This window comes from Gossypium hirsutum, chromosome A06, assembly GCF_007990345.1.
Source record: "Gossypium hirsutum isolate 1008001.06 chromosome A06, Gossypium_hirsutum_v2.1, whole genome shotgun sequence".
NCBI classification, from domain to species: domain Eukaryota; kingdom Viridiplantae; phylum Streptophyta; class Magnoliopsida; order Malvales; family Malvaceae; genus Gossypium; species Gossypium hirsutum.
In genome coordinates, this window is record NC_053429.1 from 46,367,603 (window position 1) to 46,439,691 (window position 72,089).

Here is a 72,089-nt window from a genome sequence, read left to right on the forward strand (position 1 = left end):
ACATGAAAGGAACTATCCGACACATGATCTTGAGTTAGCTGCAATTGTGTTTGCTCTAAAGATTTGGCGCCATTATTTGCTTGGTGAAAAATGACACATTTATTCAGATCATAAGAGTTTGAAGTATTTGATGACTCAGAAAGATTTGAATCTGCGACAGAGAAGATGGTTAGAACTGCTTAAAGACTACGAACTTGTGATTGATTATCATCCGGGAAAAGCAAATGTTGTTACTGATGCTTTAAGTCGGAAAACATTGTTTTCTTTGAGTGCAATGAATGCTCATTTGGTTCTATCTGATGATGGTTCAGTTATAGTTGAATTAAGAGCAAGACCCTTGTTATTACAATAGATTATTAAAGCTTAAAAAATTGATAATAAGATTTTGATTAAACGAGCTCAGTGTGATGTAGAGACAGATTCAGAATTCAGAGTTGATAAAGATAATTGCTTAAGATTTCGAGATAAGATTTGTGTTCCGAGAAATCCAGAGTTAATTCAAATGATTCTGAGTGAAGCCCACAGTAGTCGGTTATCTGTGCATCAGGGCAGTACGAAAATGTTTAATGATCTAAAGCAGCATTATTGGTGGTCCAGAATGAAAAAAGATATCTCTGATTTGTTTCTAAATGTTTGATCTGTCAGCAAGTCAAAGTTGAACATCATGTGCCATCTGGATTATTACAACCGATTATGATTCTGGAGTGTAAATGGGATCGAGTAACTATGGACTTTGTGTCGGGTTTACCTCTATCTCTGAGGAAGAAAGATGCCATTTGGGTTGTAGTTGATCGTTTGACAAAATCAACTCATTTTATTCCGGTTCGATCTGATTATTCACTTGATAGATTAGCTAAATTAGACATTTCTAGTATAGTAAGATTACATGGTGTGCCCTTGTCTATAGTGTCAGACAGAGATCCGAGATTCATGTCACGATTTTGGAAGAAGTTACAAGATGCTCTGGGTACTAAACTATGTTTAACGCTGCTTTTCATCCGCAAACGGACGGTCAATCCAAGCGAATTATTCAAATACTTGAGGATATGTTGAGATGTTGCATTCTTGAGTTTGAAGGTACTGGGAACAATATTTACCTTCGATTGAATTCGCTTATAATAATAGTTTTCAGTCGAGCATCGAAATGGCACCATACGAAGCTTTCTACTACCGTAAATGTCGTACACCTTTGTATTGGACAGAGCTCAGCGAAAATAAGATTCACAGGGTTGATTTGATAAAGAAAGCTGAACAGAAAGTGAAAGTGATCCGAGATAGTTTGAAAGCAGCTTCTGATCGTTAGAAATCATATGCAGATTTGAAAAGAAAAGATATTGAGTTTGATATCAGTGAAAAAGTATTTTTGAAAGTGTCTCTGTGGAAGAAAGTGCTTAAATTTGGTAGAAAAGGAAAATTGAGTTCGAGATTTATCGGGCCGTATGAAATTATCGAGTGTATCGGGTCGGTTGCATATAGATTGTTGTTGCCACCAAAGCTAGAAAATATTCATAATGTATTTCACGTATCGATGCTCCGACGATACAAATCTGATCCTTCACATGTAATTCCTCCGTCTGAGATTGAAATTCAGTCTAATATGACTTATGAAGAAAAGCCAATCCGAATCTTAGCTCGAGAGGTTAAAGAGTTACGTAATAAGAAAATTCCATTAGTTAAAGTGATATGGCATCGGCACGGTATTGAAGAGGCCATGTGGGAGCCTGAAGATGCTATGAAACAGAAATATCCAAATCTGTTTAATGGTAAGATTTTCGGGGATGAAAATCCTTAAAGGGGAGAATTGTAACAGCTCGATTTTGACCCTAGTCGAAATAGTGGTTTCGGGACCACAAATTGAGTTAGAAAAATATTTTAATATTAATTTCTTTCTATTTGGTAAGTGAATTGACATGTGTGAAAGTCTCGTGTGAAAATTTAACTATTTGTGCACTTAATTTGTAAAAAGGACCTAATTGCATAAAATATAAAAGTTGTGTGCTAGATGTTTAAGTGCTTATTTGAGTTGGGTTTCTAGAGTAAAGGTCCTTATGTGGTTCATTGACCATTGGAAGTTTGAATGGACATATAAGGGCATGTGTTAGGTGAATTTATAAATGTTTATAAATGGGAAAAATGGGAAAATATTTATTAAAGTAATTTATATAAAAACAAATTAGAAAATCATGTCATATATGTGTTCATCCACCGAAATTGAAGAAAAAAAGAAAGAATAGAGGCTTTTAGGTTTCAGCACATTGGAAGCTTAATTTGGGTACGTTTTTACTTTGATTTTTGATAATTTTTACGTTTTTGAGATTGTTGCTAAGTGTACTATAAAGCCCATGCCTCAATTTCTAATTTTTTTGATGATTTGAAAATGTGTCATGGATGAATTCATGATTTTTGTGTTGTTAAATGGTGAAATATGAAAGCTTGATGTTGAGTTTACATGTTTTTTGTTTGGATTTTAGTTGGATTTGAGTAAATTGGGCTAATTTGTGAAAATGTTATTTTGAGGGACTAAAATGTGAAATAAATGAAATGTACAGACTAGTATGAGTACTAGGGGAATTCGGCCAAGCATAAGTATATGCAAATTATGTGTATTTTGTGATTTTGTGAATTAGGGACTAAAGTGTCAAAATGTGAAAATATGAGGGCTAAATTGCAAAATGTCCTAAATATGTGTTTCTAGATTGAATTTAATTGAGTGAATAAAAGGGTTAATTTTGAAAACCTATAGATCAAGAAAGGAGGAATTCGGACTTAGATCGAGGAAAGTCGAAGGTTATCGAGTAGATAGTCCAAGTCGACAAATTTCGAGTACGAGGTAAGTTCGTACTTAATATGATGTTAAGTATGTTTTGATGTCTTTATTATACATAGGTTGTATATAATTGAATTGGATAATATGGTGATGAAACAGAAGTTTTGGCACTAAGTGTGCGATTTAAACTAGCTTTGGCACTAAATGTGCGATTTAACTAGCTTCGGCTACTTGAGGCACTAAGTGTGCGATACTGACTTAGTCTCGATTATTTTAGATAGCACTAAGTGTGCGGAAATATTTAACTTCGTCTAACCTTATAGCACTAAGTGTGCTGATGTATAAAATACGAATAACTTGTGGAAAGTCTTATAACATTCAACATGAGGTAAGTACAAAAGTGAATAAGTACGGGAAGCTTCAGGTATGTATAATGCCTAAGTGGTAGATGATGTTATGTACATGAATCTCAGCTACTGAAGACTCGGGGATAGTCGAGGATCATCACCACACTATTAATCTCATTTTGGTACTTTTGAAAATGTAAATATTTGAAGTATGCCATGTATAGGCTAGTAGTTGTGAAGTATGTTTTGTGATGTATATAGTTAGCCATGAGATTTGGCGAATCTGTGTTTGAACTCATATTTGATAATGGCTTATGATATGTGATGTTAATTTGCAACTATGGCATGTCTTAATTTGATGAAGAAGAAGGTAAGTTTGGTGAGTTCATGGTATGAGAATGAATGATGTATGTTTTAGCATAAAGAATGGTTGATTGGGTTGTACATATATGTTTGTTTCCTTGTCGTAGGTTGACCCATAAGGGGTGGCAAGTTGGCTTAAATCAAGCCTGCATTGTGCTACACGGTCAGGGGACACAGGCGTGCCTTGAGGCCGTGTAAGAAAAGTAGTATTCTCTTAAAAATTACACGACCTTGACACACGGGCGTGTCATATGGCCGTGGGCTAAAGTCAGTAGCTAGCTAAGTATCACACGACCATAGCACACGGGCGTGCCTATTGGCCTTGGGTGAAAGTTAGTATGGTTACCCTGATTTGGCACTGTTGGTTCACATGGGTGTGTCTGATGCCCGTGTGAGGCACACGGCCTGGACACACGGGTGTGTGACCTCAATAGAATTGAAAAATTTTCTATGTTCTAAAATTTATGAGTGTGTTTGGTTTAGTCCCTACCTCTTCTTAAAGCATATTTATGGTCTCATTGATCTAAGAAAAGGACTTCATGTTGATGTTTGTCTATGATGCTATGATGTTTGTAAAATGAATGTGAAGTTTTTCGATATGCTTGGTAATGCCGCCTAACCCTAGTCCGGCATGGATATGGGTTAAGGGTGTTACATTTGGCTGGTATCAGAGCTATGGTTTAGTCAGTTCTAGGACTACCATAGCGTATGTGAGTCTAGCTATACATGCCATATATCTGAATCTGTGATAGTGTGATGACTCCTGAAGTTAAAATGTGCTTTTATATAACAAATGGATCACGATAGAGCTGTAGCTGACGATGTTGAAAGAAATGCGCCTGCTCCCGTGCAAGGGACTGTGCAAGATGATTCCCGACCGGCTATGAGTAGTCGTGATAGCGAGGCTAAGCAAGCCTTCTATTAGATGATGAACGAGTGGTTCACCCAATATATTAGAACCAATCCGGCTGTACAACAACCTCCACCCTCGGTTAATCCCCCTCAAACTTCTGATATGCCACGAGTGAATCCAGTACAGTTGGGTAGACCACCAGTTGACAAGATTAGAAAATATGGAGCTGAAGAATTCTGAGCTACAACAAGCTATGATGCGGAAAAGGCTGAGTTCTGGTTAGAGAACACAATAAGTGTGTTTGATGAATTATCCTTGACAAGGGCTTAGGCCCAGACTATTTTACACTGCTTGATTTTCTACTTGATAAATAGGGATTACACATTGAGTTTTCATAAACTCAATCTTCTGCTTATCTGCGCAGGTAATCCTTAGTTGGCTCGGTGCTGCGAAGGACTCGTAGGTGGCCACACCACTGTTTATGTTTTCATATTTGACTTTTTAGTAAAAGTAGTTTTATTTGGGTAAATTTTATGTAATAAGGCCACTTTAAGTTTTATTTTTACTTGGGGATTTATTTAAAATGGTTTATATCTGTTAGCTGTAGGACTCGAGTTTTCAAAAGATAAATAATTTTCAACTACCATGTAACGCAACTTGTTTTAAAAGCTTCCGCAACGAACAATGTTTTTCAAATGTATTAACAATTTAATATGACATATGTTTTGCTAAACCAACCTATGTTATAACAGCAAACAAGATATGTTAACTACTCATAAAGACCACAATGGGATTTTAATACAAAACGGACTTTACAATGAAACTACACTTTTCAAAACATAATCCAGTGTGACACCGCAGATTCAGCCATAACGTCTAGTGTAACACCCCGATTTTTGGGGCCTAGAAGAGTTGGGTTTTGAGTCTGGGATTCGGATAGAAGGAAACCTGAATAATTAAGAAGTTTTAAATATTATCGTTTAAGAAAAAAATTTTGAATTAAATTACCATATTTATTATTACGGATATTTTAAATTTTTACGAAATTTTAATTAGTATTATGAAATAAAATTATGATTATTAGAAAAATATTACTGCATGTATGTTTGAAAAATTTTTATGAAAATTATTATTATTTACTGTATTATTGATATTTGAAATTTTTATTATTAGATATATTTATAAAATTATTATAATTATTATTATTAGATAGGAAAAAATATATATATTTATAAATGTATTGTTGTTTTGGTGTTTAAGACTCTAGAGAAATATTAATTTTATGCTACCTTAGGGAATCTGGGCAATAGGCCTTATTAATAATTTGGGCTGAGTTTTAACATAAAGTAGCACCTGACCTAGTGGCTAAGCATGCTAGGTAGTGGGAAGGAAAGTTGGGGTTCGACTCCCAACATGTGCAAAAGAGTTTTATTTTTCTTTATATCAGGGAACGACGCAGGGAAGTGTTATATAAAGTCGGGGTTAAAAGGTAACACAAAAGGGAAGCTCGGCCCAGTGGCAGAGGCGCTGGGAGTGTGGTATAGTGCCTAGGTTCGAGGGTTGGCACACGCAAAGGCTTGTTTTTTATTTTAAGAAGCCAGATCGCACTAAAGTAAGGTTTAAGAATAATTGCGACCGAACTATGTCACAAGAAGCGCTTGTGGCTCAGTGGCAGTAGCGTGCTGGGCATATGGGGAGGGCGCAGGTTTGAGTCTGTACGCGGGCGAATTCTGTTTAATTTTTAAAGTGGGCCAGAACTGAAGCAGGTAAGGTTTATAATTAATTGTGACCATATATTAGTAAGGGTTTGGATTTTTGCTGCATGTATGGGGAAGGAATCGGGGTCTGACCAGGACTCTTGGCAGCATGCTGAAGCGGTGCAAGCAGGTGGATAAGGCTGCTGATCGGTTGGGAGTTTGAATGAAATTCAAACTTTTAATTTGACCAAAAATCAAGGAGCAAATTAGGGAATTGGAATTTTAAAAAAATTATTATGCCCAAAGGCACTTTTTCGGCCATAGCTATATTAAATGCCGTATATTTTGGATTTATTTTTTTCCTTCTTCTATTTTCTATTCTTTTCTTTCCTTCTCTCATCTCTTCCCCTCTTCTCTTTTCTTTCCCCTCTTGCCGATTCTCATCCTATCTTTTTGCTGAACCTAAATCCTTCATATTCTTCTTCTTCTTTTTTCTCATAAATCCTCAACAAAACTGGTTAGCCAAATTTCCATTGAAGCCAAACCTCGTATCTTTTCTTCCAAAACCGAAATCTTACTACTTTGAGGTACTGCAAAGGCCGAACCCTTGGTTGAGTATTTTTCCTTCTTATGCGGTGGTTGGATCTACAATCGATTGGGAGTAGTGTCATAACGATATAGGTAAACGCTCGAATCTTTCTTTCGTTATTCATGAATTAAGGTAAAAGCCGAAAAACCCCTATATACAAAGGGTGCCTGTTGATTGTACTCAAAGGGTTTAGTGGTGATATATGATTTGTTTTCCTATAGTGTCGATTAAAGGCTACTAATCGAGGTCTTGGATATTTGGAATGACCAGAATTAGATCTAGTCCATTATTTCGGCAAAGGTAAGAACACTAGTACCTAAAGTGTTAATGGTCGATTTTTAGTAAGGAGTTTTGCAGATAAGTTGCTATGGATTCATAGTTAATGTATTAGTAATTGATTGTAGGCAGTTCGTGTGTGGAACTCGTCAGCGTTTCGTCACAAACAAGTGTGTAAATGACACCCACTCATAGACTAGATCGGCAAAAGCCAAAAAGCCGAAATGCCGGAAAGCCAGCATTTTGTGAACTTGCGAGCGTGTGAGCGCTCGTTAGATGGTTGTTTGTTAGTTTTGGTAATCTAAAGTGGTATGATTGCAGAGTGCGCAATTTCGTGCACTTGGGTATATTTGGGCTTAATGAGTCGAAAACGGGTTAATGGGCCAACGGGCCTAATTCAGTAAAGACGCTCGGTAAGTGTTTCTGTTGATCCGTTAACGGTTGTAGGATGTATGTAAACCCTAAAATAGTGAATTTTACTAAAATACCCCTAAGTATGGAAATTACCATTTTACCCCTAGGTGCAAAATGACCGTTATACCCCTAGGGTTAATTTTGACTGAAATGCATGATATTCTGATTCTGTTTGTTGTATGCCATGACATGTATATCTGTTGCATGAGATCTGGGTTATGTTATGGAGGAAGAACCCGTTCTGGTGGTTGTGCCACATATTCTGATATAAGCAGCTTTGCTACGGATTATAGTTAGTGCTGCAACCGGTGCTAACATTGTAAGTGTAGGGATGGCGTGGGTGATTTATTCCCCACAGGAAGTGTAGGGATGGACGGAGGCAAGTGCAGGGTTGGATGGGGTTATCATGCATTAATCATATGAGACTGTTTTGTTATAGGCCAACTGTATTGAACTGGGCCCAACTATGTTAATATGGGCAAGGCCCAATATATCTCGACTTGTAATAGGGCTACAGCCCAAATTGATACTGATATGGGCTAGGCCCAATATACTCTGATACTGTAAGGGGCTATGGCCCAGATTAAGATTGATATGGGCTAAGGCCCAGTAAAGCTTGAACCGATTTGGGCTCTGGTTGGGATACTTTACACACTGAGTTTACCAAACTCACCCCCTTTCTCTTCCATCCTTGCAGGTGAGCCCTAGTTGGTGGACTTGGAGCTGGGCGGGATTCAGAGTGGCCACGAAGATTAAGTTTCTATTTTCTTTAAAATAAGTTTCGGATTTATTATTTTGATTATTTTATTCTGGTTTAAGTTGTAATAAGGCTGCTCTTTTTATTATTTTTAATATTTTAGGTTATTAAATTGGTTAGCTCTAGGGCACATTTTATAAAAGTTACTTATTTTCAAAATATCACGATTACCGAGCAAAGCATCCGCAACGTAAATGTTTTCAAAGGAAATAAATATTTTAAATGGACTTAAACTTAATTTGTTGTTCGTGGACAAGTAATATGCTTTAAGTGTGGCAATGGATGTGTGCATGTCTAGGATTGGATCCATGAAGAGCTTGGTACTTAAGTAGTCCAATAGACTCACCTCCTCTTTTCTAGCTTCCTACCTGGTGCACAGCTTCCATTCACTTTAATCTATAACGAAAATATTCTTTTCAAAGATTTTTAATTAAAACATGAGTTTTACAATAACGCTCCAATGAGTTTTACATCAAGAAGGGTTTTCAATGAAAACATGGTTTTCGAAAAACACTTCAATGTGACACGCCGAATTCGGCTGTAACGTCTGGGCCGGGTTTGGGGTGTTACATCTAGGCCAGGTTTGGGGTGTTACATTTCGTGGTATCAGAGTCAGGTTGCAAAACTCGGCTGTGGATTTGGGTTTTTTCTAAAGACGTAAATTTTCAAAGGAACTGTTTCAAAGAGTAGAAAAGAATTTTTGATGTGATACTTCTGAATGTGTGGTCTATCGACTCTCTGACGCCGATCCTGTAAGCTCTATAACACTATTGTTTAATTGAAATACTGAGATTACTGTAGATAATAGACTGTACTGAGACTTTTGTTAGGGTAACTTAAAACTGTAGTAAGACTGCAAACTGCGAAAATAAAAACTCTGAATTTATGATACTAGTTTTCATAAAAAATATTCGTTAATAAACACTGGAACTATAAAACTGATGCATAAAACTATTAATACAGAGAATATGCAAATCGATAATGAGCACTAGAGGTACTCGTGGAAGGGGTACAAGAGGCCGCAATGGAGGCCGTGGAGGTGCTCGGGCTGGGTCTTCGGCATCGGGCCATATGCCTAACGTTGAGGCAAGAAAAGCACCGGCGTCACCTGTGACTGAGACTGGGTCACTTGATCAGGTAGCTGGGGATTATGCACTGTCCCAAGCTATGCTACGAATACTGGAAAGGGTCACTGGGCCCAATACTGGTACTGTGGGTCGCAGGTCGATAACGGAACGAATTAGATCTAATGGGTCTGAGATCTTTAAGGGTGTCACTGGAGTTGCTCCTAATGTGGTTGAATATTGGATAGAGGCCACGGAGAGGATCATGGATGACCTCAACTGCCCCTCAGAGTTGAAACTGAATGGTGCAGTGTCGTTGTTTCGAGATGAAGCCTATCAGTGGTGGCTTACAGTGAAAGAGGGTACTCAACCCGACTGGTTGACTTGGGAGTTTTTCAAGAATGCTTTCCAAGGGAAATATATAGGTGCTAGTTATACGGATGCCCAGAGAAGGCAGTTTTTAAATCTGACCTGGGGGGATAAGTTAGTAGCTGAATATAAGTCTGAGTTTTTGCGACTTAGCCGCTACGCACGTGAGATGATGGCAACTGAATAAGAGTGCTGTGTTCGTTTCGAAGATGGCCTCAGAGATAATCTACGAGTTCTGATAGCTTCAAAGAAGGAGCGAGATTATGCTATCTTAGTAGAAAAGGTAAAGATTGCCAAGGATGTGAAGCTCGCTGAGCGCCAGAATCGTGAGAATGATAAGGGAAGGAACAAGAGGGTTTGGGAGTCCTCAGATTCAACTATGGGGCCTAAGAAGAAGGCTAGATTGGATGGGCCCGCCAGAGTTGGGGTCACTATTGCTGCTACTGGACTGCAGTCTCGTGCATATTATAGGAAGCGCCATCAGGGCGAGTGCTAGAAGATGTTAGGGGCACCGAAGGAGCTTGTAGAGCTTAAGGCTCAAATTCAAGAGTTACTGGATCGAGGGTTCATTTGCCCTAGTGTCTCTCCATAGGAAGCACTGGTTTTGTTTGTGTAGAAGAAGGATGGAACTATGCGTATGTGCATCGACTATCGACAACTGAACAAATTGACTATCAAGAATAAGTACCCCCTACCAAGGATTGACGACTATTTGACCAGTTTCAAGGAGCTTCGATCTTCTCTGAGATTGATCTCCAATCGGGGTACCATCAACTAAGTGTCAAGAAGACTGATATTTTTAAGACAGCATTTAGGACTCGTTACAGTCTTTACAAGTTCCTAGTGATGTCGTTCGAACTGACGAATGCACCAGTGGCTTTTATGGATTTGATGAATCGAGTGTTCTAGCCCTATCTGGATTGGTTCGTAGTTGTGTTTATAGATGAAATTCTGGTGTATTCGAGGACTTAGGGTGAACATGATGCACATCTCTGAGTTGTTTTACAGATAATGAGGGAGAAACAATTATATGCTAAATTCAGCAAGTCTGAATTCTGGCTACGTGAGGTAACTTTTCTAGGTCATGTGGTATCTACTGAGGGGATTAGGGTTTATCCTCAGAAAATTGAAGCGGTTCTAGATTGGAAGCAGCCTAAGTCGGTATCTGAGATTCGAAGTTTTCTAGGTTTGGCAGGGTATTATAAACAATTTGTTGAGGGGTTTTCATTGATTACTGCACCTCTGACTAAATTGTTGCATAAAGGAGTACCATTTAACTGAACTGATAAGCAGTAGGAAAGGTTTGAAAAACTCAAGAAAGTTCTGACTGAGGCCCCTGTCTTAAAATAGCCAGAGTCTGGAAAGGAATTCACTGTCTACAGCGATACATCACATGTTGGTTTAGGATGTGTGTTGATGCAAGGGGGTAAGGTAATGGCTTATGCGTCTCATCAGCTTAAGACGCATGAAGTGAACTATCTGACACATGAATTGGAGTTGGACGTGGTGGTATTTGCACTGAAGATTTGGAGGCATTACCTGTATGGTGGGAAGTGCATTATTTATACGGATCACAAAAGCCTCAAATAACTCATCACTCAGAAGGAACTAAACCTTAGGAAGCATAGGTGGATTGAGTTGCTTAAGGATTATGACTGTTTGATTGAATACCATCCTGGTAAAGCTAATGTGGTGGCTGATGCACTGAGCCATAGGGCTATGACTGATCTGAGGGTGATGTTTGCTCGTCTTAGTTTGTTTGATGATGATAGCTTGTTGGCAGAACTCTAAGTTAGGTCGAGATGGATTAAGCAGATTAAGAGTAAACAATTGAAAGATAAGTCGTTGGGTACTCGTTTTCAACAGATAGAGAGTCGGGAAGCTTCAGATTTTGGATTGAATAGCAAAGGGGTACTTTATTTTCGTGGGAGAGTCTGTGTATTGAAAGATGCTGATTTGAGGCAGTCTACACTGCAAGAGGCACATAGTAGCCCTTACGCTATGCATCCTGGCGGGAATAAGATGTACCGAGATCTTCGAGAGTTATATTGGTGGCCAGGTCTTAAGCGTGAAGTTACCAATTTTGTAGGTAAATTCCTGACTTGCTAGAAGGTTAAAGCGGAACATCAGCTGCCTTCAGGGTTGCTTCAGCCGGTTAAGATTCCACTTTGGAAGTGGGAGAGAGTGACTATGGATGTTGTTAGTGGGCTGCCCTTAATGCCTACTAAGAAGGATTCAGTATGGGTCATCGTTGATTGACTGACTAAATCTGCCCATTTCATACCTGTTCGTACTGATTACTCGCTACAGAAGTTGGTTAAGCTGTATGTGTCTAAGATAGTGCGACTACATGGGGTACTAGTTTCTATAATATCTGATAGAGATCCTCGATTCACGTCTCAGCTCTGAAAAAAGTTGCATGAAACATTGGGTACAAGGTTGGACTTCAGTACTGCGTTCCATCCTCAAACAGACAGACAATTAGAGAGGGTGATTCAGATACTGGAGGACATGTTAAGGAGTTATGTAATTGACTTCCATGGCAATTGGGAAGATTACTTACCGTTGGCAGAGTTTGCATACAACAATAGCTACCAAACTAGTATACAGATGGCACCTTACGAGGCATTATATGGTCATAGGTGTCATAGTCCTACGTGTTGGACTGAGTTGGGTGAGCGATGTATTCTGGGTCTTTAATTGATTTCTGTTACTGAACATAAAGTTAGAATGATTTGGGATCGACTGAAAGTGGCATCTGACAGGCAAAAGTCATATTTGGTGGGGCACTTGGTATTTCTTATGGTCTCGCCATGGAAGAAGGTACTGAGGTTTGGTTGGAAGGGCAAGCTAAGCCCTAGGTTCATTGGGCCCTACCATTGAAGCGCGTGGGATCAGTTGCCTATCAACTTGAGTTACCTCCAGAATTGGACCGGATCCATGATATGTTCCATGTCTCTATGTTGAGGCGATATCACTCTAATCCTACGCACATCGTCTCGACAGAGGAGATTGAGGTTAGGCCTGATCTGACTGTTGAGGAGGAGCTGGTTCAGATTTTAGACCGCGATGTGAAAGTTTTAAGGAGGAAGTCGGTTCCACTAGTTAAGGTGCTATGGCATAATCACAGTTCTAAGGAAGCCACGTGGGAACCCGAGGAGGTGATGTGACAACAATGCCCTCATCTATTTTGATCAGGTAAATTTCGAGGCTGAAATTTTCTTTTAGGGGGTAGAGTTGTAACGCCCCAAAAATTGAAGTGTTTATTTTGTATGTTGTGTTGCATAAATGTATTCTTGTTTCAGTGGTCGAGTGTCTTGAGGAGTGTTAGAGAGGTCTTGAGTTCAAGTCTGGGCAACTTTGGTCTTTTTAAGTGTAACCCTTGCCTGTAGTTAGTAGTCTTTTAAATTGTTGCGGGTTAAATTTGTTATAAGAAGGTTGCTAGTCTAGTGGTAAATGGCGTGTGGGTGCTTTTTAGAGGTATGAGGTTCGAGCGTTGGCAAGGTGCAAGGAGTATTTTGTTTTTGTCACAAGTGTGAGGGAGGTATCCTAGGTTGACCGAAATTGAGGAGTTGGTGGGAGTTTGAATAGGTGGTTGAGTAGAATAAGGTGGAGAGATTTTAGGAGAGGGATAAGGGGGAGGAAAAAATGGGGTTTGAGGTTGAGTGAAGTTGTACCGAAATTGGGTGTTATGCATAGGGACTTTTGGCTGAGTAGTTCTTGCTTAGGATTTTCGGTTTTGGCTGCTCTTCTGTGGTCTTTTCTTTTGTTTCTAAAGTTGAGTCGTGCTTTTGGGAAGTACCTTTTTGGTCTTTGTTGCCTACGATTTTACTACTTTCTCCAAACCATTTCCCTACGGTTTGTCTTCTCCCCCACAACTCTTTTCAAATGTTTTCCCTTTAGGCCGGATACCTATCTCTTCCCTATCTCTCTGACCATTTCTATTTTAGCCTGGAGTGATCGAGGTTCCCATTTCTTCTTTTCTTCTCTTAGGTGCAATTTATTCTTTGCTGGCTGAATACTGCTCCTTCTTTTTCCTCTGTGTGTCGACATTTCTTTTGGCTTCTGCTTCTTATCTATGGTCTTGGTGGTAAGTGCTACTTATTTGACTTTGTTTGGTTCATTCCTTTTTTCTTTTTACCGTACCTACGGTTCTCTTTTAACACTATGTTTTTGCCTAATGTTGCTAAGGGGTTCGATCTCTTTAGTCAAGGGATAACACTGATTGTTCTTTCTCGACAAGTGATCCCTTCATTCGTGGTAAGCGCTTAAAGTTGTAGATATGTCTTTGTTGGGTTTAGATTCTTATGAATTGGTTAACTGTGTGTGTGAAGGATAGAGCTTTAGGGAGATTGCATTGGTTCTGGTTTAGGAGGGGGTTCTACGACTGTTCAATTGGTAAGTACTGATGAATAGCATTAAGTATCTCCACTACTATGGTTTTGGATTAATCATGAACATGAACTGATGATGGGATTGTTGTCATCATAGGTGTTTTGGATCTCAGAAGCGTTTCAACTACAGATTCATAACAGGTGTGTAATCACACTGCAAAGTTTGTTAATCGGCAAAAACCGGAAGGCATGTTCATAGACGCTACAAGAGCGTGCGCTCGCTCGTATGGTAAATTGAACGCATAAACACGTGCGTTTGACAGTAGAGGCCATCATGAATGATCTCATGGGTTTAGACCGTTTTGGGCAATGTTGGGCCGAAATGGGTTATGTGGGCCCACAAGCTAGTGGGCCCTGCACGGGAAAACCACACGGATGTGTGGAGATTATTGGGCCAGCTGTGTAGTTTGCACGGCCAAGGCCATTATTTGGGCTTATTGGGCCACATGAGCATGTAGGCCCACATGGGCCGTGTTTTGGGCTTGGGCCCATTTTCGCTATTTAACTGTTAAGGTTGCACAGGTATCCCGAGACGACTGTGGACCTACTGTTGGGTTGATAAGTATACCTAGACCCTAATCTATGATATGACTGTTATACCCTTATGAGGTAAATAACGAATATACCCCTATGTGATGTATGACTGTTTGAGCATGCCATTTTTATTGTATGTACATTTATATTATGTTGCATTGCATGGGGTGGGATATATGATATTGGAGGAAGTGTACTGAAAGGCTAATAGCCTATTACTGGCAGCTCTGCTGCAAACACTATTAGTGCCGCAAATCAATACTATATTCTGGAGTGTAGGGATGGGTGGGTCGATTTTATCCCCATATGGAGTGTAGGGCTGAACGGAGTGGAGCGTAGAGGATGGATGGGTAGGATCTCTATATGCATCTCTGATACTGTAGTAAAATGGGGCTAAGGCCCACACTTATACGATTATCGTAATGGGCTAAGGCGCACACTGATATTGCCACTGATAAGGGCTTAGGCCCAAACTGTTTTACACTGCATGATTTTCTGCTTGATAAATAGGGATTAAATATTGAGTTTTCATAACCTCACTCTTCTGCTTATCTATGCAGGTAATCCCTAGTCAGGTCGGTACTGTGAGGGACTCGGAGATGGCCACACCACTGCTTATGTTTTTGTATCTGACTTTTTAGTAAAAATAGTTTTATTTGGGTAAATTTTATGCAATAAGGCCGCTTTAAGTTTTATTTTTACTTAGGGATTTATTTAAATTGGTTTATATCTGTTAGTAGTAGGACTCAGGTTTTCAAAAGATAATTGATTTTCAACTACCACGTTACGCAACTCGTTTTAAAAGCTTCCGCAACAAACAATGTTTTTCAAATGTATTAACAATTTAATATGACATATGTTTTGTTAAACCAACCTATGTTCTAACAACAAACAAGATATGTTAACTACTCATAAAGATCACAATGGGGTTTTAATACAAAATGGACTTTACAATGAAACTACACGTTTCAAAACATAATCTAGTGTGACACCGCAGATTCGGGCATAACGTCTAAGCCGAGTTTGGGGTGTTACATTCAAAGAAATTATGGGAAGCAATAGAGAATGTGTTTTATTGATCAATGGGATGATTACAATGCTTCATCAAAGTTCTATTTAGAGGCATAAGAAGTATAAATGAAGTAGAGATCTAATTCTAATAATTCTAATGACTATTAGAATTTAAAGTACAGCAAAACTTATCTTGATCTTGATGGACATCCACTTAATAAGATATTCATAGCACTTCCCTTTAGATACCCATTGGTAGATAATATGCCTCATTAAAACCTTATTAGGAAAAGCCCTTTAGGATAAAAAACCTAATAAAGGAAAAATAGTACACAATATTCTATTACAAGTTGCCTCGTTAAAAACCTTTACCAGGAAAACCCAATGGGACAAAACTTTGGTTAAAGGAAAAGAGCACAACTTGTGTTTAGACTCCCTCTAATGGAAACATTACATTACATCTTTGAGTTGACGCATTCTAATTTTGTGTAGTAGTATTTCAAATGTTGAAGTTGGCAATGCCTTAGTAAAAATATTTGCTAAATTATCACTAGAACGAATTTGTTCAACATTTATATCACCTCTTTTCTCAAGATCATGGGTGAAGAATAATTTTGGTGAAATATGTTTCATTTTGTCACCTTTGATGTAACCACCCTTCAATTGAGTTTTACATGTTGTATTATCTTCGTATAAGATAGTTGGAAACTTTTCATGTAAAGGAAAATTACATATCTTCTGGATATGTTGGTTCAATAACCTTAGCCAAACACACTCTCGACTTGTCTCATGCTTTGCAATTATTTATGTATGTTTGAAGAAGCGATAGCTAATGTTTGTTTTGTTGAACGCTATGATAAGGTAGTACCCCTATATGTAAACCAATTATCTATTTGAGATTGACCTTTATGTGGATCCGATAAGTATCCAGCGTCAGCATAGCTGACTAATAGAGATTTTGAATCATTTCAATAAAATAACCCCATATCAATGGTCCCTCTAAGATATCTAAATACATGTTTAATTCTATTTCAATGTCTAGGTGTTGGAGAAGAACTAAATCATGCTAACAAGTTTAAGTGAAAGTTATATCAGGTCTTGTGTTGTTTGCAAGATACATCAATGCCCTTATGGCACTTAGATATGGTACTCAAGGACTAAGAAACTCTTCATCATTCTCACAATGACGAAATTGATCTTTATTCATATCTAACAATCATACAACAATAGGAGTACTCAATAGGTATACTTTATCCATGTAAAATTTCTTTAATATCTTTTCCATATAAGTTGATTGATAAACATGAATTCCATCTTTTAAATGCTCGATCTGTAAGCTAAGACAAAACTTTGTGTTTCCAAGATCTTTCATCTCAAATTTTTTATTTAAACAATTTACCGTATTTCGAATCATCAACATAAACAACAATTATCACAAAATATGATCCAAACCTTTTTATAAAGACAATGGACAAATTGGAACATTTTTGTAACATTCTTTTAACAAGTATTCACTAAGACGATTGTACCAGATACGTCTAGATTGTTTTAATTCATATAAACTTTTCTTTAATCTAGTAGAGCAATTTTCCCAAGAAACTTTATATCCTTCTGGGATTTTAAATCCTTTAAGGCTTTTCATATAAATTTTGCTACCAAGTGTACCATACAAATAGGCTGTAACAACATCCATTAGATGTATGTCAAGTTTTCCACTTACTGTCAGACTAATAAAATATCTAAACGTGATTGCATTCACCACAGGAGAATGTCTCTTCATAATCAATGCCGAGCCTTTGTGAAAATCCTTGTGCTACAAGTCATGCTTTATATCTTACGACTTCATTTTTTTCATTTGATTTTTGCACAAAAAACCATTTATATCCTATCGGCTTTACACCTTTAGGTGTTTGGACTACAAGCCCCAAAACTTCATGTTTTGATCGTGAATTCAATTCTACTTGAATTTCATCTTTTCATTTTGGCCAATCTTTTTTATTTTTACATACCTCAATAGATTTAGGCTCAGAATCCTCATTTTCTTTTGTTATTTCAATGGCAGCATTAAAAGTAAAATTATTGTTGGCAACTACATTTTTTTCCAGTTTCATTTTTTTCTCGTATTGACATAACTTATCGAGATCTCTTTATTTTTTTATCATTTTCATTTTCACTTTTAGGTACCTAAATATCTTCTTGAGTTTTATAATTAGTGATGTCATGGGTTCCTTCAGAACCCCCGCCTCTACTATATGACCATCTTTAATGTTTTCTCCTTTTCTTTTACGAGGATTTTTATCTTCGGAATCGACTGGTCTTCCACGCTTCAGACTTGGATTACTTTCTTTTGCACTTAGGACATCAATTCATATTGGAGCATTTTCAATTGATATGTGAGATTTAATGATTCTGATAGTTGATTTGTAAAATGAATTATTTGTTGAACTTTTGGTTCACATTGTTTTGTACAAGGAACTTAGACATTGATAATTCATTTCAAGTACTTTATTAATCTAGCTTTTTATTCTCTCCTCCTAATGTTGGGAAAACTGACAATTCATGTCATAATTAAATCTCGAATTAATAACTCAAAAATATTTAATAATATAAGTAGACTCATATAAATATATATTCTCAATCTCTTATGATGACCCATCTCTGTGCATTGTGGTGGAACAGTTGGAACATATACCGCAATCCAAAAATTGTAAGATGGGAAATATTTGGCTCTTGACAAAAAATCAATTGCAATGGAGAGTATTTATAATTTATCGACTTGATGTGTGCAACATGTAAATAAATATAATCTCATGCTGAAATAGGAAGTTTTGTTATCATAAGTAATGGTTTAGCTATTAGTTGGAGGGATTTGATAAACGATTCAGCTAAATCATTTTATGTGTGAACATGAACTACAAGATGTTCAGCTTTTATCTCGATTGGCATACAATAATTATTGAAATCTTGGAATATAAACTCACCAATATTAGCAAGATGAATTATTTTAATTGCATAATCTGAAATTAATCATTTAAACAAGCAATCTCACAAATGACAAGTTGCGAGTTGATCACGCATGTAATTATTTTGTAGATACATCTATCAAAATCATATAATATCAAAAACATCCACATGGTGGATGAATGAGCCCATATTCATTTTAGAAATGCAAGAGATTAAATCTCAACTTCAACCAGTGAGTTTGTAATCATCAATTATCATTGAGAACAAGCAACACATAAGAATTCTTTAAATGAAAGAATTTTCTGGTTTTTTAATAAATGTCTATATAAATTCTTAATTAATTTTTGCATAATATATAATTCAAGATAGTCTAACTGGTCACACCAAATAGTAAATGCATTTGTATCAGTAAATTTCTGGTTTATTTTAACATGTTTTTCAATTGTACTAACAATATCAATATAAATTTTGACAATTGATAATTTTATCGTCATTCTTTTTATTTTATATCCACATATAAGCAATATTGTGATATTTACTTCTAGAAATGTCTACATCAATGTGAAGTCTATAATGTTATTAACTCAATAAAAGAAATATAATTTACAAATAATTATTTGCAATATTCACTTTAGGGTATATGTCAAAATCTTCAAATGTTCAAATTGACATTAATAATAAAAAATGATTATACAATTGTTATATTTATTGCAAACATTCACTTCAAGGAATGTGCAAAAAAATAAAATAAAATAAACAAACAAACAATAGTATAAGCATATATCATATTCCTTACCAATAAGATTATATAGATATCACCCACTTCAAGGAATGATTAATTAGTATGAATTATTGATCATTTTGTTCTAAGAATGAACAATTAGCAATCTTTCGAACCATCCATCTTTTCATCTATTTGTCATTATTGACAAGAGGTTCCATTTTATAATTGATATGTATTGTTGCATTCACTTTGAGGAATGGAGCAGAATCAGTGAAACAAATAATTCATTATTCTGTTTGGCATTAAGAATACATTAGATCAATCCAAAATACTTTTAAAGCCCTTTTCACAAGAGTTTTTCATCATCAATTGACTAGAAAGAAATAACCAAGTCATGCATGGAGTTTATTGCAAATCAAATGTACAAATAAAACTAACACTTAAAATATCAAACTTGATATAATGCTGGTGCCAACAAAAGATTTATAAACCATTACATACATGAATGAAAGTTACTTCAAAATCATACATCTCATGTTCACTAAAACTTTTTCATTTATAATTGCTGATATAATTTCTCTAAATAATTAACAAATATAAAGTGTATGAACTACCTTTAGCAACTTTACGAAAGTAATAAGTTTCTTAGGGTTGTATAGTAAGAAAATATAAGGTATTTATAAAATGAAACCACACGAGTTGTTTTAATGCTTCTTATCAAACAACAAATGGTTAATACAAACCATATTCATAGAAATGCAAACAGTCAAATTAATATAGTAATTATAAGTTTTAAGTTTATTAAAATGTTTTCAACCAAAACAATTCAAGAATTAAAAATGACAATAATTAAACTTGAAATTCAATATTAGAACCAACCCAAAAATCAATTTCGACATTCCTCAAAAAATTGTTTTTAGAACTATGCTTGTATAAGTATTGAAAAATTTCAAATTGTATAACTAAAATAACAAGAGACATTAAAGGAATGTAATTTATATTCGAACTAAGGCTCCATTTGTTTCACTAAAAATGACTTCCGGGAAATGATTTCTGGAAGATGATTTACGTTTCCGAAAAAGCTAATATTTTCTGGTGTTTGGATGAATCTATGTAAAATATTTTCTATTGTTTAGTAGATTTCTTAAAAATATTTCATAAAAGTTCTTTCAATTAAGCAAACATACATTTGAGATTTTCTTATTTTTTTCATTGTTTAATTGAATTTATTTTTATCTATAATTTTATATTTAACATTATTTTTTCATATATTAAAAATATTATGTTAAGATCAGATTCATTACAACGTCATTTTTTACTTACATGACTACTAAGTGAGTATTTTTTATTTAAAATTGTGACATAAACAAAATTAACAAAAAAAAATTAACAATGTCAACAATTGGACTTAATTTTCAAATTTGAAAAGTAAAGGGACTAAATTATTGAAAATAAAAGTACAAAGACTAAATTACAAATCTGTGAAGTGTACATAAACTTATGACATATTTTAACTTTTATACTACAAAACATTTATTATTAATATATTTATAATTGTAATAAATATTTATTATTAAAATATCAATATTGAATATTTTCAATAATATGTGAATAATATTATTTAAAATTATTATTTTTAAAATTTATTATTAAAATAAAATTGAACTATTAAATAATTTATTAAAATAATAAATTATATTTATTATATTAATAATTTATTATATGACTAAATATAAATAATTAAATATGTATGTTTAATAATATTGAAAAATATAATATTTTAAATATTTTTTAAAATAAAATAAAATTTATTATCAATATAATAATATTAAGCTTGATTTAAGTTAATTTTTATAAAAAATAAAATTATCTATAGATGAGCTCTTTTCCGAAAAATGACTTACGCTTTTCAAAAGGATAAATCATTTTACAGGAAAAATGGCTTATTTTATCTTAACCTGTAAGTCATTTTCCGTTGACCAAACTATTTTCTGTGAAACAAACACAGGAAAATGCAGAAAACATTTTCAATAAAAACTTTTACATATAAACAAACGGACCCTAAATGAAATCTGAACAATCATAAATTTCATAGGTTTATCAACACAAATTTACATACTAATATATTTTTAGCCAAATACATAATTTAATTATAAAATCTACTATAGCAACATAAAGAAATCAATAAATATTCATTTTCATGAACAAATAAGATGTTTGAAACCATAAGTAATACATGGAACCAAAACTTAAAATAAAATCATCTCAAATATTTAAACCATTTATCAAATTAATTTAATATCTAAAGATACTATTATTGAGAAAAAGTGTAAAGATAGATATCTAATTAAGTTGGTGTACCTTTCTTGTTTAACGAAGTTTTGATGGTTTTATCAACAAGTAAGCAAATTTAAATTCCAATAGTAGACCTTAAATCCAATCAAAATTTATCAATAGCAAACTTTGAGAATGGATATTATTTCACAATTTCATATAGATAATAGTATCAAATCCTTCACCATCCTTAATAACATAAAAATAAAATAAGTTAATCAAAATAATTATAATTGATCATGAATTAGCCAAAAATAATCAAATATGAAGCATTAAATAAAAGAAATTTCCTGCAAAAACATTGCATCTTGTCATCTAATATCTTGAAAATCATGGAGAATAAATTTGATCGTTGATAAAAGGTTTTATCACTTTGAGCAAGATTGTGCTGATAATGTGTTGTAAAATAAAGAGAGATAGAGAGAGTAAAAAACAAAGAAAATATGAGAAGAAATAGAGAATGTATTTTTTTGATTAATGGGATGATTACAGTGCTTCTTCAAAATTTCTATTTATAGGCATAAAAAGTATAAATGAAGTAGAGATCTAATTCTATAGATTATTAGAATTGAAATCTTGATCTTAATGGACATCCACTTAATAAGATAATAATAATAATAATAATAATAACTTTTCAAAACAACTTAGTTTAAGAAATTTTGATCCAAAATCAATTTTTTTCAATAATGGCGAAAAGTGAGTATTACAATTTTCGTCCTCCAACTTGGTCCATAAGTTTTTTTTTTATTTCTCAATGTATCTATTGGAGCGAGCCCAGTAACTAATACTAGCCACGAGTTTTAAAGCTGCTCCATACCCAAGACGAGGATCAAGCCCTTGACCACTGGTTAAGGTAGGAGAGACACTTGCTGTAATACCCCTAACCCGTATCCGTCACCGGACTAGGGTTATGAAGTATTATCAATCATATCACAGTTCATACAAATATGCATTACATTTTACAACTCAAATTATAACCACATCAATACTCATATCATTTTCAAATATCAAATCTTAAACTTCATATCGTTCATTTGATAACATAATTAAAACATAATTCAGCATATACCAAACAAATTAAATATTTATATATAGAACGTATAACAGATCAACAATTTCATTAATCGAATATCAAGCCCATTCTTATAATAGTCTTGCACGTGCACAAATTGTAATTCAAATAAAATAAATTTCAATAGCAACTTGTCATTCATTTATGGACATTTCCTAATTAGTCAATATGAGTTTTCACATTCCGTATATTAATACACATTAATACTCAAATTCATAAGTAAAACCAACTTTGCCGAAAGTCAAGTGTTAAACCCATTTTTTTATTTTCCTTATCTATTCGGCTAACTTAGTTCTTTTGCACCTATTAGTAAATTTACAAGTAATTAACAATTTTGTATAGTCATACACATGTACATACTAACCACAATATAAGCGCACACACATATATATATAACAACATATAAGAGCTCAACTAACATATCATGACCGAATACCAAGGTACACATGTCCTTTTTCATTGATTCAATCCCCTCATATGAATCTAAGTCTCAATATGTTTTATTTACCATGACAAACAAATTAAGTGTTATTCATATCATTAAATTAGTCCATAAGTAAACAACGAATACACATCATGCATATGTCGACTTTTACCTAATTAACACATGATGTACTTTAGCTCAATTAACAACCATTATATACCATATGGACAAAACACATAATAAGCTTCAAAAACATCATACAATTTGGATACACTCTCGATATAAGCTCAGACCAAGATCAAACATATATAACATAACCAATTCATCCATACCACCTCCAAATACAAGCACATAACACAAATTATAATCAACCGTGGCACACGGCATGATAATCAAAATAGAATTAAACCATAATTTAACCAAAATCGAACTCAAGCATAGAAATTAAACCATTTTCACATGGCTCCCATTATACATAGACCAAAATAACACATTCCAAAACATAATCCAGCCTATACATGCCATAGGTTCGAAAGTTCGCTATTTAAAATACCGAAGGCAGTCAATAGTATGATAGACTTGGCTGACGATTCCCGAGCTCGTAATTCGAATCCAAAATCTATAAAACAGAAACACACATATACATAGAGTAAGCTTTTGTAGCTTAGTAAGTCATAAGCAAATAAACAACCCTATGATATAGTCAACTCATTTTAACTAACCGAATTACATTATCATTACCATGCCTAATCTCAATTTTACAAATTTCATAAATAATACACTTTCACACACATTTCCTACTTTAAGGCTCACATAATCAAATTTACCAAAGGTCATTCGACTTTCAAAGTCATAATGTCATTATTTAATCAATTATTCATATACTCATATAAACAAGCTCAAGAATCATAATATTACATTATGTACATATACTTCTTATTTGGCCGAATATACATGGTCATTTTTACTTATTTCTAAGAATCAATTCCATAAGATTTATATCATTTATTCATAAGGCCGAATACTCTTACTAAATTTACATGTATTTCTCATTTGCATCACACATAATTTGTAACAAGTATCAAGTCACATACTTACCTTATTTCAATAGATAACAAGCTACTTGGCCATTTAGCACGTTTTACACATTTGATCACAACTTATGTTTGCCCGTTGAACCATTCGGAATTGGATAGGAAACTCAGATTATCACACATATATTGTACAATGCCAACGTCCCAGACGTGGTCTTACATGTTATTAGATATCGATGCCACTATCCTAAACAGGGTCTTACTCGCACACATATATCGGAATCACATATCGATGCCATGGTCTTACTCGCACATCACCTATCGGAATCCTATGTCATGACATATGTATCCTAGTTATTCCTAAGGTTCACACGGGGCTTTCAGATGTCATAACTCGGTCGAAACGAATTCAAAAATATAGTAACCAAGCTTGTATACAATTGGCTATTGTAGATATAATTTCACATATTTCATTTCAGCATATATAATTTGCTTTTAATTAAAATTAAGTATGTCTATTTCCTTATAAACCTACCTCGGACGATGTAAAACAGAATGGGATGACTAGTCGACAACTTTTGTTTTTCCCCGATCCAAATCTGATTTCTTTGGTTCTTGATCTTGATTGAGCTTAAGAGATGACCAAACCCTAGCTTCTATTATTTCTTTTCTTTTTGTTAAGTTTCGGCAAGAAGAAGAAGTATGAAAAGCTTATTTTAATTATCATATAATATAACATATATACTAACATATTATTATTTCATATTTTACCATTTTAACCTTTTATAATTAATAGCTAAAACATATATAATAAGGGTACAACCGGCCATCACTAAGTCCGATGGTCTATTTGCAAATTAAATGCTTCAATTTTCAAATCCAATAACAATTCGGTCCTTATACAATAAACTATCAAGTTTTCAATTTACTCGATTAAGTCCTTTTATTTAATTGGGCACTCAAACAACAAAATTAAATCACAAAAATTTCACAGATATAAATTCACACATAATAAACACAGAAAATAATTTTAAAATATTTTTCTGACTCGGATTCGTGGTCCTGAAACCACCGTTCTGACTAGGGTCTAAATTAGGCTGTTACACTTGCCATCTCACCTAACTCCCGTGGTTGGTCCATCAGTTATTTTACTGCTAGTATATCACATTTAGTTTTGATATCTTTCCCCGATGTCGTATTTAACTAATCAATAATTTACATTTAACTGACACTCGTACTCAGAATTTTTTTTTACTTAGCTACTTTGTTACGAGTTATGGCATAAAAAATTTTGAGGTGTTACAATAATATTATTGACTGAGTTGGTGTCACAAGTCAACTTGACGCTAACTCAGGATTGATGATAACAACATAACAACACCATGATAAATAATTGTAATATGCTTGAGTATTTAAATTTTAATTTACTCACAATTTAATCTCTTTTTTTCATTTTAGTATTGTATGCATTTCATGTGTTATTATTAGTTAATTTTAAACCATACGTTTAATTATTTATTGTATGTTATTTTTAAACACACTTCTATGTTCTAAATATGTAATTTCCACATATATATGCGTGTTATAGAATTTTCTAGTATTCATAATATTGTTGATTGAGTTTTAAGTTGATATCATAGGTCAACTCGACGCTAATGATAAATAACCATAGTACATTTAGTACTATTAATATGATGCATTCACATGTTTAAATTTTATTTTACTCACAAATTAATCTATTTTTTATTTTAATACCATACATATTTGATGTATTATTATATTTAGTTTCAATTTTTTTTTTGGTGAATAGAATGATTATTTCATGTTGTGAATTAAAGTTGCGAGAAATTGAAATCCAAGCGGTAATATGTGAATTAGGTAAGATTTTAATTGGAGAGTGAAATCATTACATTTTACAAAGAGGCAGTCCAATCCATAAATCCGGCCCAATACCTTTATAATTCTCAATACGAAATTCCACAACCAAGTTACGCAACGCAGCGTTTTTAGGTGTCGATGGCCGCATTAGCTCAACCTGCGACATTCCTTGGTTGCTTCCGCCCTTCCCCGAGAAGCTTTTCTAATATTAGGGTTCATCCCTCTCGGAACCTTTCGACCTCAATGAGTCTACAAAGCTCCGAACCTGTCGCCACCAAAACCGATCCTCCGACCGACGACGATGTGCTGCTGCAGTACGTGGTGCTTCGGAGAGACTTAATAGACAAGTGGCCTTTGGGGAGCGTGGTGACGCAGGGATGCCATGCTTCGGTCAGTGCCATTTGGTCTCACAAGGAAGACCCCCACACCCTCCAGTATTGCAGCCCTGATAACATTGACTCTATGCACAAGGTAACCAATGTTCTTGTGTTTATTCTTCTTCTTCTTTTTCCCACCATGAATGATTTCTTTTACATTCAACAGAGCATAGTGTACTGCTTTGAAAAACCCTGTTTATGATTTTTGGTCAATTGGAGGCAATCCTCATTGTGGCACATTGTTTTCTCTTCTCATATTGGGTTTGTTGTAGACCTTCGATTTACTTGGAGTTTTATCCACCCAAACGTAATGAGAATTGATCATTTTTAAGTTACAAATAATCCCATAGCAGAACTGAGAAAAAAGGAGAGGCATTTATCCCATAAAACTATCCAACAACGGTGTTTAATGCAAGACAAACATTTTGGATATCTATCCAATTCTGTTCTTACACTGTCGTAAATATAGCATAACAATGAAAACCATGAGGTGTTAATTGTAGGGTGATTTGCTGCTGTATCTAGAGTTGTGGATGATGAGCTAAGTGGTGAGGTTTTGGAACATGTAGGTAACACTTGAGGTGAAGGGAGAAACCCAGATATTGAACTTGTCAGAAAAGCTGTTGGCGGCGGGTATTGCTCATAAACTGTGGATTGAACATCCAGAAAACTTCCCAACTTGCCTGGCTACAAAACCCTACCCCAAGTCCATGGTATCGCCGTTTTTCAAGAAATTGAAACTTTGCAAGTGATTGTTTGATGGTGGGTTCTAAATCATAATAATTTAGCTTGATTCTGTTGAAACCCTCTTTTGTTCTAAACTTATGATTCTTTTGACATATGTTCCCTGTACGAGTTTAAATTTTTATACAGTATTGAAGCAGGTAGAGCTATTTGCCTAGGACTCTCTCTGAACTCAAGAAGATTGGCTTGTTTTTAATAAATAAAAGATGAAATGCACACTCTAATTTGTGTAGTTTTAGTTCCGATTTGGATAGTCCTACTTGAATTTAATTCAGATTATAAATCACAAAACAGCATACAAGCGCAAGCAAGGATAAGGATAGCTAGGCCGTAAATGAACGAATAATTTGTTTATTTTTAAGTTATGTGTTTGTTAATAATTACTACTTGATTCATGTTTGTTAATAATTTTAAAATGGTATGTTTCTTAATAATTAACTTGTTCATGTTCATGAATATTGTCACAAATAATGTTGATAAACAAACAAGTCTCTTTTATATGTAAAAACAATCATGTCTAAATTTTAATAATTATATTATATAATAATTGAACAACAGACAATTTAGTAAATGAATATAAAAAAAGAACTTATTTATAAACATAAATGAATCGAATGAGCCTTCAAATTTTGTTATTATTAATTTAATTTGATAAATGGACAAAAACAAAACTACTCATTGAACCGAACGTAATGTTCATTTACAACTCTTAAGGATAACCTTTATTATCGAGCGAAGGAACTTCTAATAGATGTCTGAGTGGAACACTCTTCAAAGAATCAGCGAAATAAAATAAAATTCCCGTTTTAACATTGCCAAAAAGCACTATTTTAGCTATGGATTCAATGATCCTTTTTAGTTACCAAATATGCAAACTCCAAATACAACAAATGTCAAAGTCTTTGGTGCTCCTCAGCTGCTGATAGCTAACACAACACTATTGACGATTGAAGGCAGCCCTGCCATTTTTTCACAACAAGAGGACCTAAATATCCTGTATTTTTAAACAGAAAACACCAAAATTACTATGCATTTCAAAATTCAATAGGAGATTTAACTAACAATGACTACCGGTATCGATGAAACAATTTATCTCGAAATATTATTGCATCAACTGCCTCCCTTTTGCTTAAGAGTGATCTTGTCCCCGAGACTCAAAGCAATCCCCTGGGTCTTGCTCCTTATCCGGATGTACCCACTCAGTTTCCCATCAGCTTGCTTCTCAATGCTCACGTTTACCAACGCATCCTCCCCAAACACGCTCTTTGCGTACAAGTTCGCAGCCAGGAATCCACACTCACCATCTAGCGCAGATCTGAAACGCAAACCAGCCAGCAAAAAGGATTCAAGAATAATCAATGAGGATCTCACTTGAGTGAATTTGCTTCTGTGTTCAAACAGATGTATTGCAAAACCAAAATAAGGTTATCATTCTACAAACTGATAACAGATTCAAATACCTTTTTCACAACAATAAAGTGACCATATTATAAATCATATATCAGGCTGTATTCTTAATCATGTGCAACCTACAGCTTAGTACACAGAACCAAAGGATGCTCGGTTTATTTTCAAATTTATATAATATTTCTAAACAAAAAAACTTACGGTGCAGTGAGGCACTTCATGTTAGTTGACTTGATAATATGGTCGAGGAATTCCTTTTCATTTTTAATTACAGTGTTTACAGCAACCTGAATCACAAACAAAAAGAAAAATAATAATAAAATTGAAACATCAATGCAGATGAAAACTGATAAGTTCAGTCCCAGAAGAAGCTTCGAAATTGCATATCAGTTACCCTAAGAAACAAATTATATTTGAAAGCCATCCATATTGGTCAGCTGACTAACAGAAATAAGGCGGCTGTAAATGCACGCGGTAATAGTAAAAATGGAAATAGTTCAAGAAATACCTTATTTTCCCACTCAAATTCTGCCCACATGGTTCTGAATGCAGTATCCGTACAAACAGCAGGAGAAATATAGTCCATGATATCAATGTGAATGTCATTCAGAACAACTACTGTTCTCTCAAGCACATTTGAAGTTTCATATACAATGTTGCCAAATATGACTCCAGTCTCAGTTGAAGACACCTTGATGTTGGCCTTTATTTGCTTGCTAGATTCAGGAGCTAGGGTATAATTTTGAGGACGCTCCACAAGTTTCAGATCACCCATAGTAGCCAACTCCAAGCACAAATTCTGAAGGGTTTCCCTGGTTCGGTTGATAACAGTAATATCAAGAACAATATCATAGTGATGGACAGTGACATATGCTTCGGCATATACCGGATCACTAAATCCTGTCAGTTGAAGAATGCGGTTGAGCTTATTTGCATCATCTGGATCCTTGACAAACTCTCCAGTTGCTCGTTTTAAATCATCTTGAACCTCATCCTCCAATTCCAGCTGACTCATACCCTGGAAGTTAGCAAAGGAAATTTGAGATACAATTCCACAACTTCATGACAAAAAAACCAAGAAAAAAAAATGATAAGTCAATAATCAAAGAGATGCAAAAGCACAAAGGTGAACCAAAGGGATAAAGCAGAAAATTCTATCAAAACAAACAAAATACAAGCTTAACCCAGAAAAGAAATTGCATGCATGGCAAGATATTTGCACAAACCAAAGATGTTAAATCATGCACATAAGTTAATGACCACAAAAAAGTTCTTACCTTTCGACTCTTTAAATGGTAAAAGTCAATAAGGTCATCCGGTTGTGCATGAGAAACCTGAGCTTTTGCCTTTAATTCCTCAGTTTCTTGCAATTGTTTCTCTGAAAGCATTTTAACAAAACTCTGACGGCAAGACTGCAACCATATTTTTCTGATCTCATCACCAGTATTGCACAATAATCTTATGCACAGAACAATTCTATCGCAAGAATCATTATCAATTGGGTGTGGAAGAACAGGAGATTGCCCTAATTGCAGCATAGAGACAAAGATCAGCAATGCCTGTGTGGTTGCTTTGTTAACTTCAACTTTTGAAGGCTGTACCTCTTCCAGTCTCAGAACAAGTTTAGTCAGTGTGCAAGCAACAACTGCAGCGAGGAAAAAATCGCCAGTGAGGAGAAGAGATCTGAGATTCCCAGAAGTCAATGATCCCTGAACAATGGTAGGAGGGGAGAAAGCAGTTTCAGATGCAGCACTCTGGGTTGCATAAGTACCATCAGCAAGAATAGCAGGTCTCCTGGAGGAGATGGTAATGGAGTTTGTTTGAGGAGTTTTCTTGGAAGCATCAGTAGCTTCCGCTTCCTCAGAAACAGAGTAGAAAGGCAGCTCTCCAAGACACTGCTTGATGGTTGCTATGCCACTCTCAACTTCAGATGGAGAAAGGCAATATTCTCCGATGATCCAAAGGGCACAGGAGCAAACCCGTGCAGCTCGAATCTGATAGAATGTATCCAACAACCGTGTTATAATGGACACCCTAAGTTTAGGGTTGGTTTCAATTATTTCTCGAACAAAAACTATAACATCAATAGCTGAAGCAACATTACTGTCTCCTAAGAAATCCATCATCAGATGCACAACTGTACTTGCAACTTCTGGGAACTTGATTGCGCAGGAATGGATAGCTTGAATAAGCATTTGTCTGTATTCTCCGTTCTTCTCAAGTTCTCCACTTTGAGTTTTCATCACTTCCTTCTTCAACAAAAGAACAACTTCATTGATGTTTCGGGGAGTTACTAACTCAAGAACAATATCAAGTGTCTTCCTTTGGATGTCAAGATTTGGACTTGAAAGTGCCCTAAGAACATCCATGATCAAATCAACCATAATATCTCTATGAGAAGACTTGAGCTCATTCAGCCGATCTAGCACAATAAGCTTCACATTGTTATCGCTTTGAGAAAGAAGAAGCTGACAATAAGTGTTTGCAGCAGCTCTAATAGCAGTAGGAGCAGATGACAGAGAAACAAGGGTGCCAGCACATTCATAAATAACTGCAGTTGAGGGGGCATTTAATAAAGATATAATAATCTTAATATACTTCCCTTTCTCCCCACGATTTGTTCTGCAAACCTTACGAATCAGCTCCAACACAACCATCTGAAGCAATTCACCCCATTCGGAAACCCTGTCAACATGGGTCAAAAGGTAATTAATGGCTCGATCGTGTGCACAGTTAAATAGCATAAGAAATGCATTTCGCTTGGCAGATGGATCCTGCTCTGTCGAAAGGACCTTCTCAATCATTTCAGGTGCATCAACCAGGAGCTGCTCGCCTTGTGGAAGCTTATATATTGACATGACAGCCAATATAGCGTTCCTACGAATAAATGGATGCCGATGCTCCAGATTTTGCAAAACTGAAGGGATTAGTGGCTCAATGATCTCTGTCTCATTCAAGCGGCAGAGAAATCTCAAGGTCACACCACGAATATATTCATTAGGATGTTGAAGATTGTTCCTCAAATTTTGGCATATTAAGATCATTTCAGGTAATATCCTCCCTTTCAAATCAGTTTTCTCAATTATCTCCAAGTATAGAAGCAAAAGTTTTTGGATGGTGTGATCCTCCGAAGGCAAAACATATCTGACAATGGTAATAAAAAGCTGGGTGAGAGTTTCACTATTCAACAAAAGCATAACTGCTTTCTTCATGGCATCAATCTTTGCAGGAACATCATTGCCTTCGAGTGCTTCCTTAATTTCATTAGCAATTGCTGGTGTTCCTTTGTCAAAGTGAATAAGAAGTGTACAAGACTTCTCCATTTCTTGCTACTTTCTGAACAAAATTCAAATCATCAATATATATATATAATGCAAATGATGGTTCTCAATGCGGGGACTAGAATAAAATTATATCAGTGTAAAATATGCATCTATAACAAGAAATTTAAACATAGCTTATACAAATCATTCAGAAAGTCTTACAACAGGAACAAAACTTTTGTTGGCCAATTAAAATAGGACCAATTTAGTAAAAAGATTGCCAGTTACTTCAAATGCCATAAGTTCAGTGAAAATTTAAAAGACAAATCAGCTCCATGACCATCTTCCTAAACAATACGCTCTCACATTTACCTCCAATGTGCATATTTGAGTAATGACAACAAATCATAACTACAACAGTAGCAGAAAGATCATGCACAGAACATTGCTCCTGAACACTTCTAAACAATAAGGTCACCAACTAATGCACTGTTTCGATAAAAACTTGGCTAGAATCTTGCACGAAAAACTATACCGCATACATATATTTTTCAGACTGCTAGCAAATACTTAACGGGCTATTAAACTAGGTATCTCATAATTCACAGAAAAAAAAGGAGCTAAATTTACAACTCAGGCAAATCGGCCTTAATGCCACAATTGAATCGTGGTTATTTCAGAAAATTATTAATGTAAGATCACCGTTGATCTGTCTACTGAGAAAGAGAAGGATGAGATCTGTTAGTTTTCATATTTTTAATTCCAATATTAATGCTGAATTCATCATGTAAAATCAAAACATTACGAAAGCAACAAACAAAAATATACCAGCAGAGCGAAAGCGCAACTAAACATAGAAAGTGTAAAAAGGTAAAACCATATTTAATCCACAGAGCACAGTTCTATTCTAATTTGTAGTATTACTATAAAGGATTCGATCAAAATTTCAAATCACAATATTGAAAATCCGAAACCTAAATCGAAACATTCAAGCTTCTAATGCAAACAAACAAAAAAAAAACCAGCAACAACAGAAAAATGCCGCGAAACTATGTAGAAAATAAATCAACAGATCTCGAAAATTGGAGACATATAGAGAGCAATGAACCTCGAACGATCAGAGAAACTGACACTTATTTTACCGGATGGAAATGAGGGAAATTCGATCTTCAAAACAAGCGCATCGTTTTGCTTTCTTTCTTTCGTTCTCTTTTTCCCCTTTCTTATTGTTCTACCAGATCTAAAGATGTATTTCGAGTTTAGACGGTGAGTTTGTGGTAATTTCAATTTGGTAAAAACTTCATCTTCTCCCTCTCAATTTTGATAGTATAGAATTTGGTCTTTCTCAAAAAAGAAAAAGGTAACTTACCGAAAATAAAATTGTGTGGTCACCTTCTATTAATTTGCTTCCATTAATTTGAGGTTAAGTAATGTTATTTTACATTCATTTTATTCATCTAATTTTAGTAAGTTTATATTTTGATCGTCCATTTTTTAAAATTAATTTTATTCTTTTCAAAAAAGAAAAAAATTTAAGGGCACATTTGGTTAACTAGAATGAAATAGCTATTTTATGAAAATTGAATAAAACTGTAACGAAATTGAATAGGCATAACAGTGGTTTGATTAGATGTAATGAGATGAGTATTATAATAATATTCATGCGTTTGGTTGGGAGGAATAGACATGTAATAGTAAAAAAAAAACTTGAATGACGAATATGCCTTTTAATAAATTAAATTATGTTTTTATTTTTGTAAAAATTATTAAAAAAACCAAAAGCGTTAAATGCTGAAATGACAAATATACCCTTTAATTTTTTTAACATCTAAATCAATTATATTTTAATATACTTTATTGTATACTATTATTTTTGTATTTGTACATAACCTTATGTTTTATAAATTAAAGATCCAATTATACCACTTAAATACGTTTACCAAATATCCAACATTATATTCCATTATAGTGACATTATATTTTTGCTTAATAACATCGCTAGTATTGTTAAAGAGTGTTACTATCCAAATAAAAATATTGTTAAAGAAGAAGCACCAACATAATCTAATAATCATCTCAGCATCCATCTTAACATAACAAATCATGGTCGGTTTTCAAAAGTCCAATTATAGTAGAAAACTCATTTACACATATACAAAAAGTGACAATATTAGTATTACATACTTCCATGTCATTATATCATCCTACAATTACATACAAAAAGTTAAATTACTCCACCACCACACTTAATTACGCATACAAAAAAGTGACAACCGACAATTACATACAAAAAGTGATATTAGTTCACCACCGCACCATTTACACATACAAAAAGTGATGAAACTCTATGACATACAAAATTTTCTCAACCATGCTAATTGCATAGAAGGTGGTAGACTTAGGAAAACGAGCATTTGCGTTGGATGATCAAGAATTCTGATCAATGCATCAACTGCTTATCATCTGTTAAACCTTTTATTTCACGTAAAGACATATAGAAAGTTTGTACTTTTTTTGAATGAGCATTCTAGAGGCAATGCTCCTACTTAATTCAAGGCTGATTGTCCAAATATTAACCCCCAATAATGTGACAGCATCGATAAGTGAAGTAGAAGAAATTGGTTCACTAACTTCAGAACTCTTTTTCTTCTTCTTTGAAAATGTAGAATCAATTTTGTTTGGATAAGACGGATGCGATTGTGTAACCGAGGCATCCATCTCATCTAAGGAAACATCAACTTCGCATCCATTGTCATTGCTTCCTTCTTCATTATTCCTTTCATTAGCAACATCTTTAGCATGTAATTCTTCTAAAAGAAGTAAGTTGCTCATAATAAGGGAAACTTCGAGTTCTGAATTGCCCAACTTCTCTATGATTCTATAAAAAAAATATTTTATAAGCGTTATATACTATATGGATTTAAGTAAGTCAAAAGAAGAAAAGAAATACAATATGAATCCTATACTGCACCTTCAGCAACAATCATCTGCCTATGCTCATCCCAACCAAAGCCATTGTTGTCTTTTCCTTTGAGCATATCGTAAATGATTGCCCAATCCTTTTTCAATTTCTTAATCTTTGATTCAAGATTAGGTTTAGCCTTTAGCATTGCATGAAGTAAAATTTTTCCATCATTCTTTCCAATTCAAGTAAATAACCATCCTTGAATCTCGTATTTGTATTAAAAGTTTCAACATTGTGCAAGACCACTATACATGAAATCAAGACAACATCTTCTTTCGGAACCCATTCCCTTTTGGTTCCTCTAGAATTTTGGGAAGAAGTTGCAGTTGATTGTGAAAAGCCTAACATACTTTTAAAGAAAATTGCGCACAATCAATTAATAGATAAAAAAAACCAATTAATATAAGGATACCATAAACACAACATCAAAGATAAATAAAATAATATAAATCCTTTCAAACAACACTTTCAACCCTATTAATTTCTACATGCTTGGCATTCGTTGAAATTTGATTTGCTAGTTTCATCCTCCAATTTGCCTATGCATTAGTTGGATGAATATTGATTATTTTAGGTTTATCATCCTCTATTACATTACTATTTAAACCTTCTCTTAGCATCGCTTCAATAGGATCAAGACTCATTTAAGTTCGAATAAATTTATGAAGTAAGCAACAAGCAATAACGATTTGATTGTACACCCTCACAAGATAAAGTATACCTCATCTAAGTTTTAATAAACCAAAACATCTTTCAATAACGTTGTGCACTGATGCATGTTTCATATTGGAAATTTCTCCTGGAATACTTGGTCGGTGAGCTTGGTGTCATTCATTCAAATGATATCTTTGTCCCTTAAAAGGTGCAAGAAATCCTTCACAATTTGTGTAACCAGCATCAACTAGATAATAACAACATATATTAAGAAAATAATATTTATCAATATATTGTTTTCAATATTAGTATGATCTAAAAAAATTCAACTTTCTCCATGTCTATACTTTACCATGAGGAACTTTTAGTCCATGTCTACTAGTAATGGCTTCTCGAAGAACTCATCCATTAGCAATAAAACCTTTTTGAGTTTGATTTCTATATTTATCACTTTTTCACCTAACATATTTGTTAAACTGATGGAACCCCAATCTTGATATAAGTTCCATCTAAAGCACTTAAGTAATTCAAATAAAGTAAAAGTCAAGTTAGGATACAATATTGAAATCTAAATCAAGTGAATTGTTTCTAAATAATATATATACTAACTCTAATACCTTGAACCATTTCCACTTTGTGTCTGTAGAATTAGCTAGAACTGGCTTTTTAAATAACACATCTTATAAAGCGTATCACACCATTTAATACATTATGAAATGATCTACTAATGATTTCCCCAAACCTATTAAAATGATGCTTGATAACTCGATTTTTAAGGTGATGAGCAATAAAATGTAAGAACATTGCCACTTGCTCATCTACAAGCATGTTCCTTGATGACTTCAATCCTTCTAAAGTTCGTAAAATCTTACATAATTTAGAAAAAAAAACAAATCTATTCATCCTAACTTGTTCAATACATGTCTTGTCACCGGCATGTACAAGTCACTTCACATAATCCTTTTGAGCATAAAAATCTAAAATGTATGATCTAATCCTCGGTCTATAAGTTTGTAGGCTAGAGATGACACCCAACATAATTAAGAACCACATCACAACTGTATACATTTGCAACCATATTGTCAATGCAAGATCAATTCTTTTTCGCCTCTTACTTTGTACTATTAAAGACAAATGAGTTATTACTGCAAGATACTAAAGTGTTACGCATCTTCAAATCATATTATAAATTAATCTTTAAATCATATTAAAGAGAAAAGATGAAACAATTCTCTAACTAAGCAGATAAAGAGCAGCAAAGATGCCACTATAATCAAGCTAAAACAACCACAATGCTAAAAGCTTCCAAAGCAAACCAATAATAAAGATGAAACAAATTTAAATCGATTGTAGTAGATTTAAATAATTTGAAACAGATTTAAATCATTGTAACTGATTTAAATTGCTTGTAACTGATTTAAATCAATTGAAACATATTTAGATCGATTGTAGCATATTTGGATCGAGTGAAATAGTTGTTGATATTTTTCATGCTTCTTGCTACATTTATCTGCTTTTGTTTTTTTGTGAAGCACAATTCAATGGCTTCTTCGAGCTCCCTCGAGAGCTCAATTCCGGCTCCAGGTACACTTCAATTTCAATATTCCCCCCTTTTTAGTTATTATTGCTATTAATTTTCTTATGAACTATTCTTTTTTTGGTTGAAAAAAGATAAAGGGTAATAATGGCAAGTTTTTTTCTTTATTCCTTAGTGCGTTGAATTACAATTCAGAGATGGGAGCAATGAATGGCATTTGGTGTTTTGGGGGGGGAGGGAATAGAGAGCTAAACAGACTAGCATGTAATGAGCCAATACATGGAACCAAACATATGCATTGTAGTAGGCCTAATGAATCAGGCCTAAATTAATGGCTCATTCCATTCAACCAAACAAGTTGTAAGTTTTTAAAAGGAATTGAGTTATTCGGTTGCAAAGATGAAACCCAAGTTTTACTGGAAAACAACCCTAAAATTAATTCTAAAAAAATTATAATAAAGAAAATTAAAAAGATAACATGATTTTTCCTTATAAAATCCTCAATAATTTCCCTAGGTTTCCCTTTCACGGGGGAAAAACTAAAATTAATTCTAAGAAAAAGAAAAAAAAACAAAGGAAATTAAAATGGATAAAATCATTTTCCCTATAAAAACCTAGATAATTCCTTGTAGAACCTTAGGGTTTTTCTTTTTACTAAAAAAACTAAAATTAATTCTAGAAAAGAAATTAAAAAGAGAGAATGGTTTGTTCTTATAAAAAAAACCCCTAGTAATTCATTGTAAAACCCAAGTTTTTCCCTAAAATTTACTTTTAAAAAAAGAAAAGAAAATGATAAAATGATTGACTAAAATGAAAACTTACTAAAATTGGGTGACTAAAATGAACATTGAATTGATGGTGGTTGACCAAGATGAAAATGGTTGTTAATGGTAATACCTAAAATACATGGGTACCCAAAATGAAAACTTATAAAAATTCGGTGAGCAACTGTATATACCTAAAGAAAAAAAAATACAATTTACTTCAGTTAATTCCAAAGAATGAGCAACTAAGAATAATTAACCACTTAGTTCACTTCTTTAGATTTAGCTTCAATACTTACACATTCCATCAATTTAGTTTTGAGTTATAAAAAAATCAGTAAATTTAACCTTAATATTTACACATTTATCAATTTAATTATGACTCTAAAAGTATATCTAAAAATAATATATATAAGCATTTTAAAAAAATCTAAAATTTTCTATAAGAATATAGGAAAAAAATAAACTTAAAAAAAATATTATTTTAAAATTCTTAAAATTTAAAATGTGTTGCACGAGATATACATTGTAGATTGAATACCCTATTGATAAATGGCAAATGGCTTATTCAACCCTTCATCTTAAAAAAAAAAAGTAATTTTAGCTCTGTATTTAATTTTTCACTTCTTTTTACTTTTAAACTTGTATTATTCATTAAATCACCCCCAAAAATAGATGGAAAAGTTAATATTTGTTAACTTTGATGACGTGACATACATGTGGATTGCCACATGTATGTCACATTAACAATTAATTAATTTTATAAAATAAAAATATTTTATAGTTTTTATATTTTTTAATAGTATTAATAAGTTATACTTTTAAAAAAATAATTTTTATAATTTTAAATTTTTAAAATTTAAAAAATTAATTAATTATTGATGTGGCATCTACATGGCAATCCACGTGTCTGCTACGTCAATAAAGTTAACAAACGTTAATTTTTCCATCTATTTTGGGGTGATTTGACAAATAACACAATTTTAAGGGTTAAAAAAGACGAAAAATTAATAGAGGGCTAAAATGGATTTTTCGTAAACTTGGAGGGCCAAATAAATTATTTCGGCTAATCATTTTGTTATTGTACCATTAAAGTAGGATAAATTGACGTAAAAAATGAGTGTGGTGATTAATTATTCTTAGTTACACACTTTTGAAATCGATAAGTACTAAATTACCCAAAAAAAAATTTTTGGAAGGATTAATTTATTCAATATCAAATTTAAGAAGAAGTAAAGACATTCAATTTTCACAATTTTTTATTGGAACTTGAATTTGAGTTTAACAACTAGGATTTAGATTTAATAAATTCATAATTATTATAGAACTCATAGAACTCACTCGGGTTCAAGCTTTTAAGGAGCAAGTGGTAAACTTTTATTTGGATAGTTCCCTTTAACCAATAATGTGTGCGAGTGAATGTGATATGTTTCTATTATATGTGTGAGTATTAAGTCTGTAATTACACAATACAAAAACAAAATCATTATAGAAACCCAATCATTATTATATATTTATGTTAATTATTAAAAAATAGATTATTTGGTATCACTTTTGTTTTGGTATTAATACATGCTAATAAATATGTTTTCATTATATTGTTCCAGATTTATTTATATTTTTTTAAAAAAATGTTTTTTTATATATTTTTATATTTCATTTTTTTAGCATTAATTTTGTTATAGGTTTGTATCATATTTGTTCTTTTTTCATACAATATTTAAAATTACCCATAACCCTTTCCCAACCCTTAAGTAAGAGGATAATGCGCTTTAACGTACTTAAACTCATGTTCTCCTGCACCGACAACAATACTGATGCCAATCGAACTAAGATTCAATTTTCATTTATAGTTTAAATTTTAGTTTGTTAATAAATTATATATATATTATACTTTACATACATATAAATATACTTATATACAAATATAATATTCTAAATTTTTTACTAGGTTTTCAGTAACTTAATTTACTTATTATTTTATATTTTTAAATGTAATTATAAAAATAAAGATGATTAATATAAAATAATATATTATTTATTAATCTAAATTTTCAAAATCTTATATTAGCGAATATGAGCAAGTATGCATTGATATAGATTGGTATTAACCAATATAAATAAAAACAATTGACTGCAGCAAAACTTAAACTACTCAATATGAATTATGGACCAATACAATAAGTACTAATCACTATGCCTAGTACCGATATAAAACATTGTATTCCAACATCTAATTAGCTTTACAAATTTGCGGTCATGGGGTCATCAAGTTTAATTGTGCAACTTTTTAAAACACATAATGTTAAAATTGATCTTATCGCTTACAACTTTTGTCATTTTAACTCTACTTTTTTGAGCACTTTAACCCTTAACATTACATTTTTAGTCCAATTGATTTTTTTTAACGAAAAATGTTGATTGGACCATTAAAATTTAATGGTGCTGACGTGACAATTTGAAGTGGATGATGTTTAAATGATATGATAAAAATGACTAGGAACAAATATTGGTGTGTGGGATAAAAACAAGTTTATGAGAAATTAACTAAAGGCTTTAATGCATGTAACCATGCCTCTATATTTAAGGTTCTATTCACCCCACCTATATTTTGGTGTGCAAAAGAGCTACTGATAAATGAATCTCGAGGATACAATGATGTCCAATGATTGTCAACGTTTTGCACTGACAGAATAGTCAAAATGAAATTTAGGTCGAATCTAATAGAATGTGTCCAACAACCGTGTTATAGCGGACACCCTAAGTTTAGGGTTGGTTTCAATTATTTCTCGAACAAAAACTATAACATCAATAGCTGAAGCAACATTACTGTCTCCTAAGAAATCCATCATCAGATGCACAACTATGCTTGCAACTTCTGGGAACTTGATTGCGTAGGAATGGATAGCTTGAATAAGGATTTGTCTGTATTCTCCGTTCTTCTCAAGTTCTCCACCTTGAGGTTTCATCACTTCCTTCTTCAACAAAAGAACAACTTTATTGATGTTTCAAGGAGTTACTAACTCAAAAATAACATCAAGTGGTTTCCTTTGAAAGTGCCCTAAGCACATGAAACTTTATTTCTAGGGGAATATAAAGAAACTTTATTTCTATGTTTTTTGTTGTACTATGCAAATGAAATTATACTATGAATAGTTATATACTTGAGTAATTATAATTCTTTGTTAACTAACCAAGTGACATAACTTTTCATATTTAAGAGACATATCGTATCACTATGAATAGTGACAACTCTTAGTCAATATGCAAGTGATATAACTTTTGGATCACTTATAATGTGTCATTTATAACTATTGGAACATTATCAATATTTTGAAAATGTCCCAACACATAAAAGCATTATACCTTAAATTTGACATGAAAATAAAAAATAATTAACAAAACAAAACAAATGAAAGATGGAGTTTTTTGGGACTCCTATATATCAAAATAGAGTTTATCTTTGAAATAGTAGTAGAAGACAATGCAAAAAGGTATCCACTTTAGGCATTAAGAAATATGAAATTCGAAATTATCTTCATAAATACTTTGTTGTTCATCTAACAATCTCGAAGCACTTACTAAGCTCTTCTCCGGTATGAGAATCGAAGACATGGATCCACATATCTTCGCTTCCAGCATTGAAATTATTTATCTTGCTTTGGTTCCAATAAAGTTGCATGAAATGGTTACCACCTCCTGACGTGCGAACATCAAGAGTGTAAAATCGTGCAAAAATATGAAGATAAGAGTTAAGTGCGGTTTCTGCAAGCGTATGGGTCAAATTGTAATATAGTTAGTTTACAATGAAACACTAGGTAAGTATTCCGAGAATCGTACCCAAGGGATTGTAGATTGGAGAAAATCATTATTAAATCAATTATCGAAAATAATTACTAATCTAACCGCGTTACGAATTAGTAGTGTTAAATCCAATTTAAGATGATAAAACAAACTAAACTAATTAAAGTAAACTAACACTAAATCTAACCCTAGGTTAAGTTACTCAGATTTCTCCTATTTCTTGTTTCGACTATGCGAGCTACTTAGCGTAGAATCAATTATATTGCCCAATTATTAATTAAGCTAATAATTACCCTTAATTAAGTACTTACCACCCTTAGCTAGGAATACCCTTTCGGTCTCATCTGCACTAAGGATTACCACCTAAGATAACCTATCGATCTCACCTAGGTGCACGGATACCCCCTTGGTCTCACCACTTGGCACAATTTTTACTCAACAATTTACTCTTTCAGTCTAACCTGTCTAGATCTTCTATTAGAGGTGTCACTTCCTAGTATACTAAGTATGCTTGAATAAAGACCCAATTTTAGGTTATTAATTACTTAATCAATTAATTAAGTTAAACAGTTGAAACATGCAAGATATGTACAAAGCATAAACTCATTCTGATACTTATACAAACATTCAATAATCAAAGTTAAAGAAAGAAATATAAATAAAAGAACACAGAAAGAGAATACTCATGGATTAATTGATGTAAAAGTGTAGTTTTGGAAGAATCTCCTCTTACAATAGTCTCACTTCAAAATAAGATCTTTCGATTAAGCGAAATAAAATAAACTAAGTAAAAGTTGAAAATTAATAAAAACATAAAGAATAATTAATGTCTCCTTAAATTTGTGTGTTTAATTTGATTACAATGGCCTTTATATAGGCTAAATTCGAAATATTTAAGTGCCTAAAATATTCTTGAAGTACTTAGAGTTTGACTAGGAAAAAGACCCTTAATTTCCCTAAAACACGGAACCGTCACATGTAGGTATTTTTGGTCCATGCAGAAGCCGTATTGCAACATCTACCCATCATGTTGCAGCATAGGTTGGTGTAATAGAGAATTTCATTCTAGGACTTATTTCTTATTCTTTCTTTAGTGTTGGGAATCGGTGTCTTGGTGTAGCGACATGGGCAATATTTTCGGACCAAATGTGCATCTTTAGCTCTCGATTTGACCTACATAACCATATAACCTTATTTAGATATCTAAGATGTAATAAAACTACTAAAAAACATATAATACTAATCAAAGTATAAAAACGTAGATATATACTAAATGATTTGATTTAACTATTAAACAAGCTAAAGTTATGTGAAAAAGGGGATGTAAATAATAGTGTAATTTGTGGCAAATCACATGGCCCTGGTGGAGAATGATTGTTAAAGTGCTATTATGTGCTTTAAGGACCCTACTAAGCCCCCTTAATGCTAGAAGGACTAAATCAAATTGATAAAACATATTGGCATTGACACTACTTGTTGGGATTTTTGGCCTAAGAGAGATTAATGGTGAAACTGACTGACATGCAAATGCTAGGGTAAATACTCCTCCTTATATGATCAATTAACATTGCAACATAATTTATGCTTCTTTAATGCCCTAAACTCGACTCGATTCATTGGGTCCGGATCTTGGGTGTTACCACGTTAATCACTTAACAAAATTTAGTAAAATAGTTAACAATTTTTTTTTACTTAAAACACTTTTTTGTTTATTTTATTTGAAAATTCATATAAAAAAACAAAGGAAAGTGATTAATTAAAAATATACATATTGCTTTGGCCTTGTTACAATTTGTTATAACACATGGTTTACAAAAGATAGTCTCTGAGGGTGTAGTCCTACTACATGCCAATTTTTCCAAAACACCCATTGTATGCATAGTATCCATGTCTGTAGCATCTCTAGCGCTTTCCTTGCGTTTCCTTTCCTAGCCCTCTCACTTAAACAGTAATACCTGAAACATAAACATATCACTAGTAAGTTCATAGGAACTTAGTGAGTTTTGATCATAATATACTTTTTAACCTATTTTGATAAATTCTTCATCTTGAATGTTTGAGTCTCCCTATATATATATATTTTTGGATGATACCTTTACACTATCAATTATATAAATTTGTACTTATACGCTACTTATCATTTATGCCATATCCTCATTCATCCAACTATTTGGCTAACTTCAAGTCTTGTTAGTCAATACTATCTTTTTCCTTTATCTCCAGACAACTTTAAATAGTTATTTGAACAGATAATCACATGCACTATTCTTGGCGGATACCACTTACTGTTCATACTTTTGGAAGTTACCTGTACTGATCTTGCTAAATCAAATCATAATTTAAACTATACCCTGATTCAACCTAATGCATACTCATACTAATGATGAACCCTCTAGATTATTCAAAAAAACTATGCACATCTTTATTACAAGGCACAAGACCACCAGTACAACAAGCAACTCAGATTCCATCAGAGCTAAGAACAAGACATAATACTATACAAATACAATGAATATAAGTTAACTCAGAATTCCACCTTAATAGCATGATAATTCAAATTGGCAGACTCCTATATCAAATATTCCCATTTATTATACTAACAGATAACCATGATAAATACCCTCGTTGAACATACTAAATCATACTTCTTTTCAAGAAATTTCTTTTAAGAATTATTCAATTTATCACAAAACTTTTCATACTAAATGTCACACCCCAAAATAGGGTCTAGGAGTTTTAGGGGTATTTTAGGAATTTTAGCCTATATGAGCTCAGAATTTCATAAGGTTAGTACTTGATAATGTTTTTGATAGTGGTTTTCTTAAAGTTAATTCAATTTTTGGAAACGAGTTTTAAATGTCTTTAATTTTTAAAAAAAGGGACTGATTTGTAAAAGGGTTAAAGCCGTGAGTCTTTATAAAGCAATTAAACCAAATTTTCAAAATCAGCCTAATAAACCCCCATTCTCAATTATTTTCCCGAATGCTTCATCCGTGTATTCGATGAGTGATGATAGAGTCCACTTTATATTTCATAATCTTAAGAGCCAAATTATCATACACTATGACTAAATGTGATTATATGTGATTATATTTGCTTATATGTGGTTAATACATGTCGAGATATATATGCCTAAACATTTGCATCAATAATGTGTAAAAGTATCCGTAGAATATGACTAATTATACGAATTATGGAACTTATTTAATGACGTTTTGGGAATATGTTGTATGTTGTTTGGTTGATGCATGGCAGTTTGTTTGTGTAGTGGTTGTTCTAGGCGTTCACTGAGCTTGTTAAGCTCACCCACTCTATTTTATCATTTGTAGAATAGTTGTGTTCTCAGTGTGAATGGTGTGGCTGTCGTGGGATTGATCCAAGCCATTCTTTACCCATTATAGTACGTCTTTTAATTATTCTAGTTCTAGGGAATAAAAAGGCAACATGGTAGACATTTTTATCGGTTTTGTTAAGACATATTTGGATTATTTGTATGTTGTGTAAGTTTGGGAGCTTGTGAACTTGGACACGGTGTTTGGTTTATTGTTTAGACATTTTGGTGCTTATATGACTAAGTGAATGAAACATGATGTTTAAAGACTAAGTTTGAATGTTTTAAATGCTATTATATGCTGAATTTATGTAACTTGAAGCAGAGGTATCGATATTAAGGCTTTTAAAACAATACTTCTTTATTTTCAAAAGTGTAGGGAGTCAGAATACCAATTTGGTAGCGATACCTTGGCCTAAGTTTTCGATACTCGGGGTGTAATTATTGATACCTTGCGAAAGGTACCTATATTTTTTAGTGTTTTGAAGTTTGGTGAGAGACAAAATGCTAGTTCAGTATTGATTTTCTAAGTGGTATCGATACCATAGAGGCGATACTAATACCTACGTAATATTTTTGGGAAAATTTGGTAAGCGGTCCCAATGCTCAAGATATGTACATTTTATGTTTATTTGTCGATGCTAGTATGATTAAACGCTAAACTAAGTTTGCATGACTTGATATTCTTATAAATTCTAGAGTAATTAAAGTAAAATAAAACTTCATGTGTTTCAATTCTGATAATTACAATAAAATCAATGTGAGATAGTGGTGTGGCATCTCGATATTCGGCTTGGCATCTAAGCCTGGTATGGGGGTTACATTTGTTGGTATCAAAGCCTAGGTTCAATAACTCTTGGACCTAGGTAATTGTTGTGTGTTTGGATTTTTGAAACTCATGAGTTTAAATTTCCTAGCCTTCATGAAGTGGCTGATATGACTCTGTTTGAAATACATGTGATAATTCTCAATTGTAATGTATTTGGGGTAGGAACGAGAACATATTGCTTTTAATTCCAAAATTTTCTTACAGGAAGAGACTTAGTTCATCTCCCCGCCACTCACACTATTTATTTATTTATGTGTGTATGCTAGATAATTAGATATGCCTCCTAGATGTGTGAATGTGAGAACTAGTGCTAAGGAGGATGGTACATCCTTCGTGCCTCCTGTGCTGCCGCATATACCTAATGAGAGCATAGGCCCCATGATGGAAGCTATAATTGGAGCGTTTCAGTATATTGCTAGTGCTAACCCTACTCTTGCACTTGCCAATCCCACACCTGTGAGCCGTGGGTTACCACTTGAACATCTTTGGGCGTTAGGTGGTAAAGAGTTTTTCGGGGTTAAAGGGACTAATTCGACTGTAGCTGAGTACTAGTTGGAAGGAGTGGAAAGGATCCTCGAGCAAATGTCCTATTCTGACGAGGAGAAGTTAGGTTGTACTGTGTCCCTACTAGATGGGGAGGCGCATTATTGGTGGAATACAGTTAAGAGAGGTACAACCATTGATCATTTAACTTGGGACTATTTCTTAGAGGTGTTCAGGAAGAAATTTATAGGCGAGTAGTATTTGGAAGCTCGTAAGCAGGAATTTTTAGATCTTGTGCAGGTTAGCTTGTCTGTGGCTGACTGTGAGGCAGAGTTTGTTTGACTTAGTCAGTATGCTCCTAAGATGATTTTGACTGAGAAGTATCATTGTAAGAGGTTCCGATTTGGGCTTAATAATGAGATTTAGGTTTATTTAGTGGCCTAAAGTACAGAGTTGTTTGATGACCTTGAGGAAAATACCAAGGTAGTTGAGGAGACTTTGGCTGAGCCAGCTCGTCCTGTGGTGGCTTAGACTAGTAAGAGCATTTCTGATGGTGCTTCGGCATGTCCGCCAAAAACATGGCATGATAATTATAGTTTGGTAGATGTGTGAGATGTGGGTCTCGACCGAGTTAGTCTAGGCAGCAGAGTAATATGGTGAATAGCACTGATGGTTCGATTGGTGGTTCTAGATGGTCACTTTGTGCTCATTATGATCGTAGACATCTTGGAGAGTGCTGTAAGTTGACTGGTTGGTGCTATAAGTGTGGCTCGAAAGAACATTTTATGAGGGATCTCCTAAATAGAATAGAGGTTTCACAGACTCAGAGTTCGACACTTGTTTCTGCACCTGCTAGAGGCCGAGGTCGTGGTAGAGGTAATGGGAGATTGGTTGGGTAGCGGATTTTTGCTTACACTATTGCCACACAGGTTGAGTCTGGTGGTTCCGCTCAGGTTTATGCTGGTAGGGAACCTGAGGATCAAGATCCGATTGATGTTATTGCAGATACTTTCACTTTGCAATCTATCCTATTATTTGCCTTAGTTGATTTTGGTTCTACACGTTCGTACTTTTGAGTGAATTAGTTAGTTAGCTAGGGATTCCTGTTGAGATAATTGATTTGGGCGTGACTGTAATTAGTTCCTTTGGAGATAGTGTTATTGTGAATAGAGTTTACCGTAGATGTCCCCTTATGATGCAAGAGCAAGTTTTCCTTGTTAATCTTATAGAATTGACGTTTTACGGGTTTGATGTTATTTTGGGAATGGATTGGTTGATTGAGCATAAGACTAAGGTAGAATTTAAGATGAAACAGATTACTTTAAGGAATAGTGATGGTTTAGAGATAGTTGTTGTGGGTGAAAAATTGGGTTTTATGTCTAATATGGTTTCGGCAATAGAGGCTGAAAAGATGATGGGAAAAGGTTGTGAGACTTACTTAGCTTACATGATGAATTCAATTAGTAAAGAGTTGAGAGTTAAGGTATTCGTACTGTTAGGGATTTTCTTGATGTGTTTCATAAAGTGTTGCCTAGTTTGCCACCAGATCATGAAGTTGAGTTTGGAATTGAGCTTTATCTTGGTACAACACCGGTGTCCATTGCACCCTATCGCATGGCCCCAAAGGAGCTTCAGGAGTTAAAGATTTAGTTGCAAGTGTTGTTGGATAGAGGGTTATTTAACTGAGTGTATCTCCGTAGGGTGCACCAATTTTGTTTATGAAGAAAAAGGATGGTATGATGCGAATGTGTATTGACTATAGACAGTTGAATAAGTTGACTATTAAGAATAAGTATCCTTTTCCTCAAATTGGTAACTTGTTTGATCAATTTCAAGGTACAACGGTGTTTTCTAAGATTGATTTAAGACCTGGTATTACCAATTGAAGGTGAAGTTGAATGTGTTGAAAACTGCTTTTTGGACTCGGTATGGGCATTATGAGTTTTTAGTGATGCTGTTTGGATTAACTTTTAGACTCGGTATAGGCATTATGAGTTTTTGGTGATGTTGTTTGGATTAACTAAGGTCTTGCCACGTTCATGGATTTGATGAACTGAGTATTTCATTCATACTTGGATCAATTTGTGATTGTCTTTATAGCTGATATTTTGGTGTATTCTCTTTCCGAGGAGGATCACGTGTAATAGCCCGTTTTTGGGTCAAATCGGAATAGTGGTTTCAAAACCACAATTCCAAAGTTAAAATATTTATTTTATTATTTCTTTAAGGTCTATAGTATGATTGAATGATTGTGTTAAAATTTCATTAAGAAATTTTATCGATTGAGTGTCCAATTTGACTAGAAGGACTAAATTATGATGGTGCAAAACTTGAGTTCTCTATGTTAAAGGTGCCTAATTGCTATGAATTCTTAAATTAGAGGTCCTTAAATGGTAATTAGACCATTATATTTTAGTATTGACAAAAATGGATATGGTTAGATAAATTTCAAAGTTTTAAGTGAAGGGCATTTTAGTCATTTGGTAAATAAAGACAAAAATTAACAAATAAAAGATATAATGTTCATCAAATTAGTCCCACATAGCCAAAAATTGCAAGGAGAAGACATAGCTAGGGTTTTGGCCACTTTCAAGCTCGATTGTAAGTCCGTTCTTGTCCCGTTTTTAACGATTTTTTATATTTTTGAGATCATTGTAACTTGATTTAGCTATTTCAAGGACTATTTTGAAAGAAAGGTGAAGTTTAAAATTTTACCCCTATAGAACATGTATGCATTTTGATGTTTGATGGTGGAAAATGCATGTTTGTTGTATGTTAAACAACTTTTGTAAAGTGATTTTCGGTAAAAACGACAAATAGGGACTTATTTGTAAAAGTCTATAAACGAGTAGAAAAATGTGGGCTGTCAGAAGCATGAAAAAGGTTTGGCTAGGCTTGGGTTGTAAGGAAATTGAAAGAAATTCATTTTACGAGCCTAGGGACTAAAATGTAAAATGTCAAAAGTTTAAGGGTAAAAATATAATTTTTTCCATAGTGTGTTTTGGGGCTAAATTGAATAATGTGATGATTAAATAAGTTAAATTTGATATATAGATCAAGAAAAACGAAGTTCGAGTTTAGACCGGGGAAAGAACAAGGTTGTGGACTAAATCGAACCAATAGCCGTTTTTGTAATCGAGGTAAGTTCGTATGTTAAATAAGCTTTAATATAATTGTATTTAAATGCTTTGATATTGCATGAACTGTATGATTGATTGTGTGGACAAGTTTAACTCTATGGACGAGTTCAACGATGGTTCGTTACACAAGAAATCTTTATTGAACTTGAGGAATAGATTAGGATACAAGTGACATGTCACTAGGGTTACCATGTGTTATGTGATTATGTGATCCGGGTGCTGGTCTCGTACGTCCTACCGGTGGCTGAGTATACTAGCATATGTTGCGGTTACTTAACAGCTTGTGCGAGTAGCACTGAGTAGCTACGTTTTGATTGACAGCTTGTGTGAGCAGGCCTGTTGATTAGCTCGAGATCGAACAATTATGTGATATGAGATAGAGGTAGCATTAGCTACATATGTGGCACTTAGTGTGCAAGATTTCCAAGTATCTAATATTATTATTCCGAGTGGTGCACGAGTATGTCAACGATAAGAATAAGTGTAAATTGTTATGAGAAGGTATAGGTATGTACTCGAAGCTTATGTTTATTAATTCGTGAAATGACAATTTCAAGGTAAGTTATGATGAAAGTGAATTATGATCATGAGATTATGGTAAATTATGTTATCTTATATTATATGGCTTGCATGATTGATGTATGTTAAGGTTGCTTATTTCTTCATATGAGCTTATTAAGCTATATAGCTTGCTCCGCTTTATTTTCAATGTTTTATAGTGTCACCAAGCTAGCTCGGGATTGGAGATCGCCAGGAGTCGCATCACACTATCATACTGTCCTTTTGGTACCGATAAACATTTTGAGAGTGTGGCATGTATAGGGACTTGGTCATTTTGTTATATGTGTCATTTGATTTGGCCAAATGTATTGGCTTATACTTGTTTAAGGTGATTTGGTATTTAGCCATGTAATTGGCTTATTTTGGCTAAAATGGTTGTAAGCCCATTTATATAAGTATATGTGGTAATGTCTTTTTTTTATGTGCTTTGTAATGGGTTGCTATATGTTTGTTATGGTTCAATGACTTGTTGTGAAATGGATGAAATGAGTCCTTTAGTGTGCTAGGAAATTTATATAGAATTATGCATGATGAAAGTGTTTATGTGGATACTTGTGAATGTGAGTTGGTATGAGATGATTTGGTAAATTATGTTATAGTAAATATGTTAAGTGTTGGTAATGAATGATATGATTTAGCCTTGATTATGGATGTTTTGGTTGCTTAAACATGCCATGGATTATGCGACTGAACTTGTGTGAGTGTAGGTGTAAGTGAGGGTGACAAATGGTTTGGTAGATAGCCTTTATTTTGTCCACACGGGTAGACACACGGACGTGTGTCTAGGCCGTGTGTGACACACGGTCTACCCCATGGTCATGTGTTTTGGCCGTGTGTCCCCTTCACCTTAATTTTGAGAAACAGAATGCTCAGAATTGAGCACATGGGCAAAGACACAGGCGTGTGTCTTAGCTGTGTGAGGGACACAACCTCAGGCAGGGGCGTGTGTCCCGACCATGTGAAGTCTGCGCCTATTTTATGAAAATATAATTTACCACACGGCCTAGCACATGGGCGTGTGATCTGGCCGTGTGACATCAATTTGATCATGTATTGTAAAACAGAGAGTTACACGAGTGGGGACACGGGCATGTGTGATCACACGACCTACCCACATGGATCCCAACCGAGAGGTAGCTGATGATGTTGAAAGTAATGCACTGGCTCCCGCCGAAGGGAAAGCGCTATCTGAAAGTAGATCAGTAACAGTTAGTTAGGGAGGAGAGGCTAGAGAAGCCTTCTTCCAAAGGATGAATGAGTGGTTTGCCGAGTTTGTTCGAACAAATTCGACTGCCCAACATCCTTTACCCTCACCTAACCCCAAATTGATTCCCGTAGCTCCCCAATGTGTGGAATTGGTAAGACTGAATAAGCCTCCAGTTGATATGATTCGAAAGTAAGGGGCCGATGAATATAGAGCTAATGTTGATGATGATCTCGAGAGAGCAGAGTTTTGGCTTGAGAACTCTATCAGGGTATTTAATGAGCTTTCTTGTACACTAGATGAGTGCTTGAAATGTGCTATATCACTTTGGAGAGACACAGCGTATCAGTGGTGGAATACTCTAGTATTTTTGGTACCGAGGGAAAGAGTTACATGGGAATTCTTTCAAGACAAGTTCAGAAAGAAATATATCAGTCAGTGGTTTATTGATCAGAAACGCAAGGAGTACCTGGAGCTGAAACAGGGCCGTATGTCTATGACTGAATATGAGCGAGAGTTTGTTAGGCTCAGTAAGTATTCTCGAGAATGTGTTTCTACCGAGGCTATCATGTGCAAGAGATTTGAAATTGGGCTTAATGAGGATATCAGACTGTTAGTTGGGATTTTAGAGTTGAATGAATTTGTCATGCTAGTCAATCGAGCTTGCTTTAAATGTGGCTCCCCAAATCATTCATTCAAGATTGCCCTAAAAGGCTGAGAATGATAATTTTTAGAATGTAAAGCCGAGTAACACTGCCACTAGAGGAAGGCCACCGAGAAATACTGGGAGTGGGAACAGTAGCAGAGGTGTGATGAAAGAGTTAACTGCAAGATCAGAGGTCAGAGCACCTGTAACAGCCTGATTTACACCCTATTCGGAACAATGGTTTGGATCCATGAATTTGAGTCAAAAAAATATTTTAAAATTATTTTCTGTGTTTATTATGTGTGAATTTATATGTGTGAAATTTTAGAGTTTTAATTCTGTTGTTTGAGTGTTGATTTAATAAAAAGGGCTTAATCGCGTAAAATGAAAATTTGATGGTTTAATGTGTAAGGGCCAAATTGAATGTGTCTTTATAATTTGAAGTATTTATGTTGCAATTAGGCCATTGAATATATGAATAGACGGAAATGGCATGCATTATTAAGTTGTTATATTAAATTGTAAAGGTTAATACGGTAAATTATGAAATAATATGTAATATAATAAAACATAAATTAAAATAACCATGCATATTCATCTTGTTTTGACCGAAACTTAAGAAAGAAACAAAAGAAATAAAGCTTATGGTATTCGGCCATTTGATAGCTTGATTAAGATCAAGAACCAAAGAAATCGAATTTGGATCGGGGAAAACCAAAGTTTTCAAATAATCATTCCATTCCGATTATCATTGTTCAAGGTAAGTTTATAAGAAAATAGATGTTTTTAATTTTAAATAAATACGAGTTTATATGCTGAAATTTAATTATGTGAGAGTATACATGTGATAGCTGAATGTGTATATGCTTGGGAGCTTTGTTTACGAATTTGATTCAACCGAGTTACGACGACCGAAAGCCCCGTATGAACCTTAGGAATAGCCAGATTTATATGTCATGACATAGGATTTTCGATATGTGTTCTCGTGTAAGACCACGTCTGGGACATTGGCATCGATATGTGTTCTTGTGTAAGACCCTATTTGGGACAGTGGCATCGATTTGTGATTACATGTAAGACCACGTCTGGGACGTTGGCATTGTATGATATGTTTGATTATCCGATTATCCTATTCAATTCTGAATGGTTCAAGGTGTAATGATAAGTTGTGATCAAATGGGTAATTGAGCTAAAGTGATCAGGTATGCGATAGATAAATGTTTATTTGAAAAAAAAGGTAAGTTGGCTATTTGGTATGTGATACAAATTATATATTTGCATTAAAGGTTAATTATGTATTTGGCTATGTGATATTTAATGCTAATAAATTGATAATGAAATGCGAAATCATGTATAAGATATGTGCATTTTAGTAATTTATTTTCTTATGACTTACTAAGCTATGATAGCTTATTGTGTGTGTATGTCTGCCTCTGTTTTATAGATTTTGGAGACTAGTTACGGGCTCGGGGATCGTCAAAGAAGTCTATCACACTATTGTCTGTTTATCAGTATTTTAAAAAAGCTAAATTTCAAACCTATGGCATGTATAGGCTATACTACTTTTCGAATATGTTTACAGTGTTGTGTATAATATGCCATGCGAAAATGGCTAATTTGATATATAAGTATTTGCTATCTTGATCATGGTTCTTGTGTGTGCTAAGTTTGGTTTGTATGCTATACTCAAATGACGATTTTATTTGGTTTGATTGAATCGGCTATGGTACATATATAAGTATGAATTATGCTTGATATGTTACCTATTGTTTTGATGATTCGGCTATGTATTGTATTTGGTAGTAATGATTTAATTTGGTTGATGAATGTATTCGGTTAAATGTTGAATTTAGGTAATAGATTTATATGTGAAACATGTTTTATTTAGATTTGCTATGTATTATGGTAACTAGGTAATTCGGTTATGGCTTGTGATAAATGTAAGTTCAATATGCTTGCGTTAAGTGAAGAAATTGTTATAAATCATGTTAGTAAGTTAATCATGATCCGACATTTATATATATATAAGTATATGATGTATTGGTTTGATGTTTTTATATATTAGATTATATATATTTGTAATATGTTTGAATTGATGTGCAAATTATGGTTGATATATATGTATATTGATTTATTTCTATGAAAAGTTATATGCGTATAAAGTGATAGGTTAAAAATGATGAAAATTTAAACATTGAACAAAGCATATGTATTAAGCATGATTACATTCGGCTAATGCTCTGAAAAATAACCAAATGAATAGTGATTTGTGCATTGGTAAAACAAGAAGATTATATGAGTTTTATGTGATGCATATATGTCTGACTTGGTTAAAAAAAATTAATGGTTGAGTAGTGTATAGGTTAGTCATTAAATGATGAACATAAGTTGATTGATTTATAAGTTTGTTACTCGGTCAAATAAGAATAATGAAGTTGTTTGTATGTGAAATTCGATTTTCCTTATGGAAGTTATTCGTGAACTTTTGTATGTATTTTGATGGATAGACTATTTGGTGTTCTTTTAAAATATGTCTAAATTGATACAGGACTAACGTGTGAGTCGATTCTAGGACTAACGTAGCGCGTGTGAGTCTAGCTATACATGCCATATTGTATACTGTGATAGTGTGATGACTCCTAACATTTGAAAATGTGTTTTCGTATAGTAAATGGATCCCGATCGAGCCATAGCTGATGATGTCGAGAGTATAGCGCCTGCTCCCGTGCAAGGGACAACACCAGTTGATTCCTGACCGACTTCGAGTAACCAAGAAGGAGAGGCTAGACAAGCCTTTTATCAAATGATGAATGACTGGTTTACTCAGTATATCTGGAAAAATCCGTCTGCATAACAACCTCCACCCCTGACTAATCCTTCACCCATACCTTTTATACCTCAAGTGATTAATCTGTTGAGATTACATAAGCCCCCTGTTGATAAAATTAGAAAACACAGGGCTGAGGAATTTAGAGCCATTGATGATAATGATGCTGAACGAGCTAAATTCTGGCTTGATAATACTATTTACGTGTTTGATGAGCTATCTTGTAACCCTGATAAGTGTCTAAAATGTGATGTATCCTTGCTACGAGATACTGCATATCAATGGTGGAATACACTAGTATCGGTGGTTTAGAAAGAACGGGTGACCTGGGAGTTCTTTCGGACTGAGTTCCGTAAGAAATACATCAGCCAGAGATTTATCAACCAGAAATGCAACGAATTTCTAGAGTTGAAACAAGGTCGTATGACCGTGACAGAATATGAGCGAGAATTTGTGAGACTTAGTAGAACGCCTGTGAATGTGTATCGATTGAAGCTATAATGTGAAAAAGATTCGAAGACGGATTAAATGAAGACATTAAACTGCTAGTTGGCATTCTAGAAATAAAAGAGTTTGTAGTACTGGTTGAGTGAGCATGCAAAGCTGAAGAGCTCGAGAAAGAGAAAAGAAAAGCTGACTTTGAAGCTATAGATTCACGCAAGATACCATCAAGTAAGTCATTTCAGTTGGTATGAAAGAGATTCTGAGATGATTCTAGCCATTCAAAGGCTATTGCGGGTTATACTAGACATGATCGAGATAGACCACCTGTGAATTCGAAAGCTACCTCCATAGCTAGTGTTGGTAACGTTAGATCAAATCAACCAAAGTGCAAACATTGTGGTAAACGACATCCTGACAGTTGTAGATTGCTTGATCGGGCCTATTTTAAATGTGGATCGATGGATCATTTCATTCGTGAATGCCTTGAGTTGGCTGAACAAAACACAGTACAAAATGCGAGACCGAGTAATATGTCAGCTCGAGGTAGACCACCCAGAAATACGGGTAATGTGAGTAGCAGTCGGAAAGGAACTAAAGACACAACAATTCGATCTGAGGCTCGTGCACCTACCAGAGCTTATGTTATACGGGCACGCGAGGAGGCTTCATCCCCAGATGTTATTAATGGTATATTCACTCTCTATGATACTAGTGTAATTGCATTGATTGTGTAACACCCCTATCCCGTAACCGTCGCCAGAATAGGTAAGGGGCATTACCGGACTTGTAACTCATGTCAGAACAGTAAAATTTTGAACTTTTTCTTGAAATAAAGATCGTTCATTTAAATAAGTACTAAGCACAGCCAGAGGTAAAAATTAAACTTCACTAAGTAAACATTCAAAAGATGCCATTTTCGCATGGCTTAGATACATTAACCAAAAATATTCTTCCGCCACTAGTCTATTCTATACATGCCATAAAATAATTCTAAACATAACAGTAACAAGCAGTGGATAGTGATAGTGTGACTAGCTGCTGACGATCCCCGAGCCTGTAGCTTCGCAATGAGATCTATAAAACAGAGAAAACAAAGCAAACGGAGTAAGCATTACGATGCTTAGTAAGTTTTAAGCAGTGTCAACAGATAACAATCAAATTATAACATAGTTGTTCGTATTTTTATTTCACTCTTCCTTCGGGCATACCATCCCTTTACCGAATATGCACATCTCATCATATACAATAGGCAGATAAACTTTCACATAAAAGTGAGCTTATGTGACATAGATATATTGTATGATTTCACATAACCTCTCACACTGATCCGATGTCACGTAATCGTAGGAATAGTCTCATAGATTGCTCTCGTATGCATCACATAACTACCTTATGATTTAGTTCAAATCAAGCTCACATATAAACTTGGAGTACATACCTGTTTAACCCTTCGCATTTAATATATTTATAAGCAATTCTTATTACGAAGTCTTATTGCTTTAACCACTACTCGGATTATCGGTGAGACCTTTAGCTCAGACGAAATCTCCACATGAAGTTATTGGGTCTTACCCGGACAAAATCTCCACACGTAGTCATCGGGTCTTACCCGGACATAATCTCCACACGTAGTCATCGGGTCTTACCCGGAATATATTTCCAGGTTTCATGTACATTTAATCACATGTTACAACATTCACATCGACTGCCATATTTGTAATTCATTTGTCTCATCAAATATCTAATAATACACACCTTTCACATTTGGTCGTTCGGCCACGATATACGCACATCGCCTACATATTTCACACTAGCCATTCGGCTTTACCACATATACATATCTTATACATATTTCACACTAGCCATTCGGCTTTACCACATATACATATCTCATACATGTTTCACATTAGCCATTCGGCCTTATCACACATATGCATGTTCACATTCATCACATTGGCCATTCGGCCTTAACACATATATGCATGTTCACATTCATCACATTGGCCATTCGACCTTATCTCATATATACACATAAAATCCTAAATCAAAATATAAATTTTCATGTATTCACATCACAATTATCCAAATATACTTCACATACCACATATACTATCATGTATACACTTTGTCTTGGCCGAATCTACATCAATCATTTTCCAATGAATAATTCAATTTCACGCCATACTATCATTTCATATTCGAATACTCATAAACTTACAATTTCACAAATTTTTATATCAAAGATCCATCTAACACTCATATATCATTTTACAATATCACGATTTAGAATTCACGTATGGGTTTAATCAATAGCTTGTGAGCAACTAAAACAAGTTTTTATCCATGTTTACAACAGAATCACATATTCACTACGAGCTGTTTTCCTGAGCAATGGTCACTAAATTATTTATAACTGGAGCTAAAAAACTCCAAATCACTTTCCGTTAATTTTACCTGAATATATACTCGTATATCTTCCATCCATAAAATTTTCAGAATTTTAGGTTTGGCCAATAAGTACCAGATTTTTCTTAAAGTTTCCCCTATTTCACTGTTTGACTAATCTGACCAGTCTTCACTACGAATCAAATTTCTCATTTTACAAAATTCAAAATATGTTCTATTTGATTTCATGTGAAACTAGACTCATTAAGGAGTCTAAGCATATAAATTTTATCTTATAACCATTTTTGTACAATTTATAATGATTTTCTAAAAACAGAACAGGGGATTTCGGAGTCATTCTGACACTGTCTCACACAACTTTAAATATCTCTTTATAGGAAATTTATTTGCTTACACGGTCTCTTTTATAAGAAACTAGACTAATTAAGCTTTGATTTCACATTTTATTCAGCCTATAATTCCACACCAACCATTTATAGTGATTTTCTAAAATCACGTTACTGCTGCTGTCCTAAGCAAATTATTACAACTTGCTCTTAAATTTCCAAGTCCAAACACTTATGAACTTACCATTTGAGTTTAAGACATATCATGGCCACATCATATCTTATTAAATCAACTCATTATGTCCTAATATGATTGAATTTACTCAACGTTTAATCACTTAAAACTTACCTCGGATATTTTGAATAGTTGCGGATAGACTACTCGATTGCTTTTTCTTTTCCTTTATCTGATTTTGACCCTCTTAGCTCTTGAGCTTGATTCAAACAAATAGATCTTATTTAATAACTTATCAAATTAGCTATTCGATTAAATACATGTATATTATACAATTAAGTGCGAATGATTTTATTAACTAGTTATTCAAGCATTATACATATGCTCTACTCATGCCCCATCGAACATAATACTAGCTTAATACCTTGCATATTAGGATTTCATAGACATCATTTAGTTTCACATAATACACATATTGTCCCAAATCGACACAAGAGTCAAACGCATCACTCAAAATGCCGAAATCCAATTAAGTCTACCATTATAGCATTATCATATTTATGTACTTGGTAAGTTGGGTTTGAACACGTTTGGCACTAGGTGTCCAACCAAATATTCCTTGAACACTAAACTCAATTTATAATCTTTCCTAATTAAAACATTTAACACCGACTAGACATGTTTACAAGCCTAGGCTGAATATTATTTTAGACATTCGAGAAATCATTTCTCAACTCAACTAAATTTTGTATATCACACTCAAATATTCACACTAGTTTATTTTAACATTATAGCTGAAACCCTCAATTGACTAACACAACCTCTTAATTCAATATAAACATGCATACATATATATATACAGCCTAAATCCTTTTCTTAACTCGTGATTCACTAACTTGGGAGTTATTTTTTAACAAATTTTAACTTACTCTAATACCGAATGCTACTCAAGCTTTAAGCTCATGTCCTTTCATTATTAAGCAAATGCTATAACATAACTAACATCCCTTTTTCAATTCGAACATCAACACATAAAGAAATTAAACACAAAGATTCATAGCCGAAACCTATACATAACATCATTCAAGGTTTAATCCCCTAAATTCATGCACAAAGCCAAACCTATTGAGAGATGTATATAAAACAATATCTAGTTAGTACATTCAAGCACCTACGGCATTCCCTTCAATTTAATACTAAGACAAACCAAAAGATTTATTCATGTAAATTCAAAAATTTCAAGTTCATCTCTTTCACATATAAATACCAAAAATTAAGTATTTACTAGCTTAAACTCTATTAAACCTTAAAACATCAATCTATCCCCTACCATTTTCCCCCATGGCCGAATGCTCAAGACACCATAAAACTAAAAATTTTGTCATGGGCTATGTAATGAACTTAATATCTAACTCAAAATATGCTAAAAAAATCCATAAGCTAACATGAATTTCTCACCTTATTCATGACTTAGAATCACCGAATGGTTGCTCCCTCTCTCCCTCTTAGAATCGGCCAAGAAGAAACAAGAATAAAGACTTGTTTCTTTCACCCCTTTCCTTCTTTTCTTTACTTTATTTCTAACCTTTTATTTTATTCTTTCTCCCATAAAACACTAACACCAAATGTTTATAATAGGCTTTAACTTTTAGCATGGCCGGCCACCATCTTGTTCTTTGGTTAATTTGACATGCAAGTACAATTATTTTGCAACATGCATAAATAGGCCACTTTACAATTGCCTAGCACACTTCTAAATTTTCTCACATAAGTCCTATTTACTAAAATTCACCTACAATTAAACGAAATTCAAATATGAAATTTTCACACATGCATATATACATATAATAAGCATCAAATATGACAGCTAATTATTTTTATGACTCGGTTTTGTGGTCCCGAAACCACTTCTCGACTAGGGTCACATTAGAGGTGTTACAGATTGATCCTGGTTTAACTCATTCTTATGTGTGTGAGACCTTAGTATTGCCTGTTGAATCTAATGAGTTTGTGATTAGAGTATCGAACCCCTTGGGCCGATGTGTTCTGGTTGAAAAAGTGTGTAAGAATTATCCTTTGATGATTCGAGATTCTTGTTTCTCGGTTGATTTGATGTTTTTTCCATTTGATGAGTTCGATATAATTCTGGGTATGGACTAGTTGACTTTGCATGATGTTATCGTAAACTACAAAAGAAAGACTATTTATTTACGGTGCCAGAATGATGAGATTATTTCGATTGAATCTAATGATTTGAATGGTTTACCAGCAGTTATATCTTCGATGTTAGCTCAAAAATATGCAAGGAAGGGTTGTGAAGCTTACTTTGTGTATGTACTTGATAGTAAAGTGACCAAAAGAAAGATCGAATCAGTACCTGTCATGTATGAGTATCCGAATGTGTTTCCTGAAGAATTGTTAGGTTTGCCACCTATCCGAAAAGTAAATTTTGGTATTGAGTTAGTGCCAGGGACGAATCTGATAACGATAGCTCTGTACAGAATGACACCTACTAAATTAAAAGAATTGAAAGCTCAGTTGCAAGAGTTGACAGATAGAGGTTTCGTGCGACCGGGTTTCTTTCCCTGGGGTGTACCAGTTTTATTTGTGAAAAAGAAAGACGGAACTGTGAGAATGTGTATCGACTATAGATAGCTCAATAAGATGATTATAAAGAATAAATATCCGTTGCCATGGATTGATGACCTGTTCGATCAGCTGAAAGGGGCTACAGTGTTTTCAAAGATAGATTTGAGATCAGCTACTGTCAGTTGCGAGTTAAAGACTCCGATGTGCCAAAGACTGCTTTCCTAACGAGGTATGGAGACTATGAGTTTTTGGTTATGCTTTTCGAACTCACTAATGCACCTTCTATTTTTATGGATTTGATGAATCGGATCTTTAGACAGTATCTGGATCAATTTGTGGTTGTGTTCATAGATGACATTTTGATCTATTCACGTGATGAAACCGAGCATGCCAAACATCTGAGACTTGTGTTACAGACTTTGCGAGATAAACAGTTGTATACATAGTTCAGAAAATGTGAGTTCTGGTTATGTGAAGTCAATTTTCTTGGACATATTGTATCAGCATCGGGTATTCAGGTTGATCCGAGTAAGATTTCAGCTATACTTGATTGGAAACCTCCAAAAAATGGTTCTGAAGCCCAAAATTTTTTAGGACTTGCTGGTTACTATAGATAATTCGTGAAAGGTTTCTCTATGATTGCAACCCTGATGACGAAACTACTTCAAAAATATATTAAGTTTGAGTGGTCAGAAAAGTGCCAGAAAAGTTTTGATCAATTGAAAGCCCTTTTGACCGAAGCTCCAATGCTGGTTCAGCCAGAATCGTGTCATTTATAGTGATGCATCTTTAAATGGTTTGGCTGTGTGTTAATGGAGGAAGGCAAAGTCATAGCTTATGCCTCGAGACAGTTAAAGCCGCATGAAAAGAACTATCCGACACACGACCTGGAATTGGCAACTATTGTGTTTGCTTTGAAAGTATGGCGTCATTATCTGTTCGACGAGAAATGTCACGTTTATACTGATCACAAAAGTTTGAAATATTTGATGACTTAGAAAGATCTAAATTTGAGACAGCGACGATGGTTAGAGTTGCTAAAAGATTACGAACTTATGATTGATTACCATCCGAAAAAGGGTAATGTTGTTGATGATGCTTTAAGCCGAAAATCACTATTTACTCTACGTGAATGAATGCGCATATGGCTATATCTGATGATCGTTCTATAATAGTTGAGTTAAAAGCAAGACCGTTATTTATACAACAGATTTGTGAAGCTCAAAAAGTCGATAATGAATTATTAGCAAAACAGGCTCAATGTGAATTGAATGCCGATTCAGAGTTTCGAGTTGATGCTGAGGGTTCTTTAAGGTTCAGAAACAGAATATGTATTCCGAGAAATTTGGAGTTGATTCAAATGATTTTGAATGAAGCTCATAGCAGTCGGTTATCTATTCATCCGGGTAGTACAAAAATGTATAATGATTTGAAACAACTTTACTGGTGGCATGGTATGAAACGAGACATTTCTAACTTTGTTTCGAAGTGTTTAATCTGTCAGTAAGTTAAAGCCTAGCACTAGGTACCGTCTGGGTTACTTCATCTGATCGTGATACCAGATGGAAATAGGATAGAGTCACAATGGATTTTGTATCCGGTTTGCCGTTGACACCGAGCAAGAAAGATGTGATCTGGGTTATTGTGGATAGATTTACTAAATTGGCTCATTTTGTTTCAGTTTGTACAGATTACTTGCTTGATAAGCTAGCTGAATTGTATGTTTCTCAGATTGTGAGATTACATGGAGTACCTTTTTCTATTATTTCGGATAGAGATCCGAGGTTTACATCGTGGTTTTGGAAGAAACTGCAAGATGCTCTAAGTACGAAATTACATTTCAGCACTGCTTTCCATCTGCAAACAGATGGTCAGTTCGAACGAACCATTCATATACTTGAGGATATGTTGAGATGTTGCATTCTTAAGTTCGAAGGTACGCGGGAACGATACTTACCTTTGATTGAATTTGCATACAATAATAGCTTTCAATCGAGTATCAAAATGGAACCTTACGAGGATTTGTACGATCGTAAATGTTGTACACCATTTTATTGGACCGAGCTCAGTGAAAATAAGTTACACGGGCTCGATTTGATTAGAGAGACTGAACAGAAAGTGAAAGTGATTCACAAAAGTTTAAAAATAGCGTTAGATCGTTAGAAATCGTATGCTGACTTGAAACGAAAAGAATAGAGTTTCAGATAGGGGACAATGTATTTTTGAAAGTCTCGCCGTGGAAGGAAATACTTAGATTCAGTCATAAAGGCAAATTGAGTCCGAGATTTATTGGGCCATATGAGATTATTGAGCGTATCGGGCCGGTTGCGTATAGACTATTGTTGCCGCCTGAGTTAGGAAAGATTCATAATGTATTACATGTTTCGATGCTTTGTAGATATTGATTTGATCCCTCACATGTGATTAATCCGTCAGAGATCGAGATTAAGTCTGATATGATATATGAGGAAGAACCAATTCATATTCTGGCTTGTGAAGTTAAAGAATTGAAAAATAAGAAAATTTCGTTAGTGAAAGTACTATTGCATAAACACGGAGTTGAAGAGGCAACGTGGGAGCCAAAGGATGCAATGAAAGAACGTTATGCGAACCTAGTCACCGGTAAGATTTTTAGGGACGAAAATCCCTAAAGGGGAAGAGTTGTAACAGCCCGATTTAGACCCTATTCGAAACGGTGGTTTCGGGACCGCGAATCTGAGTCAAAAAAATATTATAAAATTATTTTCTATGTTTATTAAGTGTGAATTTATATGTGTGAAATTTTCGTGTTTTAATTCTATCGTTTGAGTGCTGATTTAATAAAAAGGGCTTAATCGCGTAAAATGAAAATTTGATAGTTTAATGTGTAGGGGCCGAATTGAATGTGTCTTTATAATTTGAAGTATTTATGTTGTAATTAGGCCATTGAATATATGAATGGACGGTAATGGCATGCATTATTAAGTTGTTATATTAAATTGTAAAGGTTGATAATGTAAATTATGAAATAATATGTAATATAATAAAACATAAATTAAAATAACCATGCATATTCATCTTGTTTGACCGAAACTTGAGAAAGAAAGAAAAGAAATAAAGCTTACAATATTCGGCCATTTGATAGCTTGATTAAGATCAAGAACCAAAGAAATCGGGTTTGGATCGGGGAAAACCAAAGTTGTCGAATAATCGTCCCGTTCCAATTATCTCGAGGTAAGTTTATAAGAAAATAGATGTTGTTAATTTTAAATAAATACGAGCTTATATGCTGAAATTAATTATGTGAGAGTATACATGTGATAGCTGAATGTGTATATGCTTGGGAGTTATGTTTATGAATTCGATTCGACCGAGTTACGACGTCCGAAAGCCCCGTATAAACCTTAGGAATAGCTAGGATATATAAGTCATGACATAGGATTTTCGATAGGTGTTCTCGTGTAAGACCACGTCTGGGACATTGGCATCGATATGTGTTCTCATGTAACACCCTGCCTGGGATAGTGGCATCAATATGTGATTAAATGTAAGACCACGTCTGGGACGTTGGCATTGTACAATATGTGTGATTATCCGATTATCCTATTCAATTCTGAATGGTTCAACAGGCAATGATAAGTTGTGATCGAAAGGGTAATTGAGCTAAAGTAACCAGGTATGTGATAGATAAATGTCTATTTGAAAAAAAAGGTAAGTTGGCTATTTGGTATGTGATACAAATTATATATTTGTATTAAAGGTTAATTGTGTATTCGGCTATGTGATATTTAATGCTAATGAATTTATAATGAAATGCGAAATCATGTATAAGATATGTGCATTTTAGTAATTTATTTGCTTATGACTTACTAAGCTATGATAGCTTATTATGTGTGTATGTTTGCCTCTGTTTTATAGATTTTGGAGACTAGTTACGGGCTCGGGGATCATCAGAGAAGTCTATCACAGTATCGTCTGTTTATCGGTATTTTTAAAAAAGCTAAATTTCGACCCTATGGAATGTATAGGCTATACTACTTTTCGAATATGTTTACAGTGTTGTGTATAATATGCCATGCGAAAATGGCTAATTTGATATATAAGTATTAGCTATCTTGATCATGGCTCTTGTTTGAGCTAAGTTTGGTTTGTATGCTATGCTCAAATGACGATTTTATTTGTTTTGGTTGAATCGGCTATGGTATATATATAAGTATGAATTATGCTTGATATGTTACCTATTGTTTTAATGATTTGGCTATGTATTGTATTTGATAGTAATGATTTAATTTTGTTGATAAATGTATTCGGTTAAATGTTGAATTTAGGTAATAGATTTATATTTGATTGATGGCTCAGCCATGCTTTGTATTTATATGTGAAACATGTTTTATTCATATTTGCTATGTATTATGGTAACTAGGTAATTCGATTATGGCTTGTGATAAATGTGAGTTCAATATGCTTGCGTTAAGTGAAGAAATTGGTATGAATCATGTTAGTAAGTTAATCATGATTCGACATTTATATATATATATATAAGTATATGATGTATTGGTTTGATATTTTTATATATTAGATGAGATATATTTGTAATATGTTTGACTTGATGTGCAAATTATGGTTGATATATATGTATATTGATTTATTTCTATGAAATGTATATGCGTATAAAGTGATAGATTAAAAATGATGAAAATTTAAACATTGAACAAAGCATATGTATTAAGCATGATTACATTCAGCTAATGCTCTGAAAAATGACCGAATGAATAGTGAAGAAGATTATATGAGTTTTATGTGATGCATATATGTTCAACTTGGTTAAAAAAAATTAATGGTTGAGTAGTGTATAGGTTAGTCATTAAATGATGAGCATAAGTTGATTGATTTATAAGTTTATTATTCGGTCAAATAAGAATAACATTGAAGTTGTTTGTATGTGAAATTTGATTTTTCCTTATGGAAATGATTCGTGAACTTTTGTATGTGTTTTGATGGATAGACTATTTGGTGTTCTTTTAAAATATGTCTAAATTGATATAGGACCTATTAATCTTGCGCAAAACTACAAACATGAATTTATAAGTAGATTTGTTCATGTTTTAGTCATTTCAAATCATATGTAGTAATGTACATATGCCATGAATGATTTGGTTAAATTTGATATATCCTTATTGTGCCGAATAGAATTTTGCTAAAAATGATATATACTTTAATATGTTTTCTTTATATGATTTATGTATGTAATAATAGATTGAATTTTTTGTATTATCATTGATATGTGCATATGCTATGTGGTAAATGATGTACTCGACACTATTTGCTTATGAGTTACGTAATTGGTTATATGTTTGACTAAAATGTTATGATATGATTCGTAAAGAATTTAAATTAGTTATATATGTTAATATTTGATTGGTTTAAGAGTTTGAGCAAGTGTATGCATACGATTGTTCAGAATTTGTGTCTTGTCCGGTAATACCTCGAAACCCCATTCCGGCAACGGATATGGGTTAGGAGTGTTACAGCACTTGCTAGAACTTATGCTATTCACGCTTCCGAAGATGCGTCATCCCCTGATGTTATCACTGGTACATTTTCTCTCTATGATACTAATGTAGTTGCATTGATTGATTCTAGATCGACTCATTCTTATATTTGCATGAATTTGGTATCTAGTAAGAATTTTCCTGTTGAGTCTATTGAGTATGTGATTAAAGTGTCGAACCCTTTAGGCAAATATATTTTAGTTGATAAAGTTTGCAAGAGTTGTCCTTTACAGATTTGGGGTCACAGTTTTCCGGCTGACTTAATGCTTTTACCTTTTGATTAGTTTGATGTAATTCTTGAAATGGATTGGTTGACTTTACATGATGTCATAGTGAACTGTAGATGAAAGATTATTGAATTGAATTGTCAAAATAATGAAATTTTTCGGATTGAACCAGATGAGTCGGGTGAGTTGCCTATTGTGATTTTGTCGATGTCGGCTCAGAGGTATGAAAGAAAAGGTTGTGAGGCTTATCTTACATATGTACTGAATACGAAAGTGTCTAAATTGAAGATTGAATCTGTGCCGGTAGTTTGTGAATATCCAGATGTGTTCCTAGAGGAGTTGACTGGATTACCACCAATTAGAGAGATTGAGTTTACTATTGATTTGGTACAGGGAACTTCACTGATATCGATAGCTCCATATATAATGGCTCCAACTGAATTGAAAGAATTTAAATCTCAGTTGCAAGAGTTGACAGATAAGGGTTTCGCAAGACCAAGTTTTTGCCCTGAGGTGCACCAATGTTATTTGTCAAGAATAAAGACGGATCCATGAGACTTTGTATTGATTATCGTCAGCTTAATAAGGTTACGAAAAAGAATAAGTACCTTTTATCGAGAATTGATGATTTGTTCGACCAGTTGAAAGGGGCAACAGTGTTCTCGAAGATAGACTTGAGATTAGGCTATTATCAGTTGAGAGTTAAAGACTCGGATGTGCTGAAAACAATGTTCAGAATGAGGTATGGGCATCATGAATTTCTTGTTATGCCTTTTGGATTAACTAATGCTACTGCTATTTTTATGGACTTGATGAATCGGTTCTTCAGACCGTATTTGGACAAGTTTGTAGTTGTGTTCATTGATGACATTTTGATTTATTCTTGAGATGAGGCTGAGCATGCTGAACATTTAAGAATTGTATTGCAGACTTTGAGAGATAAGAAATTGTTTGCTAAGTTTAGCAAAAGTGAGTTTTGGCTCCGAAAAGTCGAATTTTTGGGGCATATTGTCTTAGTGGAAGGTATAAGGGTTGATCCGAGTAAGATTTCGGCAATTGTTGATTGGAAATCACCGAGGAATGTGTCCGAGGTTAGAAGCTTTTTGGGCTTAGCCGGGTATTATTGATGTTTTGTTAAAGGATTTTCGATGATTGCTATGCCTATGACCAGATTGTTATGAAAAGATGTAAAATTCGAGTTGTAACACCCTAAACTCGGCCTGGACGTTATTGCTGAATCTGGTGATGTCAAATTGAAGTGTTTTTCGTAAAGTGTAATATCGTTTGAAGAGCCCAATCTTTATTAACCCTCTTTGTGTGCTCTAAAAGATGATTTTAAAACTCGTGTTGCTATCAAAAGTATTTACTTTAAAATGTTATTAATTTCAAAATCTCGTTTGTAGCGGAAGCTTTTTAAAACAGCTGCGTACTAACGTTTATTTGTAAAATATTGTTTTCTTGTGGTAGCTCTTAAAATCGTTTACATATTCGTGGTATTTTTGAAAACATTTGTCTTTTTGAAAACCCTTGTGTTTTTCCTACTGCTTGCAGTATTAAAGCAAAATAAATATAAATTCCCAAATTAAAAATAAAATCCAGAGAGGCCTTATTACATAAAAATACCCAAATTAAACTACTTATAAATTAAAAGACAAATATGAGAGCATAAGCTGTTGTGTGGCCACTTTCGAGTTTCTCGCAGCACCGATCCACCTAAGGGTTACCTGCACAGATATGCAGAAGGGTGAGTTTACAAAAACTAAGTGTGTAATCCCTTAATAAGCAAACAATCAAACATACAGTGAGCAAATACAGTTTGGGCCTAAGCCCTTTGTAGTAACAGTGGCAATATCAGTTTGGGCTTTAGCCCATCTCTGTAACACCCCTAACTTGTATCCGTCGCCGGAGTAGAGTTATGAGGCATTACCGATCATATCATAGTTCATACAATTATGCATTACATTTTCACAACATGAAATATTAATGACATTATTACTCACAACTTAATCTATTATTAAGCTTAAAAATCATATCATTCATAACACAACATTATTTACAACATGATCCAACATATATTAAAACAAACTATATATATAAAACATATAGCAAACCAACAAATTTATTAATTTAATATCAAACCAATTATATTTTTATATTTTAAAAGACTTGCGTATATTCAAATTACATGTCAAACAAAACAAGTTTCAATACTTCATTTATGCGGCATGATTGTATTAGTTAACATGAATTTACATATATCATATATTAATGCAAGTTAATATATATATAGGCACTTAATCACATTTGAAGTAAAGCTTAATGGCAAGTCATATTTACGGTTTAATAAACAACCAGCACATAACAGATGCAACATGTTTCACCAACTCAAGCATATTTCATCATTTCAACTTAAACCATTTTTTGGGCATGATAACAACTCAATACCAAAACATGCGAAAATTCACTATAGTTTCAATTTGACATTTAAGCATGAATAACAACATCTGCATAAGCTTATAATAAAACTAATTGAAACATATTACATAATTTAATATGCAATCGCTTATACATATTTAGTACATTATAACTTAGCCGAATATGCTATTAATGCTTATATACATGGTACGCATCTTACCTTAAAAATAAAGGCCACACTTTACATTTGATGCATACCAAAAAGGTTGACCAAAACAATGATGGGACACATTCATTACGTACTATATAAGAACCGAACCTAACAAGCTATTATTCAATCATCCATCACTCTAATTATATCATATTTCATAATTCCATCATAAACTAACTACTATACCAAATACATATTATACCTATTATTATTTATAGCCGAATCATATTACTAAAAACCACATACACATCCAACATTTCCATCACCGAATTACCAAAGCCAAACTCATTAAATATTAGAACAAAGCACACATAAGACCAAGTCTAAGCATAATTAGCAAGCCATTTTTCAGGGCTTTAAATACATAACCAAAATTCAACATCTCAAAAGTATATTCCAGCCTATACATGCCATAATTCGAGTTCAACTGATTAAATACTGACTCAGTGGATAGTGTGTTGAACTTTGCTGGCGATCCCCGAGCTCGTAACTTGATCCAAAATCTATAAAATAGAAACACACATATACACAGAGTAAGCTTTTATAGTTTAGTAAGTCATAAGCATATAAACAACCAAATGATATTATCTGCTCAATTAAACTAAAGCATAATATATCATCTTTATCACATTTAGTCTCAAACTACCAAGGTTCATAATTAATATATTTTCATATTCAAACACTTCCTTGGCCGAATACTCATATGATCAGGATAATTAATTATCATCCAACCTTCAAAGCCAAAATGTCAATATATATAGCCGAATATACATACACTTATATTCACAAGCTCAAAGATCATAATATAACGTCGTGTACATGTACTATCTATATGGCCGAATATACATGGTCTTGTATACACATTCAAAAACTAATTCCATAATATTCATATCATTCATTTATAAAACCGAATACACATACCATAATCACATATATTCTTCATTTGCATTATACATGATTTGTAACAAATAATCAAGTTTCTTACTCACCTTATTTTAGGTAGGTAACAGGCTCATTCATACCTGGTCATTCCAACTCATTTTACACTTTTGATCACAACTTATTGATGCCCGATGAACCATTCGAAATTGGATAGAACACTTGGGTAATCACACATATCATACAATGCCAACGTCCCAGACGTGGTCTTACATGTAGCAACTTATTGAAGCCACTGTCCTAGACAGGGTCTTACTCGCACACATATATCGGAGTCACATATCGATTCCATGGACTTACTCGCACACATATCAGAATCCTATGTCATGACATATGTATCCTAACTATTCCTAAGGTTCATACGGGGCTTTCAGACGTCGTAACTCAGTCGAAATGAATGCATGAACTTGGTTACCAAGCTTATACACATTCGACAATAGCATATATAAATTCATATATTTCATTTCAGCATATATACTTTGCATTTAATTAAAATTAAGTACGTCTATTTGCTTATAAACTTACCTCGAACGATGTAAAACGGAACGAGACAACTAGTTGACAACTTTCATTTTTCCTCGATCCAAATCCGATTTCCTTGGTTCTTGATCTAAACATATTCAAATTAAGCTATTTCAAACATATTTTCATTTAATTTAGTCCAAAAACACATAAATGGGCAAATTACCATTTTACCCCTAACATTTACACTTTTTACAATTTAGTCCCTATTGCACAAAACACAAATATGCAAAATTTCCCTATACTCATGTTAGGCCGAATCTTACCCATATTCATTCAAGTCCATATATTTCATTTATTTCACATTTTAGTCCCTTAAATTATTATTTTTGTAGTTTAGTCATAATTACTCAAAATCATAAAAAATTCCAGTACAAAACATGTTAATCTAAAAAATATCTTTCATATTTCATCATCAAACAACAAAAATCACAAGCTCTCATCAATGGCATAACTCAAAATATTCATCAAAATAAAAATTCAAGCATGGGTCTTGAAGATAACTTAGCAACGATATCAAAAATGTAAAAATTATCAAAAACCGAGCTAAACACATACCTGGATTGAGCTTAGAAGTGGCCGAACCCTAAGAACTCTTATTTCTTTTTCTTTTCTTTAGTTTCGGCAATAAGAAGAAATATGCTGAACATGAATTTATTTTATGTTTTATTATAACATATATTAACATTTAACCTAATTACATATTTAACCTTTGTTATAATATTATACTATCACATGTTTTATGTCCATTGCCGTCCATCTAATTAAATAGTGGCCCAATTACAACATAAAGGCTTCATATTATAAACACATTAACAATTCGGTCCTTACACATTAAACTATCAAATTTTCACTTTATGCGATTAAGCCCTATTATTTTAAAGCACGAAAATTTCACACATGCAAATTCACACATAATAAACACCAAAAATAATTTTAAAATATTTTTCTAACTCTGATTTGTGGTCTTGAAACCACCGTTTCGACTAGGGTCTAAATTAGGCTGTTACAATCTCAATACAGAAATAGTCATATGCTTGGGCTTGGCCCTTTGCAGTAACAGTAAAGAGTACAAAAACAGTAAATAGTGTGCAAGTCCCACCTATCCAGCCTTTACACTTCATCTCCGTCCAGCCCTACACATCATGTGGGAATAAAATCAACCCACCCATCCCTACACACCAAAAATATAGCATCGATTGCAGCACTAAACAGTATTTGCAGCAAAGTTGCCAGTATAATAGGCTTACAGCCATCAGTGATTTGCAGCAGAGCTGTTAGTACAGTACACTTCCTTCGATCATATATAAACCCATCCCCATGAAATGCATCATGCAACGTGCCATGTCATATCATAATATTATACATATACTCAATATAGTTACAAATAGCATGCTAAAATATAAACATACATCACATAGGGGCAAAACAGTCATCTTAGCGTATAAGGGCAAAATAGTCATTTTACCACACAGGGGTAATATAGTCATTTTACCACAAAGAGGATCTAGGCGCACTTACCGGCCTAACAGTAGGTTCATAGTCATCTCGGGCGACCTGTGCAACCTTAACAGTCATACAGTGAAAATGGGCCCAAGGCCTATTATGTAGGCCCATATGGGCCCACATGCCCGGGTGGCCTACTAAGCCCAAAAATGGCCTTGGCCATGTGAACTATACAGCCTGACCTAATAATCTCCACAAGTTCGTGTGGTTAACCCATGTGGGGCCCACGAGCCCGTAGGGCCCACACGGTCTATTTCGGCCCAATGTAGCCCAAAACAGCCTAAGCTCATGAAATCGTTCATGGTGGCCTCCGCGATCAAATGCCGACATTTATGCATTTGGATTACCACACGAGCGTGCGCATGCCCATGTGGCATTAGTAGTCTCATTTTTCGGC

The 72,089-nt window shown here is 33.9% G+C and overlaps 2 protein-coding genes across 9 annotated transcripts; one reads left to right on the plus strand and one right to left on the minus strand.

The window, feature by feature from the left end:
* Positions 1-25,907: 25,907 nt before the first annotated feature.
* LOC107962333 (putative peptidyl-tRNA hydrolase PTRHD1) lies at positions 25,908-27,210 on the plus strand. The gene is made up of 2 exons (XM_016898676.2): positions 25,908-26,336; positions 26,812-27,210. Exons 1-2 carry the CDS (start codon positions 26,004-26,006, stop codon positions 26,992-26,994), a joined length of 516 nt encoding a protein of 171 aa, XP_016754165.1. The 5' UTR covers positions 25,908-26,003; the 3' UTR covers positions 26,995-27,210.
* Positions 27,211-27,642: 432 nt separating this feature from the next.
* On the minus strand, positions 27,643-33,048 carry LOC107962331 (coatomer subunit beta-1). Of its 8 annotated transcripts, none has more exons than XM_016898674.2 (6): positions 32,799-33,047; positions 29,671-31,729; positions 28,902-29,411; positions 28,595-28,680; positions 28,058-28,301; positions 27,643-27,980 (listed from the first exon to the last, which is right to left on the minus strand). In XM_016898674.2, exons 2-5 carry the CDS (start codon positions 31,714-31,716, stop codon positions 28,097-28,099), a joined length of 2,847 nt encoding a protein of 948 aa, XP_016754163.2. In that variant the 5' UTR covers positions 31,717-31,729; positions 32,799-33,047; the 3' UTR covers positions 27,643-27,980; positions 28,058-28,096. The 8 variants fall into 8 exon arrangements, with proteins under 8 accessions (XP_016754163.2, XP_040971782.1, XP_016754162.2 ...); XM_041115848.1 differs by having other exon boundaries at positions 27,643-27,945; positions 32,799-33,046; XM_016898673.2 differs by having other exon boundaries at positions 32,788-33,021.
* Between the last annotated feature and the right edge of the window lie 39,041 nt (positions 33,049-72,089).

What these genes read in the sequence shown, in the direction of transcription:
- LOC107962333 (XM_016898676.2), top strand. Translation starts at nt 26,004, where the DNA reads ATGGCCGCATTAGCTCAACCTGCGACATTCCTTGGTTGCTTCCGCCCT. An exon ending in ACATTGACTCTATGCACAAG is followed by an intron (nt 26,337 to 26,811) that starts GTAACCAATGTT and finishes TGGAACATGTAG; the next exon opens with GTAACACTTGAGGTGAAGGG.
- LOC107962331 (XM_041115847.1), bottom strand. Translation starts at nt 31,716, where the DNA reads ATGGAGAAGTCTTGTACACTTCTTATTCACTTTGACAAAGGAACACCA. An exon ending in ACCATTTAAAGAGTCGAAAG is followed by an intron (nt 29,412 to 29,670) that starts GTAAGAACTTTT and finishes GCTAACTTCCAG; the next exon opens with GGTATGAGTCAGCTGGAATT. An exon ending in ATGAAGTGCCTCACTGCACC is followed by an intron (nt 28,302 to 28,594) that starts GTAAGTTTTTTT and finishes TTTGCGTTTCAG; the next exon opens with ATCTGCGCTAGATGGTGAGT.